We start from the raw sequence: 71,267 nt of genomic DNA on the forward strand, positions 1-71,267 counted from the left end.
TTGCAGGTGACCTCAGCATGAAAGAGAGAGAGTGGGGGAAGTGGGAAAGACATGTAGATTAAGATGATTCTGAGGTGAGACTTGCGTCTCGAATGGTGATGCTACCTTCACGAGAGTGAGTTCAAATGTTAATTTCCTTTGTTCTCTCAGAGAGTAGCCCTCTCTTCCAGTTCTTCCAGTTTTTCCAGTCTTACAGCTATCACCCTTCACCATTTGTTAGGGAGGCAGAAGAGGAAAAGGACGTCTGCCCCGTGCCAGCCACGGACCCCCAAGCCAGAGCACACTCCCGCTATGGAGCCAGAGCCAGCCACCATGTCCATTCCGGAGCCTGAGCCAGTTACCATTTCCGTCCCCTAGAGCCTACCGCCAGATCCATCCGGGAGTCAGTGCTTGTGGCCCAGTCCATCCCAGAGCCAGGAACGGATTACTGTCTGATTGATTTGTAGTCTGCAGATCCATGTCTCACCCTTTTCTTCACCCTCGAAATCTCTCCTTCTCTGCCGGTCCTGTCCGACTATATGGACTATCTGCTTCCGCCCAGAGTCCTTCCTCCTCCAGTGGTCAAGCTCTCCAGCTCTCTGGCTCCACCTCAGGCTTCTCCACTAAGTCCACAAAGGTTTTCGCGGCTGCAACACAAAATGAAAAAAGTACACTGATGCTAAGTGCACTCTAAAAAAAGAGGGTTCTTTAAAGGTTCTTTACACGTAGTAACAGTTCTATTTAGAACTGTATCGTCCTGAAGAAGCCTTTATATGATGAAATTAATGGTTCTTTGTGTTCGAGTTTAGGGTTCTTTATTCCCGCCTTTTTGTTTTTCAAATCTGTAACTGTCAGTCACCTCATTACTGATGTTCTGGAGCTCAGCTAGAACTAAACAGACTGTCAACATACTCTCAACAGGTAAATGATTTCTTTCTTAAAATGTCTATAAATTATAGCTTTAAAGGTCCTGTTTTTCCTGTGTTTTTGAAGCTTTGATTGTGTTTATAGTGTGCAATATAACATGTGTTCATGTTTCGCGTGTAAAAAAACACAGTATTTTTCACACAATTTACTTATCTGTATACCGCTGTTTTCACTGTCCTAAAAACGGGCTGATGACTTCCTTGTTCTATGAAGTCCCTCCTTCAGAAATACGTAACGAGTTCTGATTTTGCCAGCGGTTCCTGTGTTGTGATTCGACAGCAGTCTCACACGCTGCAAACGCGGCGCTCATGTTACAGCACACCGTTGCTCTCCGCTCGCCACTAGGTCGCGACCAGAGCCCAGATATCATTCTACCCCTAGCCACTCACGCGAAAGCGTGGGCAGAGCTCCCCGGGGTTTCAGACTGGGTGCTGAACATTATAGAAAGAGGCTATTCGCTACAGTTCGGTCGACGCCCGCAACGCAAAGCGGCGAATCGATACTACGGTAAAAAAGGAAGTAGCACACCTACTTCGAGCCGAAATAGCGAAGTTACTGAGCAAAGGGGCTATAGAACCCTTATCACAAGCTCAGAGTGAAGGGGGCATGTACAGCAGATATTTTCTGGTACCCAAAAAAGACGGGGGTCTCAGACCCATTCTAGATCTAAGACGACTAAACAAAGCACTTCTGAAACGACGATTCAGAATGCTCACGACCAAGAAAATCCTCTCGCAAATTTGCCAAGGGGACTGGTTCATGTCGATAGATCTGAAGGACGCTTATTTTCAAATCCAAATAGCGTCACGTCACAGGCGATTTTTGAAATTCGCCTTCCAGGGTCAGGCATATCAGTACACAGTCCTGCCATTTGGCCTATCCCTGGCACCTCGCGTATTCACGATGTGCATGGATGCAGCGCTCGCACCCCTCAGGCTCCGAGGCATACGAGTGCTGAATTATTTGGACGATTGGCTGGTTCTAGCTCGATCACAGTCGGAGCTCATAGAACACAGGACCATATTACTCGATCACCTCGAGAATTTAGGTCTCACAGTCAATTGGGCGAAGAGTTCGCTGTCTCCCAGTCAGAAAATATCTTTTCTGGGCACAGATCTGGACTCGCTGTCTATGACAGCACAGCTGTCGCCGCAGCGCAGACTAAGTATTCAGCGCATGACAGAGATTTTTCGCCACGACGCTTTAGTCCCACTCAAAAAGTTTCAAAGGATGCTGGGTCTCATGGCTTCAGCATCCTCGGTGCTTCAGCTGGGTCTGCTTCGCATGCGCCCGCTGCAGTATTGGTTGAAAGCGTGCGCGCCGCGCAGAGCTTGGACCTCCAGTCTCGCGCACCTCAAGGTCGATCAGAAATGCGTCGCAGCTCTGAAACCTTGGACAGTGACCGACTGGTACCGGTCAGGTGTAAGCCTGGGGACTTCCTCGAGTGTGAAGGTGGTGTCTACGGACGCCTCAACCTCGGGATGGGGAGCGCTGCTCGAGGGCAGACCGTTATTCGGCCAGTGGTCGGAACGGGAGAAGCTTCTGCATATAAACTGCCTGGAAATGATGGCAGTCGACAACGCGCTGAGGCGCTTTTGTCCCCAGATAAAAAGACGCCACGTCTTGGTCCGTTCGGACAACATGTCAGTGGTGGCTTATATAAATCACCAAGGAGGTATCAGATCCAGAATCCTTCACAGGCTGACGGAACGCCTCCTGGTCTGGGCTCAGCACAATCTGCGCTCGCTCAGGGCAGCGCATGTGCCCGGCCATCTGAATGTGGGACCAGACAGACTGTCCAGAAACAATCTTCCGGCAGGAGAATGGTCTTTACATCGACAGACAGTCAAACTGCTATGGAGGACATTTGGCAGAGCGGAAATAGACCTATTTGCGTCTCAAGAGAACGCTCATTGTCAGGAATTCTTCTCCAAGAGCAGGGATGCGCTGGCTCACGTCTGGCCCCGCTGCCCGCTCTATGCGTTTCCCCCTGTCACGCTCCTACCCCAGGTGCTAGAGCGAATCAGGGAGAGCGGATGCCCAGTGCTACTCGTCGCCCCATTTTGGACAAACCAAGTCTGGTTTCCAGTCCTGATGCAGCTGACGAGTACCGCCCCGTGGCCGATACCGGTGAGGAGGGATCTCCTCTCGCAGGCAAACGGCTCGATCTGGCATCCTCGCCCGGAGCTTTGGTCCCTACATGTGTGGGCCATCAACGGGTACCCGTTAACCTCCCAGCGGGAGTGTTAAACACGATCACACAGGCTAGAGCTCCATCTACGAGGCAGCTCTATTCCTCAAAATGGTCTGTGTTCACTAGCTGGTGTACAGCGAGTGGCACTTCACCCTCACGCTGTGGGGTGCCGGAGGTTCTCTCCTTTTTACAAGAGCTTCTGGATAAGGGCAGAACCCCATCCACGCTCAAAGTTTATGTGGCGGCCATAGCAGCGTTCGCTGAACCACCGCTTGGCCAGTCATTAGGAAGGAACGATCTGGTCATTCGCTTCCTTAGATGAGCTAAGAGGCTGAACCCTCCCAGACCGCCCTCAGTTCCCGTTTGGGACCTTTCCACGGTTCTGGAAGCCATGAAAGGTGCCCCATTCGAGCCAATACAGTCAATAGACCTGAAACTCTTGTCTTTCAAAACAGTGTTTCTTCTGGCTCTCGCTTCAGTGAAGCGCATAGGGGATTTGCAAGCGCTCTCAGTGAGCGCGACGTGTATGGAGTTTGGGCCTGTTTTCAGACAGACGGAGCAGCTCTTTGTTTTGTTCAGCGGACGCTCTAAGGGACTAGCTGCGTCAAAACAGAGTCTATCCAGATGGATAGTTGATGCTATAGCGCTAGCTTACACATCCAAGGGCCTGCAATGCCCGATAGGTGTCAAAGCGCACTCCACAAGACGCATGGCCTCTTCGTGGGCTTGGTCCAGTGGGATTGCCTTGCAAGATATCTGTATGGCGGCAGGCTGGGCCTCCCCGTCTACATTTATAAGGTTTTATAACCTCGAGGTTCCCGCCTTACAGGCTGGGTTGCTCTCGGTTTAATTTTTCAGTATTACCCGCCCGATGCTATCGGCTCAGGATGCTGAAAACTGCTAGAGCGTCGATCACGGATCGTCCGTTTACTTCTGTGGGCAGTGCATTAGTCCCCCATATTTATCAGTCCAGGCCGAGTTCGCCCTGGCTGTGTGGAACACTTGATGTAATATGCTCTTATCAGAGCTCTATATTACAGGAATGATGCTATTCTAGACCCTCTTCCCGGATTCTCTGTGAGTCCCTTGTGATTAGGCACTGTATGAGCCCCGGGCACCTGCCCTTGGGACTTTAGTGTTATGTCTCAAGCACGCACGGCGTTTTGCACTGTGTTCCCCTAGCGTAAGATACTTACGCAAGTACGAGAGAACCTCTCGTAAGAGAACGTACTCGGTTACTAACGTAACCTCGGTTCTCTCTAGAAGAGGGAACGAGTACTTGCGTCTCTTGCCGTGCATGCGTCACGTTCTGATTCGCTTCAGCGATGAAAAAACTGACCAAACCAGCCTCTATTTATAGCCCTAGCCCCACCCGCTTTCGGCGGGACATGACGTAATGGGCGCGAAGCACCCTCATTGGTTCTAACGTCATGAGGGGCCTCTATTGATAGGCTGGTGCAGTTGCCGTAGAGCAGCCAATGGGCGCGCGAGCTGTCTCGCCCATGTCTGCATGCTGCTGCAATGCGTTTTACATTATTGCAAAATTAAGGATAATTTTTGGCTTCAATATCTCGAGGAAAAGAGGTTTTCCCCTAGCGTAAGATACTTACGCAAGTACTCGTTCCCTCTCCTAGAGAGAACCCAGGTTACGTTAGTAACCGAGTACATTTTAACTTCAGCAGCTGAAGTTGGCTGTTGCGATTACATATAATTTTTTGAACTTTATACACGTTTGTCTTATACACACAAAATAGCATCGAACTAACTGGCTATAAACAAACAGCGTTGGCATTGGTTTACGTTCTTGATCAAATCGAAAAATTACGTCATAAAATATACATGGAAAATACATTTACAAAATTAGTACATAATTACAAATTCAGGTCCAAAATGTTTGTACGCGTTTGTACGTGTAAGTGGCTACTGAAGCCAGCGCTGGCATTTGTTTACGTCCTTGATAAAACTAAAACATTACGTCTGAAATTATACATGCAAACATTATTAAGTCTTACTTACAGGTTGTGGCCCAACAACTGCTGCCTCTGGTTTTAAAGTTGGAACTGCTTCATGTTTTAGTAACAGTTTCTTGTTGAATCCGGCATTGAATTCGTGGAGATTCTGGAAGCTGTCTTCCGTAAAATGCGCAGCACATGAGCTATTACGATTGAAATTTTCAGGAACATAATCAAACATAAATTTTAGCCATTGTTGACGAACTACAGCGTCCGTATGAAGCCCGAACACAGAAGACCTGGCAGCTGGGTGAATATAACACACTTTCGACGGCATGGCTACTACAGCTCTCCACTATAACTCTTCCTCTTCGTCAAAGCCGCAGAATTATGGCCATGCCCCCTTTTTTGCATGGGTTAGTTACGTATAAAACCCGGGAAGTATCTCGTTGTAGTCCCATTCGAGTCGTTTTTGTAGGCATTAAACTTCCTGATTTTTAAAAGACGATATCTCTGCTTACGTTGAACTTTCAGCGCAGCAACTTTGCAGATGCTGTTCATGCATCAACAGCAACATTACACAACATTTAAAATGAAAAAAGTGAAATCACAATGAACCACCCCTTTAAGTCGATCAGGTTTCTTTATTATGCGTGATGATCTTATTATAGGAGAGTCATTTGTTTCTGCAGAATGACCATTGTCCAGGGGAATAGAAGAAGATGAAGAAGACTGCATGCCGGGTGGTGTTACATCTTCAGGTGAGACCAGAACTTCTTCTCCTTTAATGTCAGTCAGTGTTTGGCTCGTTTCTTGCGTCTTAAGAAGACTTCTGCGATTTCTCCGAAGCACCTGCCCAGTCCAGAAGTCATCATTTCAGGGGTTATTTTGCACATTTTTCTTCCATGGGGGCAATCCCGTTCCTTATTTCCATTTCAGAAAGTTGGCAACCCTAGCTGTCACCTCATCTACCCACTCTGCAGCAGTATGTCACCACTCGCTCCACTCGCATACTGGACCAATGCTTCGGTAACATCCCAGACGCATATAAGGCAGTGAGTCGCCCTCCTCTTGGAAGGTCCGATCACAACATCATTCATCTCCCTCCAACATACAGACAGAAAATCAGGCGTGAAAAACCACTCCTGAAAACTGTACGTCAATGGACTGAGGATGGGGAGGAGGAGCTCAGAGATTGTTTTGACTCTACGGATTGGCGCATGTTTTTTGACGCATGCTCTGATCATCATGAATTGACAGACACAATCACAGGCTATATCAAGTTCTGTGAAAAAACTGTAATCACCTCTGAGATAGTTCAGGTGTTTAGTAATAACAAGCCATGGCTCTCAAGGGATCTTAGAACGTGTCTGAATGAGAAAAGGACTGCATTTTTGAGTGTTAATTTGGTAACTCTGTACATGTATGAGACAAATAAGGTTTTTAACACAACAGAATGATGTTGTGAAGCCGTAATCTTCCACTGCTTTTGCTTTGGTATAGTCTAATAACATTTGCTGATTGTGTACAAATGAGCATTAAGAAATATTTTTTCACTTCGTCACCTGCTTCCTGCGCTTCCCCTGCCTTTAAAATTAAACAAATATTTATGAAAAATTATAATAAAAATTTTTTTATAAAGCCATTGTGTCAAGCAGGACGAGGCTGAGGGCCGGTGGTGGGATTACTGATGAGCAATGCACTGGTCTCGTATCTCTCACAGAGGAGTGGAAGCATAAAAGGAGCAATGACAGTGAAGGACGAGAGAGGCCAGGCCTGGACTTATGTTAGTTTTATTATATGTGGCAGCAGTCGTCCATGAGATGCAGCTGCCTTTAATTTTGTATTTGTTTATTTATAAAGTCTTTAAATGTTCGCCGGTTCCCACAACAACGAACTGTGTTACAGCCATTAATATACAGATTGCTACATTAGTGGTATGTATATAGAAATTAATGTGACAGATAAAGAAACAAATTAAGTTAAACAGGTGAATGTTTGCTCTGTTGAAGCTGCACAAACAAGTTGCTTAATCCTTAACTTCCTGCAACTTTTAAAAGTGTTATAAACTAAAGAAATTATAGACAAAACATGTTTTCTAATCAGACATAAGAAATAAAACACTTTCTCAGTTGGAGAACCACTCAACAATTTTACACAAAGAAACATTAAGATGCTATCATAATGCTTTTTATTGATTCAAGAGAAATTAATCAAACTTTTAGATTTATTAATAATGACATTACTTTGAGGTTTCTGTTAATGATTGAGCTCCTTTGTTGCTGCAGTGACTCATAACACTCTATAAAGTACATTTATGGATGGAGCCGTCAACACAGACGACCCACAGAAATCCCAGGTCAAAGCTCACATGCTTGTGGTTACTGGGACAGGCAACCATCGAGATCCAGTCTGTGCCAGCGGGGTTGGATCGAGTGACACCAGTTCTGCAAAAATCATTTATTTAATGTAGCATTTGATTTATATTAGAAAGTTAATCACTTTTGTTCATAGTGTTTAATATGACGAAGGTTCTATTTACCTTTGGTATAAGTTCCCTTGAGAGTTGACACCAAAGACACTGCCATCAGTTGCTACTTCAATCATGGACAGAAGTCCAGGAATATTCACAAAGCCAGACCCAGAACAGACATTACTAGACACATCCTGCACGAGACCCAAAGAAACACAAACCAGTCAACCATAATAAAGTCACATGAAATAACTGCGTTTGCTGCTTCCACACCAGTTTCTTTAGTTATGTCAGAAAATCGAACGTGTGTGAGGTCTAGTTTGTTAAAACCTGGTGTATTTAAACTTGAATTCATGCCCTTGTATTTAACATTATGACATCACCTTCAAGATGTAGATTTGGTCAGCGCTGTTCACTCCCCAACAGCTGTACGGGCCACAGCTGAAATACTTCAGATTTCCATTAATTGTAACCCAAGAAATATTGCTGGATGGCCATTTGTTATTAGCATCCATATTTAAGCAGAATATCTCATCATTCACATTGACACCTGAAATGATCTGATCACCTCCAGCATCCACTTGTTTGAGAAGGCCTAACAGTACAATCAACAGGTTGGATGAAAGATTTAAGAATAACAATAAGATAATGTCTTAAATTAATGACCGATTAAGCATGTATTGATTTCTGTAATTTCTCTTTTCACCTGGAAGCTGCACAAAGCGGCCACCCTGCAACTTGAAGACCTTGTCAGCTGTATTCACCCCGAGCAGACCAGCAGGACCAACACTGACGTGCTTTAGAGACGAGCCAACCTTTGTGAAGACATTATGATTTAGGACAAACACTTCATTTTGATCATTCACTCCAACCACAAAACCAGATCCAGCATCTATCTGCTTCAGTGTGCCATTCGTCACTCCACAGTTTAAAGCTGTGAAAACATGGAACAAAATGAGGACAAATAGACACTCACAAAATACATTACATACTGTTATATAAAACACCAGCAAAAAGTGTTTTAAATGGATTAATATATTGATGTTTCCAAATCACATTACAGCTTACCCAGAGTGGGAAGGAACTGGCAGCTGAAGAGTAGCAGGACACTCTGAAAAACCTTCATTGCTCTGTTCATAACCATAAATCATTTATATAAGTTAGTTCAATATGAGTAAAAATAAAACATAAGGAACACTAAATTAACATGAATTAAATGAAGAAAACTTTCTCTTGACAGACCAGAATTAAGCAGTCAGTGTGGATTCTTCTCTTCAATGATACATACAGGTACTTGGCATTTGCATCCAATGTTGACATGCTATTGAGGGGTCATTTAAATAGCCGAAATATGTTGCCTGATTAGACTGGGGGCTGATATGTTGCCTGATTATGCCGTTTGTTTCTATAGCTACATATTGCTGTCACCTGCACCTAGTTTAGTTCCTTTGTTTGCCCAGTGTATTTATACCCCCAGCTTAGTTCAATCTCTTGTAGGTTCTTGTTTGGACATGTAAACCTGGCTCAATTGGCCCAATGGAGGCATCCGGTCAGCGGGTGAAGGTTTTTGTGTGTTACTGTCTTTCCTCGTGGCAAAGTATTTTGATTAAATGAAATACATTTTCTCATATGCATTAACTTGTTATTTCATCTGACTCCATAAATGAAAAGGTTTTAATGATATATGTTCATCATTAAATGTAAGCGAATGTTTGACTATTCTTTTTAACTCTTTCCTGAAAATAATGTCACAGTCTGTTAGAATAAAAATCAAATGTTTACAATTTATTATGTCAGGTAAATGTATAATGCCAATTTCATAATCAGTTCAAAGATAATAGATACAAAACATCAAATGCTCTGGAATAAAGAGAGAAGATGCGAACCTTGACACTAGAAAATGCATGAATCGCTCTGAGCCTTTTGCTGCATTTCATTATATAGACAGAAACTTTTTTCACATGGAAACATCTGCTAACAATGGCAATTTGCCTTCAGAGTTTACACCTTTTGGGAACAGAATGCCATTTGCCTGGAAGACACAGCCTCTTGTGTACAAGTTATCCCTAAAACTCTTAATAACTTTTTACCTTTTGGTTTACTACTTTGGGAATGAGACATTTGTACCAGTCGCACTGAGACATTTCAAATGATAACAAACATGTATAATACTGTATGATAATTATTCACATCAAACCATATCGATTTTTGGGTGAATTGCAGGTGACCTCAGCATGAAAGAGAGAGAGTGGGGGAAGTGGGAAAGACATGTAGATTAAGATGATTCTGAGGTGAGACTTGCGTCTCGAATGGTGATGCTACCTTCACGAGAGTGAGTTCAAATGTTAATTTCCTTTGTTCTCTCAGAGAGTAGCCCTCTCTTCCAGTTCTTCCAGTTTTTCCAGTCTTACAGCTATCACCCTTCACCATTTGTTAGGGAGGCAGAAGAGGAAAAGGACGTCTGCCCCGTGCCAGCCACGGACCCCCAAGCCAGAGCACACTCCCGCTATGGAGCCAGAGCCAGCCACCATGTCCATTCCGGAGCCTGAGCCAGTTACCATTTCCGTCCCCTAGAGCCTACCGCCAGATCCATCCGGGAGTCAGTGCTTGTGGCCCAGTCCATCCCAGAGCCAGGAACGGATTACTGTCTGATTGATTTGTAGTCTGCAGATCCATGTCTCACCCTTTTCTTCACCCTCGAAATCTCTCCTTCTCTGCCGGTCCTGTCCGACTATATGGACTATCTGCTTCCGCCCAGAGTCCTTCCTCCTCCAGTGGTCAAGCTCTCCAGCTCTCTGGCTCCACCTCAGGCTTCTCCACTAAGTCCACAAAGGTTTTCGCGGCTGCAACACAAAATGAAAAAAGTACACTGATGCTAAGTGCACTCTAAAAAAAGAGGGTTCTTTAAAGGTTCTTTACACGTAGTAACAGTTCTATTTAGAACTGTATCGTCCTGAAGAAGCCTTTATATGATGAAATTAATGGTTCTTTGTGTTCGAGTTTAGGGTTCTTTATTCCCGCCTTTTTGTTTTTCAAATCTGTAACTGTCAGTCACCTCATTACTGATGTTCTGGAGCTCAGCTAGAACTAAACAGACTGTCAACATACTCTCAACAGGTAAATGATTTCTTTCTTAAAATGTCTATAAATTATAGCTTTAAAGGTCCTGTTTTTCCTGTGTTTTTGAAGCTTTGATTGTGTTTATAGTGTGCAATATAACATGTGTTCATGTTTCGCGTGTAAAAAAACACAGTATTTTTCACACAATTTACTTATCTGTATACCGCTGTTTTCACTGTCCTAAAAACGGGCTGATGACTTCCTTGTTCTATGAAGTCCCTCCTTCAGAAATACGTAACGAGTTCTGATTTTGCCAGCGGTTCCTGTGTTGTGATTCGACAGCAGTCTCACACGCTGCAAACGCGGCGCTCATGTTACAGCACACCGTTGCTCTCCGCTCGCCACTAGGTCGCGACCAGAGCCCAGATATCATTCTACCCCTAGCCACTCACGCGAAAGCGTGGGCAGAGCTCCCCGGGGTTTCAGACTGGGTGCTGAACATTATAGAAAGAGGCTATTCGCTACAGTTCGGTCGACGCCCGCAACGCAAAGCGGCGAATCGATACTACGGTAAAAAAGGAAGTAGCACACCTACTTCGAGCCGAAATAGCGAAGTTACTGAGCAAAGGGGCTATAGAACCCTTATCACAAGCTCAGAGTGAAGGGGGCATGTACAGCAGATATTTTCTGGTACCCAAAAAAGACGGGGGTCTCAGACCCATTCTAGATCTAAGACGACTAAACAAAGCACTTCTGAAACGACGATTCAGAATGCTCACGACCAAGAAAATCCTCTCGCAAATTTGCCAAGGGGACTGGTTCATGTCGATAGATCTGAAGGACGCTTATTTTCAAATCCAAATAGCGTCACGTCACAGGCGATTTTTGAAATTCGCCTTCCAGGGTCAGGCATATCAGTACACAGTCCTGCCATTTGGCCTATCCCTGGCACCTCGCGTATTCACGATGTGCATGGATGCAGCGCTCGCACCCCTCAGGCTCCGAGGCATACGAGTGCTGAATTATTTGGACGATTGGCTGGTTCTAGCTCGATCACAGTCGGAGCTCATAGAACACAGGACCATATTACTCGATCACCTCGAGAATTTAGGTCTCACAGTCAATTGGGCGAAGAGTTCGCTGTCTCCCAGTCAGAAAATATCTTTTCTGGGCACAGATCTGGACTCGCTGTCTATGACAGCACAGCTGTCGCCGCAGCGCAGACTAAGTATTCAGCGCATGACAGAGATTTTTCGCCACGACGCTTTAGTCCCACTCAAAAAGTTTCAAAGGATGCTGGGTCTCATGGCTTCAGCATCCTCGGTGCTTCAGCTGGGTCTGCTTCGCATGCGCCCGCTGCAGTATTGGTTGAAAGCGTGCGCGCCGCGCAGAGCTTGGACCTCCGGTCTCGCGCACCTCAAGGTCGATCAGAAATGCGTCGCAGCTCTGAAACCTTGGACAGTGACCGACTGGTACCGGTCAGGTGTAAGCCTGGGGACTTCCTCGAGTGTGAAGGTGGTGTCTACGGACGCCTCAACCTCGGGATGGGGAGCGCTGCTCGAGGGCAGACCGTTATTCGGCCAGTGGTCGGAACGGGAGAAGCTTCTGCATATAAACTGCCTGGAAATGATGGCAGTCGACAACGCGCTGAGGCGCTTTTGTCCCCAGATAAAAAGACGCCACGTCTTGGTCCGTTCGGACAACATGTCAGTGGTGGCTTATATAAATCACCAAGGAGGTATCAGATCCAGAATCCTTCACAGGCTGACGGAACGCCTCCTGGTCTGGGCTCAGCACAATCTGCGCTCGCTCAGGGCAGCGCATGTGCCCGGCCATCTGAATGTGGGACCAGACAGACTGTCCAGAAACAATCTTCCGGCAGGAGAATGGTCTTTACATCGACAGACAGTCAAACTGCTATGGAGGACATTTGGCAGAGCGGAAATAGACCTATTTGCGTCTCAAGAGAACGCTCATTGTCAGGAATTCTTCTCCAAGAGCAGGGATGCGCTGGCTCACGTCTGGCCCCGCTGCCCGCTCTATGCGTTTCCCCCTGTCACGCTCCTACCCCAGGTGCTAGAGCGAATCAGGGAGAGCGGATGCCCAGTGCTACTCGTCGCCCCATTTTGGACAAACCAAGTCTGGTTTCCAGTCCTGATGCAGCTGACGAGTACCGCCCCGTGGCCGATACCGGTGAGGAGGGATCTCCTCTCGCAGGCAAACGGCTCGATCTGGCATCCTCGCCCGGAGCTTTGGTCCCTACATGTGTGGGCCATCAACGGGTACCCGTTAACCTCCCAGCGGGAGTGTTAAACACGATCACACAGGCTAGAGCTCCATCTACGAGGCAGCTCTATTCCTCAAAATGGTCTGTGTTCACTAGCTGGTGTACAGCGAGTGGCACTTCACCCTCACGCTGTGGGGTGCCGGAGGTTCTCTCCTTTTTACAAGAGCTTCTGGATAAGGGCAGAACCCCATCCACGCTCAAAGTTTATGTGGCGGCCATAGCAGCGTTCGCTGAACCACCGCTTGGCCAGTCATTAGGAAGGAACGATCTGGTCATTCGCTTCCTTAGATGAGCTAAGAGGCTGAACCCTCCCAGACCGCCCTCAGTTCCCGTTTGGGACCTTTCCACGGTTCTGGAAGCCATGAAAGGTGCCCCATTCGAGCCAATACAGTCAATAGACCTGAAACTATTGTCTTTCAAAACAGTGTTTCTTCTGGCTCTCGCTTCAGTGAAGCGCATAGGGGATTTGCAAGCGCTCTCAGTGAGCGCGACGTGTATGGAGTTTGGGCCTGTTTTCAGACAGACGGAGCAGCTCTTTGTTTTGTTCAGCGGACGCTCTAAGGGACTAGCTGCGTCAAAACAGAGTCTATCCAGATGGATAGTTGATGCTATAGCGCTAGCTTACACATCCAAGGGCCTGCAATGCCCGATAGGTGTCAAAGCGCACTCCACAAGAGGCATGGCCTCTTCGTGGGCTTGGTCCAGTGGGATTGCCTTGCAAGATATCTGTATGGCGGCAGGCTGGGCCTCCCCGTCTACATTTATAAGGTTTTATAACCTCGAGGTTCCCGCCTTACAGGCTGGGTTGCTCTCGGTTTAATTTTTCAGTATTACCCGCCCGATGCTATCGGCTCAGGATGCTGAAAACTGCTAGAGCGTCGATCACGGATCGTCCGTTTACTTCTGTGGGCAGTGCATTAGTCCCCCATATTTATCAGTCCAGGCCGAGTTCGCCCTGGCTGTGTGGAACACTTGATGTAATATGCTCTTATCAGAGCTCTATATTACAGGAATGATGCTATTCTAGACCCTCTTCCCGGATTCTCTGTGAGTCCCTTGTGATTAGGCACTGTATGAGCCCCGGGCACCTGCCCTTGGGACTTTAGTGTTATGTCTCAAGCACGCACGGCGTTTTGCACTGTGTTCCCCTAGCGTAAGATACTTACGCAAGTACGAGAGAACCTCTCGTAAGAGAACGTACTCGGTTACTAACGTAACCTCGGTTCTCTCTAGAAGAGGGAACGAGTACTTGCGTCTCTTGCCGTGCATGCGTCACGTTCTGATTCGCTTCAGCGATGAAAAAACTGACCAAACCAGCCTCTATTTATAGCCCTAGCCCCACCCGCTTTCGGCGGGACATGACGTAATGGGCGCGAAGCACCCTCATTGGTTCTAACGTCATGAGGGGCCTCTATTGATAGGCTGGTGCAGTTGCCGTAGAGCAGCCAATGGGCGCGCGAGCTGTCTCGCCCATGTCTGCATGCTGCTGCAATGCGTTTTACATTATTGCAAAATTAAGGATAATTTTTGGCTTCAATATCTCGAGGAAAAGAGGTTTTCCCCTAGCGTAAGATACTTACGCAAGTACTCGTTCCCTCTCCTAGAGAGAACCCAGGTTACGTTAGTAACCGAGTACATTTTAACTTCAGCAGCTGAAGTTGGCTGTTGCGATTACATATAATTTTTTGAACTTTATACACGTTTGTCTTATACACACAAAATAGCATCGAACTAACTGGCTATAAACAAACAGCGTTGGCATTGGTTTACGTTCTTGATCAAATCGAAAAATTACGTCATAAAATATACATGGAAAATACATTTACAAAATTAGTACATAATTACAAATTCAGGTCCAAAATGTTTGTACGCGTTTGTACGTGTAAGTGGCTACTGAAGCCAGCGCTGGCATTTGTTTACGTCCTTGATAAAACTAAAACATTACGTCTGAAATTATACATGCAAACATTATTAAGTCTTACTTACAGGTTGTGGCCCAACAACTGCTGCCTCTGGTTTTAAAGTTGGAACTGCTTCATGTTTTAGTAACAGTTTCTTGTTGAATCCGGCATTGAATTCGTGGAGATTCTGGAAGCTGTCTTCCGTAAAATGCGCAGCACATGAGCTATTACGATTGAAATTTTCAGGAACATAATCAAACATAAATTTTAGCCATTGTTGACGAACTACAGCGTCCGTATGAAGCCCGAACACAGAAGACCTGGCAGCTGGGTGAATATAACACACTTTCGACGGCATGGCTACTACAGCTCTCCACTATAACTCTTCCTCTTCGTCAAAGCCGCAGAATTATGGCCATGCCCCCTTTTTTGCATGGGTTAGTTACGTATAAAACCCGGGAAGTATCTCGTTGTAGTCCCATTCGAGTCGTTTTTGTAGGCATTAAACTTCCTGATTTTTAAAAGACGATATCTCTGCTTACGTTGAACTTTCAGCGCAGCAACTTTGCAGATGCTGTTCATGCATCAACAGCAACATTACACAACATTTAAAATGAAAAAAGTGAAATCACAATGAACCACCCCTTTAAGTCGATCAGGTTTCTTTATTATGCGTGATGATCTTATTATAGGAGAGTCATTTGTTTCTGCAGAATGACCATTGTCCAGGGGAATAGAAGAAGATGAAGAAGACTGCATGCCGGGTGGTGTTACATCTTCAGGTGAGACCAGAACTTCTTCTCCTTTAATGTCAGTCAGTGTTTGGCTCGTTTCTTGCGTCTTAAGAAGACTTCTGCGATTTCTCCGAAGCACCTGCCCAGTCCAGAAGTCATAATTTCAGGGGTTATTTTGCACATTTTTCTTCCATGGGGGCAATCCCGTTCCTTATTTCCATTTCAGAAAGTTGGCAACCCTAGCTGTCACCTCATCTACCCACTCTGCAGCAGTATGTCACCACTCGCTCCACTCGCATACTGGACCAATGCTTCGGTAACATCCCAGACGCATATAAGGCAGTGAGTCGCCCTCCTCTTGGAAGGTCCGATCACAACATCATTCATCTCCCTCCAACATACAGACAGAAAATCAGGCGTGAAAAACCACTCCTGAAAACTGTACGTCAATGGACTGAGGATGGGGAGGAGGAGCTCAGAGATTGTTTTGACTCTACGGATTGGCGCATGTTTTTTGACGCATGCTCTGATCATCATGAATTGACAGACACAATCACAGGCTATATCAAGTTCTGTGAAAAAACTGTAATCACCTCTAAGATAGTTCAGGTGTTTAGTAATAACAAGCCATGGCTCTCAAGGGATCTTAGAACGTGTCTGAATGAGAAAAGGACTGCATTTTTGAGTGTTAATTTGGTAACTCTGTACATGTGTGAGACAAATAAGGTTTTTAACACAACAGAATGATGTTGTGAAGCCGTAATCTTCCACTGCTTTTGCTTTGGTATAGTCTAATAACATTTGCTGATTGTGTACAAATGAGCATTAAGAAATATTTTTTCACTTCGTCACCTGCTTCCTGCGCTTCCCCTGCCTTTAAAATTAAACAAATATTTATGAAAAATTATAATAAAAATTTTTTTATAAAGCCATTGTGTCAAGCAGGACGAGGCTGAGGGCCGGTGGTGGGATTACTGATGAGCAATGCACTGGTCTCGTATCTCTCACAGAGGAGTGGAAGCATAAAAGGAGCAATGACAGTGAAGGACGAGAGAGGCCAGGCCTGGACTTATGTTAGTTTTATTATATGTGGCAGCAGTCGTCCATGAGATGCAGCTGCCTTTAATTTTGTATTTGTTTATTTATAAAGTCTTTAAATGTTCGCCGGTTCCCACAACAACGAACTGTGTTACAGCCATTAATATACAGATTGCTACATTAGTGGTATGTATATAGAAATTAATGTGACAGATAAAGAAACAAATTAAGTTAAACAGGTGAATGTTTGCTCTGTTGAAGCTGCACAAACAAGTTGCTTAATCCTTAACTTCCTGCAACTTTTAAAAGTGTTATAAACTAAAGAAATTATAGACAAAAAATGTTTTCTAATCAGACATAAGAAATAAAACACTTTCTCAGTTGGAGAACCACTCAACAATTTTACACAAAGAAACATTAAGATGCTATCATAATGCTTTTTATTGATTCAAGAGAAATTAATCAAACTTTTAGATTTATTAATAATGACATTACTTTGAGGTTTCTGTTAATGATTGAGCTCCTTTGTTGCTGCAGTGACTCATAACACTCTATAAAGTACATTTATGGATGGAGCCGTCAACACAGACGACCCACAGAAATCCCAGGTCAAAGCTCACATGCTTGTGGTTACTGGGACAGGCAACCATCGAGATCCAGTCTGTGCCAGCGGGGTTGGATCGAGTGACACCAGTTCTGCAAAAATCATTTATTTAATGTAGCATTTGATTTATATTAGAAAGTTAATCACTTTTGTTCATAGTGTTTAATATGACGAAGGTTCTATTTACCTTTGGTATAAGTTCCCTTGAGAGTTGACACCAAAGACACTGCCATCAGTTGCTACTTCAATCATGGACAGAAGTCCAGGAATATTCACAAAGCCAGACCCAGAACAGACATTACTAGACACATCCTGCACGAGACCCAAAGAAACACAAACCAGTCAACCATAATAAAGTCACATGAAATAACTGCGTTTGCTGCTTCCACACCAGTTTCTTTAGTTATGTCAGAAAATCGAACGTGTGTGAGGTCTAGTTTGTTAAAACCTGGTGTATTTAAACTTGAATTCATGCCCTTGTATTTAACATTATGACATCACCTTCAAGATGTAGATTTGGTCAGCGCTGTTCACTCCCCAACAGCTGTACGGGCCACAGCTGAAATACTTCAGATTTCCATTAATTGTAACCCAAGAAATATTGCTGGATGGCCATTTGTTATTAGCATCCATATTTAAGCAGAATATCTCATCATTCACATTGACACCTGAAATGATCTGATCACCTCCAGCATCCACTTGTTTGAGAAGGCCTAACAGTACAATCAACAGGTTGGATGAAAGATTTAAGAATAACAATAAGATAATGTCTTAAATTAATGACCGATTAAGCATGTATTGATTTCTGTAATTTCTCTTTTCACCTGGAAGCTGCACAAAGCGGCCACCCTGCAACTTGAAGACCTTGTCAGCTGTATTCACCCCGAGCAGACCAGCAGGACCAACACTGACGTGCTTTAGAGACGAGCCAACCTTTGTGAAGACATTATGATTTAGGACAAACACTTCATTTTGATCATTCACTCCAACCACAAAACCAGATCCAGCATCTATCTGCTTCAGTGTGCCATTCGTCACTCCACAGTTTAAAGCTGTGAAAACATGGAACAAAATGAGGACAAATAGACACTCACAAAATACATTACATACTGTTATATAAAACACCAGCAAAAAGTGTTTTAAATGGATTAATATATTGATGTTTCCAAATCACATTACAGCTTACCCAGAGTGGGAAGGAACTGGCAGCTGAAGAGTAGCAGGACACTCTGAAAAACCTTCATTGCTCTGTTCATAACCATAAATCATTTATATAAGTTAGTTCAATATGAGTAAAAATAAAACATAAGGAACACTAAATTAACATGAATTAAATGAAGAAAACTTTCTCTTGACAGACCAGAATTAAGCAGTCAGTGTGGATTCTTCTCTTCAATGATACATACAGGTACTTGGCATTTGCATCCAATGTTGACATGCTATTGAGGGGTCATTTAAATAGCCGAAATATGTTGCCTGATTAGACTGGGGGCTGATATGTTGCCTGATTATGCCGTTTGTTTCTATAGCTACATATTGCTGTCACCTGCACCTAGTTTAGTTCCTTTGTTTGCCCAGTGTATTTATACCCCCAGCTTAGTTCAATCTCTTGTAGGTTCTTGTTTGGACATGTAAACCTGGCTCAATTGGCCCAATGGAGGCATCCGGTCAGCGGGTGAAGGTTTTTGTGTGTTACTGTCTTTCCTCGTGGCAAAGTATTTTGATTAAATGAAATACATTTTCTCATATGCATTAACTTGTTATTTCATCTGACTCCATAAATGAAAAGGTTTTAATGATATATGTTCATCATTAAATGTGAGCGAATGTTTGACTATTCTTTTTAACTCTTTCCTGAAAATGTCACAGTCTGTTAGAATAAAAATCAAATGTTTACAATTTATTATGTCAGGTAAATGTATAATGCCAATTTCATAATCAGTTCAAAGATAATAGATACAAAACATCAAATGCTCTGGAATAAAGAGAGAAGATGCGAACCTTGACACTAGAAAATGCATGAATCGCTCTGAGCCTTTTGCTGCATTTCATTATATAGACAGAAACTTTTTTCACATGGAAACATCTGCTAACAATGGCAATTTGCCTTCAGAGTTTACACCTTTTGGGAACAGAATGCCATTTGCCTGGAAGACACAGCCTCTTGTGTACAAGTTATCCCTAAAACTCTTAATAACTTTTTACCTTTTGGTTTACTACTTTGGGAATGAGACATTTGTACCAGTCGCACTGAGACATTTCAAATGATAACAAACATGTATAATACTGTATGATAATTATTCACATCAAACCATATCGATTTTTGGGTGAATTGCAGGTGACCTCAGCATGAAAGAGAGAGAGTGGGGGAAGTGGGAAAGACATGTAGATTAAGATGATTCTGAGGTGAGACTTGCGTCTCGAATGGTGATGCTACCTTCACGAGAGTGAGTTCAAATGTTAATTTCCTTTGTTCTCTCAGAGAGTAGCCCTCTCTTCCAGTTCTTCCAGTTTTTCCAGTCTTACAGCTATCACCCTTCACCATTTGTTAGGGAGGCAGAAGAGGAAAAGGACGTCTGCCCCGTGCCAGCCACGGACCCCCAAGCCAGAGCACACTCCCGCTATGGAGCCAGAGCCAGCCACCATGTCCATTCCGGAGCCTGAGCCAGTTACCATTTCCGTCCCCTAGAGCCTACCGCCAGATCCATCCGGGAGTCAGTGCTTGTGGCCCAGTCCATCCCAGAGCCAGGAACGGATTACTGTCTGATTGATTTGTAGTCTGCAGATCCATGTCTCACCCTTTTCTTCACCCTCGAAATCTCTCCTTCTCTGCCGGTCCTGTCCGACTATATGGACTATCTGCTTCCGCCCAGAGTCCTTCCTCCTCCAGTGGTCAAGCTCTCCAGCTCTCTGGCTCCACCTCAGGCTTCTCCACTAAGTCCACAAAGGTTTTCGCGGCTGCAACACAAAATGAAAAAAGTACACTGATGCTAAGTGCACTCTAAAAAAAGAGGGTTCTTTAAAGGTTCTTTACACGTAGTAACAGTTCTATTTAGAACTGTATCGTCCTGAAGAAGCCTTTATATGATGAAATTAATGGTTCTTTGTGTTCGAGTTTAGGGTTCTTTATTCCCGCCTTTTTGTTTTTCAAATCTGTAACTGTCAGTCACCTCATTACTGATGTTCTGGAGCTCAGCTAGAACTAAACAGACTGTCAACATACTCTCAACAGGTAAATGATTTCTTTCTTAAAATGTCTATAAATTATAGCTTTAAAGGTCCTGTTTTTCCTGTGTTTTTGAAGCTTTGATTGTGTTTATAGTGTGCAATATAACATGTGTTCATGTTTCGCGTGTAAAAAAACACAGTATTTTTCACACAATTTACTTATCTGTATACCGCTGTTTTCACTGTCCTAAAAACGGGCTGATGACTTCCTTGTTCTATGAAGTCCCTCCTTCAGAAATACGTAACGAGTTCTGATTTTGCCAGCGGTTCCTGTGTTGTGATTCGACAGCAGTCTCACACGCTGCAAACGCGGCGCTCATGTTACAGCACACCGTTGCTCTCCGCTCGCCACTAGGTCGCGACCAGAGCCCAGATATCATTCTACCCCTAGCCACTCACGCGAAAGCGTGGGCAGAGCTCCCCGGGGTTTCAGACTGGGTGCTGAACATTATAGAAAGAGGCTATTCGCTACAGTTCGGTCGACGCCCGCAACGCAAAGCGGCGAATCGATACTACGGTAAAAAAGGAAGTAGCACACCTACTTCGAGCCGAAATAGCGAAGTTACTGAGCAAAGGGGCTATAGAACCCTTATCACAAGCTCAGAGTGAAGGGGGCATGTACAGCAGATATTTTCTGGTACCCAAAAAAGACGGGGGTCTCAGACCCATTCTAGATCTAAGACGACTAAACAAAGCACTTCTGAAACGACGATTCAGAATGCTCACGACCAAGAAAATCCTCTCGCAAATTTGCCAAGGGGACTGGTTCATGTCGATAGATCTGAAGGACGCTTATTTTCAAATCCAAATAGCGTCACGTCACAGGCGATTTTTGAAGTTCGCCTTCCAGGGTCAGGCATATCAGTACACAGTCCTGCCATTTGGCCTATCCCTGGCACCTCGCGTATTCACGATGTGCATGGATGCAGCGCTCGCACCCCTCAGGCTCCGAGGCATACGAGTGCTGAATTATTTGGACGATTGGCTGGTTCTAGCTCGATCACAGTCGGAGCTCATAGAACACAGGACCATATTACTCGATCACCTCGAGAATTTAGGTCTCACAGTCAATTGGGCGAAGAGTTCGCTGTCTCCCAGTCAGAAAATATCTTTTCTGGGCACAGATCTGGACTCGCTGTCTATGACAGCACAGCTGTCGCCGCAGCGCAGACTAAGTATTCAGCGCATGACAGAGATTTTTCGCCACGACGCTTTAGTCCCACTCAAAAAGTTTCAAAGGATGCTGGGTCTCATGGCTTCAGCATCCTCGGTGCTTCAGCTGGGTCTGCTTCGCATGCGCCCGCTGCAGTATTGGTTGAAAGCGTGCGCGCCGCGCAGAGCTTGGACCTCCGGTCTCGCGCACCTCAAGGTCGATCAGAAATGCGTCGCAGCTCTGAAACCTTGGACAGTGACCGACTGGTACCGGTCAGGTGTAAGCCTGGGGACTTCCTCGAGTGTGAAGGTGGTGTCTACGGACGCCTCAACCTCGGGATGGGGAGCGCTGCTCGAGGGCAGACCGTTATTCGGCCAGTGGTCGGAACGGGAGAAGCTTCTGCATATAAACTGCCTGGAAATGATGGCAGTCGACAACGCGCTGAGGCGCTTTTGTCCCCAGATAAAAAGACGCCACGTCTTGGTCCGTTCGGACAACATGTCAGTGGTGGCTTATATAAATCACCAAGGAGGTATCAGATCCAGAATCCTTCACAGGCTGACGGAACGCCTCCTGGTCTGGGCTCAGCACAATCTGCGCTCGCTCAGGGCAGCGCATGTGCCCGGCCATCTGAATGTGGGACCAGACAGACTGTCCAGAAACAATCTTCCGGCAGGAGAATGGTCTTTACATCCACAGACAGTCAAACTGCTATGGAGGACATTTGGCAGAGCGGAAATAGACCTATTTGCGTCTCAAGAGAACGCTCATTGTCAGGAATTCTTCTCCAAGAGCAGGGATGCGCTGGCTCACGTCTGGCCCCGCTGCCCGCTCTATGCGTTTCCCCCTGTCACGCTCCTACCCCAGGTGCTAGAGCGAATCAGGGAGAGCGGATGCCCAGTGCTACTCGTCGCCCCATTTTGGACAAACCAAGTCTGGTTTCCAGTCCTGATGCAGCTGACGAGTACCGCCCCGTGGCCGATACCGGTGAGGAGGGATCTCCTCTCGCAGGCAAACGGCTCGATCTGGCATCCTCGCCCGGAGCTTTGGTCCCTACATGTGTGGGCCATCAACGGGTACCCGTTAACCTCCCAGCGGGAGTGTTAAACACGATCACACAGGCTAGAGCTCCATCTACGAGGCAGCTCTATTCCTCAAAATGGTCTGTGTTCACTAGCTGGTGTACAGCGAGTGGCACTTCACCCTCACGCTGTGGGGTGCCGGAGGTTCTCTCCTTTTTACAAGAGCTTCTGGATAAGGGCAGAACCCCATCCACGCTCAAAGTTTATGTGGCGGCCATAGCAGCGTTCGCTGAACCACCGCTTGGCCAGTCATTAGGAAGGAACGATCTGGTCATTCGCTTCCTTAGATGAGCTAAGAGGCTGAACCCTCCCAGACCGCCCTCAGTTCCCGTTTGGGACCTTTCCACGGTTCTGGAAGCCATGAAAGGTGCCCCATTCGAGCCAATACAGTCAATAGACCTGAAACTCTTGTCTTTCAAAACAGTGTTTCTTCTGGCTCTCGCTTCAGTGAAGCGCATAGGGGATTTGCAAGCGCTCTCAGTGAGCGCGACGTGTATGGAGTTTGGGCCTGTTTTCAGACAGACGGAGCAGCTCTTTGTTTTGTTCAGCGGACGCTCTAAGGGACTAGCTGCGTCAAAACAGAGTCTATCCAGATGGATAGTTGATGCTATAGCGCTAGCTTACACATCCAAGGGCCTGCAATGCCCGATAGGTGTCAAAGCGCACTCCACAAGAGGCATGGCCTCTTCGTGGGCTTGGTCCAGTGGGATTGCCTTGCAAGATATCTGTATGGCGGCAGGCTGGGCCTCCCCGTCTACATTTATAAGGTTTTATAACCTCGAGGTTCCCGCCTTACAGGCTGGGTTGCTCTCGGTTTAATTTTTCAGTATTACCCGCCCGATGCTATCGGCTCAGGATGCTGAAAACTGCTAGAGCGTCGATCACGGATCGTCCGTTTACTTCTGTGGGCAGTGCATTAGTCCCCCATATTTATCAGTCCAGGCCGAGTTCGCCCTGGCTGTGTGGAACACTTGATGTAATATGCTCTTATCAGAGCTCTATATTACAGGAATGATGCTATTCTAGACCCTCTTCCCGGATTCTCTGTGAGTCCCTTGTGATTAGGCACTGTATGAGCCCCGGGCACCTGCCCTTGGGACTTTAGTGTTATGTCTCAAGCACGCACGGCGTTTTGCACTGTGTTCCCCTAGCGTAAGATACTTACGCAAGTACGAGAGAACCTCTCGTAAGAGAACGTACTCGGTTACTAACGTAACCTCGGTTCTCTCTAGAAGAGGGAACGAGTACTTGCGTCTCTTGCCGTGCATGCGTCACGTTCTGATTCGCTTCAGCGATGAAAAAACTGACCAAACCAGCCTCTATTTATAGCCCTAGCCCCACCCGCTTTCGGCGGGACATGACGTAATGGGCGCGAAGCACCCTCATTGGTTCTAACGTCATGAGGGGCCTCTATTGATAGGCTGGTGCAGTTGCCGTAGAGCAGCCAATGGGCGCGCGAGCTGTCTCGCCCATGTCTGCATGCTGCTGCAATGCGTTTTACATTATTGCAAAATTAAGGATAATTTTTGGCTTCAATATCTCGAGGAAAAGAGGTTTTCCCCTAGCGTAAGATACTTACGCAAGTACTCGTTCCCTCTCCTAGAGAGAACCCAGGTTACGTTAGTAACCGAGTACATTTTAACTTCAGCAGCTGAAGTTGGCTGTTGCGATTACATATAATTTTTTGAACTTTATACACGTTTGTCTTATACACACAAAATAGCATCGAACTAACTGGCTATAAACAAACAGCGTTGGCATTGGTTTACGTTCTTGATCAAATCGAAAAATTACGTCATAAAATATACATGGAAAATACATTTACAAAATTAGTACATAATTACAAATTCAGGTCCAAAATGTTTGTACGCGTTTGTACGTGTAAGTGGCTACTGAAGCCAGCGCTGGCATTTGTTTACGTCCTTGATAAAACTAAAACATTACGTCTGAAATTATACATGCAAACATTATTAAGTCTTACTTACAGGTTGTGGCCCAACAACTGCTGCCTCTGGTTTTAAAGTTGGAACTGCTTCATGTTTTAGTAACAGTTTCTTGTTGAATCCGGCATTGAATTCGTGGAGATTCTGGAAGCTGTCTTCCGTAAAATGCGCAGCACATGAGCTATTACGATTGAAATTTTCAGGAACATAATCAAACATAAATTTTAGCCATTGTTGACGAACTACAGCGTCCGTATGAAGCCCGAACACAGAAGACCTGGCAGCTGGGTGAATATAACACACTTTCGACGGCATGGCTACTACAGCTCTCCACTATAACTCTTCCTCTTCGTCAAAGCCGCAGAATTATGGCCATGCCCCCTTTTTTGCATGGGTTAGTTACGTATAAAACCCGGGAAGTATCTCGTTGTAGTCCCATTCGAGTCGTTTTTGTAGGCATTAAACTTCCTGATTTTTAAAAGACGATATCTCTGCTTACGTTGAACTTTCAGCGCAGCAACTTTGCAGATGCTGTTCATGCATCAACAGCAACATTACACAACATTTAAAATGAAAAAAGTGAAATCACAATGAACCACCCCTTTAAGTCGATCAGGTTTCTTTATTATGCGTGATGATCTTATTATAGGAGAGTCATTTGTTTCTGCAGAATGACCATTGTCCAGGGGAATAGAAGAAGATGAAGAAGACTGCATGCCGGGTGGTGTTACATCTTCAGGTGAGACCAGAACTTCTTCTCCTTTAATGTCAGTCAGTGTTTGGCTCGTTTCTTGCGTCTTAAGAAGACTTCTGCGATTTCTCCGAAGCACCTGCCCAGTCCAGAAGTCATAATTTCAGGGGTTATTTTGCACATTTTTCTTCCATGGGGGCAATCCCGTTCCTTATTTCCATTTCAGAAAGTTGGCAACCCTAGCTGTCACCTCATCTACCCACTCTGCAGCAGTATGTCACCACTCGCTCCACTCGCATACTGGACCAATGCTTCGGTAACATCCCAGACGCATATAAGGCAGTGAGTCGCCCTCCTCTTGGAAGGTCCGATCACAACATCATTCATCTCCCTCCAACATACAGACAGAAAATCAGGCGTGAAAAACCACTCCTGAAAACTGTACGTCAATGGACTGAGGATGGGGAGGAGGAGCTCAGAGATTGTTTTGACTCTACGGATTGGCGCATGTTTTTTGACGCATGCTCTGATCATCATGAATTGACAGACACAATCACAGGCTATATCAAGTTCTGTGAAAAAACTGTAATCACCTCTAAGATAGTTCAGGTGTTTAGTAATAACAAGCCATGGCTCTCAAGGGATCTTAGAACGTGTCTGAATGAGAAAAGGACTGCATTTTTGAGTGTTAATTTGGTAACTCTGTACATGTATGAGACAAATAAGGTTTTTAACACAACAGAATGATGTTGTGAAGCCGTAATCTTCCACTGCTTTTGCTTTGGTATAGTCTAATAACATTTGCTGATTGTGTACAAATGAGCATTAAGAAATATTTTTTCACTTCGTCACCTGCTTCCTGCGCTTCCCCTGCCTTTAAAATTAAACAAATATTTATGAAAAATTATAATAAAAAAAAATGTATAAAGCCATTGTGTCAAGCAGGACGAGGCTGAGGGCCGGTGGTGGGATTACTGATGAGCAATGCACTGGTCTCGTATCTCTCACAGAGGAGTGGAAGCATAAAAGGAGCAATGACAGTGAAGGACGAGAGAGGCCAGGCCTGGACTTATGTTAGTTTTATTATATGTGGCAGCAGTCGTCCATGAGATGCAGCTGCCTTTAATTTTGTATTTGTTTATTTATAAAGTCTTTAAATGTTCGCCGGTTCCCACAACAACGAACTGTGTTACAGCCATTAATATACAGATTGCTACATTAGTGGTATGTATATAGAAATTAATGTGACAGATAAAGAAACAAATTAAGTTAAACAGGTGAATGTTTGCTCTGTTGAAGCTGCACAAACAAGTTGCTTAATCCTTAACTTCCTGCAACTTTTAAAAGTGTTATAAACTAAAGAAATTATAGACAAAACATGTTTTCTAATCAGACATAAGAAATAAAACACTTTCTCAGTTGGAGAACCACTCAACAATTTTACACAAAGAAACATTAAGATGCTATCATAATGCTTTTTATTGATTCAAGAGAAATTAATCAAACTTTTAGATTTATTAATAATGACATTACTTTGAGGTTTCTGTTAATGATTGAGCTCCTTTGTTGCTGCAGTGACTCATAACACTCTATAAAGTACATTTATGGATGGAGCCGTCAACACAGACGACCCACAGAAATCCCAGGTCAAAGCTCACATGCTTGTGGTTACTGGGACAGGCAACCATCGAGATCCAGTCTGTGCCAGCGGGGTTGGATCGAGTGACACCAGTTCTGCAAAAATCATTTATTTAATGTAGCATTTGATTTATATTAGAAAGTTAATCACTTTTGTTCATAGTGTTTAATATGACGAAGGTTCTATTTACCTTTGGTATAAGTTCCCTTGAGAGTTGACACCAAAGACACTGCCATCAGTTGCTACTTCAATCATGGACAGAAGTCCAGGAATATTCACAAAGCCAGACATTACTAGACACATCCTGCACGAGACCCAAAGAAACACAAACCAGTCAACCATAATAAAGTCACATGAAATAACTGCGTTTGCTGCTTCCACACCAGTTTCTTTAGTTATGTCAGAAAATCGAACGTGTGTGAGGTCTAGTTTGTTAAAACCTGGTGTATTTAAACTTGAATTCATGCCCTTGTATTTAACATTATGACATCACCTTCAAGATGTAGATTTGGTCAGCGCTGTTCACTCCCCAACAGCTGTACGGGCCACAGCTGAAATACTTCAGATTTCCATTAATTGTAACCCAAGAAATATTGCTGGATGGCCATTTGTTATTAGCATCCATATTTAAGCAGAATATCTCATCATTCACATTGACACCTGAAATGATCTGATCACCTCCAGCATCCACTTGTTTGAGAAGGCCTAACAGTACAATCAACAGGTTGGATGAAAGATTTAAGAATAACAATAAGATAATGTCTTAAATTAATGACCGATTAAGCATGTATTGATTTCTGTAATTTCTCTTTTCACCTGGAAGCTGCACAAAGCGGCCACCCTGCAACTTGAAGACCTTGTCAGCTGTATTCACCCCGAGCAGACCAGCAGGACCAACACTGACGTGCTTTAGAGACGAGCCAACCTTTGTGAAGACATTATGATTTAGGACAAACACTTCATTTTGATCATTCACTCCAACCACAAAACCAGATCCAGCATCTATCTGCTTCAGTGTGCCATTCGTCACTCCACAGTTTAAAGCTGTGAAAACATGGAACAAAATGAGGACAAATAGACACTCACAAAATACATTACATACTGTTATATAAAACACCAGCAAAAAGTGTTTTAAATGGATTAATATATTGATGTTTCCAAATCACATTACAGCTTACCCAGAGTGGGAAGGAACTGGCAGCTGAAGAGTAGCAGGACACTCTGAAAAACCTTCATTGCTCTGTTCATAACCATAAATCATTTATATAAGTTAGTTCAATATGAGTAAAAATAAAACATAAGGAACACTAAATTAAATTAAAGCTGCAAGCAGCGATGAAAGGGCCCTCGCACCCGTGCCGCCGCCACCCGGTGGCTTTAGGAAGACAGAGCATGGTTGGACAATGTGCATTTAAGGAGGTATATATAGTAGTTGCTAGCAGGTTTAGTATGTTTTTAGCATGCTTAGTACACAATAGTTATGTGGTTAGTACTGCATTACTGTGTTAACCATGTCAGTTTCTGTTGCCAGTAGGTGGGGCTATGTCTATATCTGAATATCGCTATGTAGATGTGTTCAGTGCAGGACTTTTATCAAACATGTGGAGTTTGGGGCAGATTGGACATTGTATGCTTGAGTTACAACAACTTCCTTTAGCATTTCTAGCATGTTTTATGATGTTTCTAGCATATTACATATTAAAGGGTTAGTTCACCCAAAAATTTAAATTCTGTCAGTAATTACTCACCCTCATGTTGTTCCAACCGCGTAAGACCTTCGTTCATCTTCGGAACACAAATTAAGATATTTTTGATGAAATCTGAGCCATGTTTCACTCCTCCATAGGCTTCCAGTGTGACCGAAACTTGCTGGCCCAGAAAAGTTATTAAAGAGATCGTTAATATAGTCCAAGTGACTCCAGTGGCTCAATCTTAAGTATATCAAGCGACGAGAATACTTTTTGTGCGCAAAAACAAACAAAAATAACGACTTTATTCCACTATTCATTTCCTTCTCTCTGGATGTCTAGTTGGTTTGCGTAGTGTTTTTGCGCAGCGCGTCTGTGTCACACGTCACCACGTAGGCTCACTATTGGCCGACGCCGGTCATGTGTGTGTTGCGTGATGACGTGCAACACAGACGCGCAGCGCAAACACACTACGAGGCCCAGAGAGAAGGAAATGAAAAGTGGAATAAAGTCGTTATTTTTGTTTGTTTTTGCGCACAAAAAGTATTCTCGTCGCATGATAAACTTAATGTAGTGCCACTGTAGTTACTTGGACTATTTTAACGATGTTTTAATAACTATTCTGGGCCGGTGAGTTTCGGTCACACTGGAAGCCTATGGAGGAGTCAAAATTCTGTCAGATTTCATCAAAAATATCTTAATTTGTGTTCCGAAGATGAACGAAAGACTTACATGGTTGGAACAACATGAGGGTGAGTAATTACTGACAGAATTTTCATTTTTGGGTGAACTAACCCTTTAATTTTGGGGTAGATTGGACATTGAATGCCTGAGTTACAGCAAATTCATATTTAATTGCAGTAATAGGATGCTTTAACACTTAGCTAAGTATTTGATTGCATGTTTCTAGTATGTTGCTAACATGTTTAGCAGTTGGTGACACTTTTTTATATGTTATTAGGAGTCCAGAATAGTGTTAAACGTCACTTCCTGTTGCCAGCAGGCGGCGCTATGACTATATCTGAATATGAGCATGGACTTGTGTTCAGGAGATAACTATTATCAAACGTGTGAAGTTTGGGGTAGATTGGACATTGTATGCCTAAGTTACAACAACTTCCTTTAGCATTTCTAGCATGCTTTAGAACTTAGCTATGTGTTGCTAGCATGTTTATTGCATGTTACATATTAAGTTTGGGGCAGATTGGACATTCCATGCCTGTGTTACAGCAAATTCATATTTAATTGCAGCAATAGCATGCTTTAGCACTTAGCTAAGTGTTTGCTAATATGTTTCTAGTATGTTGTTAGCATGTTTAGCACTTGCTGGCACTTTTTTATATGTTATCAGGAGTCCACAACAGTGTTTAACATGTCACTTCCTGTTGCCAGCAGGCGGTGCTATGACTGTAACTGAATGAGCATGGTCATGTGTTCAGGACAGAACGCTTATCAAAAGTGTGAAGTTTGGCGCAGATTGGACATTGCCTTCTTGAGTAACAACAACATCCTGTTTCATTGAATTAGCTAAGTATTGCTAGCATGTTTTAACATGTTTCTAGCATTTTTAGAAGTCAGTGGCATTTTTAACATGTTGCTAGAACGGCATCAACGTGTTAAACATGACACTTCCTGTTACCAGTAGGTGGCGCTATTACTATAACTGAATATTCTCATGTAGATGTGTTCAGGCCATGACTCTTATCAAACGTGTGAAGTCTGGGGCAGATTGGACATTCTGTGCCTGAGTTACAACAAATTTCTATTTAATTGCAGTAATAGCATGCTTTAGCACTTAGCTAGGTGTTTGCTAGCATGTTTTAGCATGTTTCTAGTATGTTGTTAGCATGTTTAGCACTTGCTGGCACTTTTTTATATGTTATCAGGAGTCCACAAGAGTGTTAAACATGTCACTTCCTGTTGCCAGCAGGTGGCGCTATGACTATAACTGAATATGAGCATGGTCATGTGTTCAGGACAGAACGCTTATCAAAAGTGTGAAGTTTGGGGCAGATTGGACATTCCATGCCTTAGTTACAGCAACTTCCTATTTATTTGCAGCAATAGCATGCTTTAGCACTTAGCTAAGTGTTTGCTAACATGTTTCTAGTATGTTGTTAGCATGTTTAGCTCTTGCTGGCACTTTTTTATATGTTATCAGGAGTCCACAACAGTGTTTAACATGTCACTTCCTGTTGCCAGCAGGTGGCGCTATGACTGTAACTGAATATGAGCATGGTCATGTGTTCAGGACAGAACGCTTATCAAAAGTGTGAAGTTTGGCGCAGATTGGACATTGCCTTCTTGAGTAACAACAACATCCTGTTTCATTGAATTAGCATGCTTTAGCACTTAGCTAAGTATTGCTAGCATGTTTTAACATGTTTCTAGCATTTTTAGAAGTCAATGGCATTTTTAACATGTTGCTAGAACGGCATCAACGTGTTAAACATGACACTTCCTGTTACCAGTAGGTGGCGCTATTACTATAACTGAATATTCTCATGTAGATGTGTTCAGGCCATGACTCTTATCAAACGTGTGAAGTTTGGGGCAGATTGGACATTCCGTGCCTGAGTTACAGCAAATTCCTATTTAATTGCAGTAACAGCATGCTTTAGCACTTAGCTAAGTGTTTGCTAGCATGTTTTAGCATGTTTCTAGTAAGTTGTTAGCATGTTTAGCACTTGCTGGCACTTTTTTATATGTTATCAGGAGTCCACAAGAGTGTTAAACATGTCACTTCCTGTTGCCAGCAGGTGGCGCTATGACTGTAACTGAATATGAGCATGGTCATGTGTTCAGGACAGAACGCTTATCAAAAGTGTGAAGTTTGGGGCAGATTGGACATTCCATGCCTGAGTTACAGCAACTTCCTGTTTCATGGCGAAACATCAAAATTTGTCAGGCCGCCGAGGGCCCGCCCTTCGACGAAAACTCAAGATCTTCGCAATTTAACGTCGCAAAGGCCTTAAGATTACACTCACCAAATTTGAAGATGATCAGATTAAAACTGTAGGAGGAGTTCGTTAAAGTACGAGGCCTGAAAATGGCAAAAAGTGCACAAAAATCAGAGAGGAAGTTGAAAATGGCTGACTTCCTGTTGTGTTTAGAGCTATGCTCCAAGAGACTTTTTTGTAGGTATTAGGTCATTACACATATGTACCGAATTTCGTACACGTACGTGGAACACAGCGGGAGGCGCACTCTGTTGAACTTTTATAGGTGGCGCTATCGAGCCATTTTGCCCCGCCCAATTCTGAAACCTATATCAGATGTAAATTTTCGCCAGTTCTGACGCGTGTGCAAAGTTTCGTGAGTTTTCGAGCATGTTTAGGCCCTCAAAAATGCAATTAAATGCGGAGAAGAATAATAATAATTAAAGCTGCAAGCAGCGATGAAAGGGCCCTCGCACCCGTGCCATCGTCACTCGTTGGCTTTAGGAAGACAGAGCATGGTTGGGCAATGTGCATTTAAGGAGGTATACAGTATATAGTAGTTGCTAGCATGTTTAGTATGTTTTTAGCATGCTTAGTACACAATAGGTATGTGGTTAGTACTGCATTACTGTGTTAACCAGTTCAGTTTCTGTTGGCAGTAGGTGGGGTTATATATCTGAATATTGCTTTGTAGATGTGTTCAGTGCAGGACTTTTATCAAGTATGTGAAGTTTGGGGCAGATTGGATATTGTATGTTTGAGTTACAGCAAATTCATATTTAATTGTAGTAATAGTATGGTTTAGTACTTATAGTGTTTACTAGTATGTTTTAGCATGTTTCTAGTATGTTGGTAGGATGTTAAGCACCTACTGGCATTTTTTTTTATATGTTATTAGGAGTCCACAACAGTGTTTAACATGTCACTTCCTGTTGCCAGCAGGTGGCGCATTGACTGTAACTGAATATGAGCATTGTCATGTGTTCAAGACAGAACGCTTATCAAAAGTGTGAAGTTTGGCGCAGATTGGACATTGCCTTCTTGAGTAACAACAACATCCTGTTTCATTATATTAGCATGCTTTAGCACTTAGCTTAGTATTGCTAGCATGTTTTAACATGTTTCTAGCATGTTTAGAAGTCAATGGTATTTTTAACATGTTGCTAGAACGGCATCAACGTGTTAAACATGACACTTCCTGTTACCAGTAGGTGGCACTATTACTATAACTGAATATTCTCATGTAGATGTGTTCAGGCCATGACTCTTATCAAACGTGTGAAGTTTGGGGCAGACTGGACATTCCGTGCCTGTGTTACAGCAAATTCCTATTTAATTGCAGTATTAGCATGCTTTAGCACTAAGCTAAGTGTTTGCTAGCATTTTTTAACATGTTTCTAGTATGTTGTTAGCATGTTTAGCACATGCTGGAACTTTTTTATATGTTATTAGGAGTCCACAACAGTGTTTAACATGTCACTTCCTGTTGCCAGCAGGTGGCGCTATGACTGTAACTGAATATGAGCATGGTCATGTGTTCAGGACAGAACGCTTATCAAAAGAGTGAAGTTTGGCGCAGATTGGACATTGCCTTCTTGAGTAACAACAACATCCTGTTTCATTGAATTAACATGCTTTAGCACTTAGCTAAGTTTTGCTAGCATGTTTTAACATGTTTCTAGCATGTTTAGAAGTCAATGGCATTTTTAACATGTTGCTAGAACGGCATCAACGTGTTAAACATGACACTTCCTGTTACCAGTAGGTGGCGCTATTACTATAACTGAATATTCTCATGTAGATGTGTTCAGGCCATGACTCTTATCAAACGTGTGACGTTTGGGGCAGACTGGACATTCCGTGCCTGTGTTTCAGCAAATTCCTATTTAATTGCAGTATTAGCATGCTTAAGCACTAAGCTAAGTGTTTGCTAGCATGTTTTAACATGTTTCTAGTATGTTGTTAGCATGTTTAGCACATGCTGGAACTTTTTTATATGTTATTAGGAGTCCACAACAGTGTTTAACATGTCACTTCCTGTTGCCAGCAGGTGGCGCTATGACTGTAACTGAATATGAGCATGGTCATGTGTCCAGGACAGAACGCTTATCAAAAGTGTGAAGTTTGGCGCAGATTGGACATTGCCTTCTTGAGTAACAACAACATCCTGTTTCATTGAATTAGCATGCTTTAGCACTTAGCTAAGTATTGCTAGCATGTTTTAACATGTTTCTAGCATGTTTAGAAGTCAATGGCATTTTTAACATGTTGCTAGAATGGCATCAACGTGTTAAACATGACACTTCCTGTTACCAGTAGGTGGCGCTATTACTATAACTGAATATTCTCATGTAGATGTGTTCAGGACAGAACGATTATCAAAAGTGTGAAGTTTGGGGCAGATTGGACATTCCATGCCTGAGTTACAGCAAATTCCTATTTAATTGCAAAAATAGCATGCTTTAGCACTTAGCTAAGAGTTTGCTAGCATGTTTTAGCATGCTTCTAGTATGTTGTTAGCATGTTTAGCACTTGCTGGCACTTTTTTATATGTTATTAGGAGTCCATAACAGTGTTAAACATGTCACTTCCTGTTGCCAGCAGGTGGCGCTATGACTATAACTGAATATGAGCATGGTCATGTGTTCAGGACAGAACGCTTATCAAACGTGTGAAGTTCGGGGCAGATTGGACATTCCATGCCTGAGTTACAGCAACTTCCTGTTTCATGGCGAAACATCGAAATTTGTCAGGCCGCCGAGGACCCGCCCTTCGACGAAAACTCAAGATCTTCGCAATTTAACGTCGCAAAGGCCTTAAGATTACACTCACCAAATTTGAAGATGATCAGATTAAAACTGTAGGAGGAGTTCGTTAAAGTACGAGGCATGAAAATGGCAAAAACTGCACAAAAATCTGAGAGGAAGTTCAAAATGGCTGACTTCCTGTTGTGTTTAGGGCTATGCTCCAAGAGACTTTTTTGTAGGTATTAGGTGATTACATGTATGTACCGAATTTCGTGCACGTACGTGGAACGTTGCGGGAGGCGCACTCCGTTGAACTTTTATAGGTGGCGCTATCGAGCCATTTTGCCCCGTCCAATTCTGAAACCTATATCAGATGTAAATTTTCGCCAGTTCTGACGCGTGTGCAAAGTTTTGTGAGTTTTCGAGCATGTTTAGGCCCTCAAAAATGCAATTAAATGCGGAGAAGAATAATAATAATAAACAGAGCAATTCCAAGAGGGTCCTCACACCATCGGTGCTCGGGCCCTAATAAACAGAGCAATTCCAAGAGGGTCCTCACACCATCGGTGCTCGGGCCCTAATGAAGAAAACTTTCTCTTGACAGACCAGAATTAAGCAGTCAGTGTGGATTCTTCTCTTCTATGATACATACAGGTACTTGACATTTGCATCCAATGTTGACATGCTATTGAGGGGTCATTTAAATAGCCAAAATATGTTGCCTGATTAGACTGGGGGCTGATATGTTGCCTGATTATGCCGTTTGTTTCTATAGCTACATATTGCTGTCACCTGCACCTAGTTTAGTTCCTTTGTTTGCCCAGTGTATTTATACCCCCAGCTTAGTTCAATTTCTTGTAGGTTCTTGTTTGGACATGTAAACCCAGCTCAATCGGCCCAATGGAGGCATCCGGTCAGCGGGTGAAGGTTTTTGTGTGTTACTGTCTTTCCTCGTGGCAAAGTATTTTGATTAAATGAAATACATTTTCTCATATGCATTAACTCGTTATTTCATCTGACTCCATAAATGAAAAGGTTTTAATGATATATGTTCATCATTAAATGTGAGTGAATGTTTGACTATTCTTTTGAACTCTTTCCTGAAAATAATGTCACAGTCTGTTAGAATAAAAATCAAATGTTTACAATTTATTATGTCAAGTAAATGTATAATGCCAATTTCATAATCAGTTCAAAGATAATAGATACAAAACATCAAATGCTCTAGAATAAAGAGAGAAGATGCGAACCTTGACACTAAAAAATGCATGAATCGCTCTGAGCCTTTTGCTGCATTTCATTATATAGACAGAAACTTTTTTCACATGGAAATATCTGTTAACAATGGCAACGTTGAGACTCTATAGCTTGCATATTGTGGCGAGGGGGGCGTGGTTTTGCTGAGTAGCGGGAGAGAGAGGACGGAGCAGAGCGGAGCGTAAGTAGGTACTGAAAGCCGTCGGGAAATGCTTTTCCAGGCGGCTCATTGTAATCCAATGGCCGGGCATTTAGGTCAAACGGCTACACTAAACTGTCTCATGGCCCGGTTCTTCTGGCCGGGCATTCACGAGAATGTACGCAGATGGTGCGCGTCTTGTCGTGAATGTCAGTTGGTGAATCCACCGGCCACCCCAAAAGCACCATTGTGCCCCCTACCATTAATGCAGGTCCCCTTCGAACGAATTGGTATGGACCTCATCGGGCCATTAGAACGGTCAGCGCGGGGACACCGCTTTGCACTAGTCCTCGTGGACTATGCAACGCGGTATCCTGAAGCAGTGCTGCTCCGCACTATTTCCGCTAAGAGCGTGGCGAGCGCACTGTTTCAACTAATCTCCCAGGTGGGAATTCCGAAAGAGATTCTCACCGATCAGGGCACAGCGTTTATGTCACGTACTATTTGCGAGCTTTACGAGTTATTGGGCATTAAATCGATTCGAACCAGCATCTATCACCCACAAATGGACGGGTTGGTCGAACGGTTTAACCGCACGTTAAAATACATGATTCGTAAGTTCGTACACGAAGACGCCAAAAATTGGGATAAGTGGTTAGAACCCCTCTTGTTCACTGTACGGGAGGTCCCGCAAGCCTCCACGGGGTTTTCCCCCTTCGAGCTTCTCTATGGACGTCAGCCCCGTGGGGTATTGGACGTCCTTAGAGAGACTTGGGAGGACGGACCTTCTAATAGCAAGAACGAAATTCAATATGTCATGGACCTGAGAACAAAACTCCACACTTTGGGGCGGCTATCAATGGAGAATTTGTTACAGGCACAGGACAAACAGAGTCGGTTGTACAACAGGGGCTCTAGACTGCGTCAATTTACACCGGGAGATAAAGTGCTTGTATTACTCCCTACTTCTAGTTCAAAATTACTCGCGAAGTGGCAAGGACCCTTCGAGGTCACACGGCGAGTTGGTGATCTCAACTATGAGGTAGCTCGAACGGATAGGGGCGGAGCACATCAAATATACCACCTCAACCTGCTAAAGAAATGGTCTGAGGCCGAATCAGTGATGCTGGCGACGGTAGTGAGTGGGGAGGAGGATCTCGGTCCAGAAGTGAGTTCAAAGTCTCAATCTCTTGCTCTGGCCCCTGGAGGAGACCACCTCTCACCCTCGCAGCTCACTGATATAAAATCCATACAAGCAGATTTTGCTAATGTGTTCTCACCCCTGCCTGGTCGAACGAATCTCATTCAGCACCATGTTGAGACTGAGCCGGGCGTGGTTGTTCGCAGCCGGCCGTATAGATTACCAGAACACAAGAAAAAAGTGGTTCAAAGTGAATTAGAAGCAATGCTAGAAATGGGAGTGATAGAAGAATCCAACAGTGACTGGGCGAGCCCGATAGTTTTAGTTCCTAAAACGGACGGCTCGGTTCGGTTCTGCGTGGATTATAGAAAGGTGAATGCTGTGTCAAAATTCGACGCATATCCAATGCCTAGGGTTGACGAATTGCTTGATCAACTAGGTACTGCTCGTTTTTATTCGACACTGGACTTAACCAAGAGTTATTGGCAGATCCCCTTGTCTCCCATGACCAAAGAAAAAACAGCTTTCACAACGCCGTTCGGATTACACCAATTTGTTACTCTTCCGTTCGGGTTGTTCGGGGCTCCGGCAACTTTTCAGCGTCTGATGGACAGAATTCTCCGGCCGCATGCTGCATATGCCGCTGCATACCTGGATGATATCATCATCTATAGTGGTGATTGGCAGCGACATATGCAGCAGTTGCGGGCTGTCCTGAAGACGCTGAGAAGGGCTGGGCTCACGGCCAATCCGAAGAAGTGTGCAATTGGGCGGGTGGAAGTAAGATATCTGGGCTTTCACTTGGGTCATGGACAGGTGCGTCCCCAAATTGACAAGACGGCAGCAGTTGCGACTTGTCCAAGACCCAAGACCAAAAAGGAGGTTAGACAGTTCCTGGGGCTGGCGGGTTATTACAGAAGGTTTGTACCTAATTTTTCGGACACCGCTAGCCCGCTGACTGATTTAACTAAAAAGGAGGCACCAGATACGGTTCAGTGGACGGAGCAGTGTCAGCAGGCTTTCACCCAGTTAAAGGCTGCTCTGTGTGCTCCCCGGCCTGAGTCGGGCGGTGGGGGTATGTGGCGAGGGGGGCGTGGTTTTGCGGAGTCTGTAGCGGGAGAGAGAGGACGGAGCAGAGCGGAGTGTAAGTAGGTCAAGTGCAGATGATGAACACCTGTGTCTGATTTCAGTAATTGGCGTAGAGAGACCGGATATAAGCCGGAGTGGGAGAGAGAGTGAGAGAGAGAGACGAGCTGGGACCTCGTGTGCTGCTGGGAGATCGACCAAGAGTCATCGAAAGAATATTCTGAGTTATTGTGTTTTGTGGCTGTGCTTGTGCACGGTGAACGCACTTTGTGTGCACCTTTTGTTTTTACTTGTAAGAAACGTGAATAAATCGAGTGTCCCAGCTCAAGTCGACCCCTGTCTTCTTCCTTCCTCATCATTACTGAACTGAACCTCATCACACATATACATATCCTTCTGTGGCTTAATTAATTTGGGTATAAATGTTTTAAAAAAATCTCTATAAAAACCATCCAAACCAGGCGATTTGCCAGCAGCTAGGCATGATATGGCCTCTTGTATTTCGACCTCAGTGATGTCCCCCTCCAAATTGTCCCTGGACACTTTAGTAAGAGATGGTATGTCCAATTTATCCAGGAAAGTATGTGTTTTCACCATATCAGTACCTTGGGAGGTATACAGTATAACAATTTATAGAATCGCATAAATTCCTGATTAATAAGAGTAGGATCTCTGATAACAGTATTGTCAACTCTACGTATTGCATTAATAGACCTCACTGCATCTTCTTTTCGTATTTGCCAGGCCAACAATTTGCCAATTTTATCCCCATGCTCATAATATCGTTGTTTGGATCTAAGGAGGACACACTCTGCTTCTTTAGTGGACAGCATATCGTACTCGAGCCGCAGTGAGCTTAGTTTCTGAAACATATTTTCATCTCCACAGATAGAACAATCATGTTCCAATTTTTTTATATCTTTAGAAAGTAGATTCAGTTGACTCTGATATTTTTTTCTTTTTACCAGATGAGTATGATATAATTATACCCCTTAGATAGGCCTTTAATGACTCCCAAACCACCCCTGGAGAAGCAGAACCCGCATTAAAGTTAAAAAACTTTCTATATTGTCATTTAAAAAAGCTATAAAGTCAAGGTCATTGAGGAGATAGTTACTAAATCGCCATCTTCTAAGATGCGTTCTGGTAGTAGGAGCATTAACCGTAAGGACTAATGGGGAGTGATCAGATAAGGTCCGTGGAAGGTATTCACATGAGTCAACTAAGTATTCCTGTGTTTTGTGCAAAATAAAAAAAAGTCAATTCTGGAAAAACTTTTATGTGGCTGGGAATAAAAAGAGAAATCTTGTTGGGTCTTATGTAAAGCCTTCCAAATATCTATCATCTCTAATTCAGCCATCATGTGTTTCACAGCTCTTGCTGATGGTGTCAAGGCAGAACATTTAACAGGTGATCTGTCTGTTGGGTCTAGGACCAAGTTAAAGTCACCTCCAATGATTGTACAAGGCAAAACAAGTTTGAAATGTAAATTATGAAAAAATTGAGGTTCATCTTGATTGGGGGCATAAACATTTGCTATTGTGACACTTTCAGATGCAATATATCCTTTAAGGACAATATATCTTTCATAGTTGTCTTTGACCACATGTTCCAAAACAAAAGGCACTCTGCGATTTATCAGAATAGCAACCCCTCTTGAGTGAGAACTATATGAAGCAAAAAAGACTTGTCCAGGCCACTGATGTGATAGCTTACAATGATCTTCCTCGGTCAAATGGGTCTCTTGTAAGAGAGCAATGTCTATCTTATTTTTCTTTAAAAACAAAAGTATTTTCTTTCTCTTTAAATTGTTATTAATCCCATTAACATTCCAGGACAAATAGTTATACTTATCTCTTTCAGTTATAAGTCAAAATAAAATAAAAACAACACAAAAAGATCGAGAAAAAAAAGAAAGCAAGAAAATGGTTTCTTCTTGTAGAGGGCCGTTGACATGTCCCGGAAGATCATGATTTTTGAATTGCCATATGTAAGCTCTTTTTTCTCCCGTGCAGCATTCAGTATTGAGACTGTATCTCTGAAGCGAAGCAATTTAATCACGATGGCCCGTGGTCTTTCATATTCTGCCGGCCGGCGCTGAAGCGTACGGTGAGCTCGTTCAATTTCAAAGGGGCGCTCCTGATCGACACCAATGATTTTTGGAAGCTATTCCTCCACAAACGACACTGCGTCTCTCCCTTCTACCCCTTCAGGAAAGCCAACGAGGCGTAAATTGTAACGCCTGGAGCGATTTTCAAGATCATCGACCTTATCTTTCAAAGTAAGTATTTCGTACTCCACGTGCTTTTTACCGTCCGCGATGTCTTCACGCAGATTCACAATGGCTTCTTCAAATCCGTCTTGACGTGATTCGAGTTCGCACAGTTTTTGCCTCGTTTCCTGAAGGTCGCTGTGTGAGTCCCGTATTTTGCACAGACGCCCGTCTAGCATGACTTGAATTTTCGCGAAACCTTTCTCCAGTTCTGACTGGAACCATTCAGGAGGTGATGCCAAGCTAGCCGTTAAAGCTAAAGGGCTGTCTTCGGTAGCGTTAGTTGTTTCCTTCTTGTTCTCGATGAGTTTTTTAGGAGGCATCCTCAGAAGTTGCCAAAAGAAGTGTATCCAGTTTAAATTAAAGGAAATACAAGCGTAGCCGCGTTTTACTCAAGTTAGTGCAATATAAGCAGGATTTTCTGTGGGAGCGATGCTTTCCACGTCTTACTCTATGGCGGCCATAACCGGAAGCCCTTATTACCTTTTGGTTTACTTCTTTGGGAATGAGACATTTGTACCAGTCGCACTGAGACATTTCAAATGATAACAAACATGTATAATACTGTATTATTTGAATCAACACTTTAATGCACTTCCGGTGGCGCTGCTCTGCTGGCGACACGGACTCATGTGCTTTGGCCAGTTGCTGTCTGCGTATTGTTATTAAGTGTTTGTCCCAAGTTAATGTGTCAAGTTTTAGTCTAAGTTATTTAATCAATCAATCATAATGAGGACAATTCTGGCACAGTTCTTGCTGCTAGTATTGATTGGAGGAGAGATTTTCGCTTTGGATCGAGAGACACCTGCATGCTCTGTTGACGTGCTATCGCTGCGCTATACTAGAGAAGAGCTGCTTTCACTGTGGCCTGCAAGGACGACGCTATCCACAGACATACCTGAGGATGTCAGAAGGAAGCGTGTTCATCCGACGCGACCCCGAAGAAGAGGTAAGAGAGGAGGAATCCGTCTCCGTCTCCGAAACCGGGGAAACAAACCACCACTGCCGTCCATGATTTTGAGCAACGTGCGGTCTTTAAGGAACAAAATAGAGGAGCTACGCATAAACTCAAGGTTTTGCCATGAATATCGTGACTCTTGTTTGATGGTGTTTACAGAGACCTGGCTCCACCGTCATGTCCCTAGCTCAATGGTTGATCTTGAGGGGTTCTCCCTTGTTCGAGCAGACAGGGATGAAAACTCGGGGAAGACGAGAGGTGGTGGCATTTGTGTCTACATTAGGGATGGGTGGTGCGGCCAGTTTACGGTGAGAGAGACATTGTGCAATTCTGATGTGGAAATATTGTGTTCTCTTACGAGAGGTCTCTCGTACTGCGTAAGATATCTTACGCTAGGGGAAAATCCTTTTCCGCGAGATATTGAAGCCAAAAATTATCCTTAATTTTGTAATAATGCAAAACGCGTTGCAGCAGCAATGCAGACATAGGCGAGACAGCTCGCGCGCCTATTGGCTGCTCTGCGGCAACTGCAGCAGCCTATTGAGCGAGGCCTGGCGTGACGTCAGACCCAATCAGGGCACTTCGCGCCCGCTGCGTCACGTCCCGCCGAAATGGGCGTGGTCTAGGCCTATAAATATCGCTCGCAGGCAGCTATTATCTGATTTTTCATCCTTCAAGCGAAGCACACGCATCGCTGGAGCTGGATTAGAAGCCGCGCCGTCGAGAGAGAGCACCTTCAGCGGGACTAGTCACTGAAGTCGCTGGCCGCGCCGCCTTCCTGCCTTCCTGCTGTGCTTTCCGGCGCTTATATCCTTCTCTTTTATTACTCTGTATTTGTGTGTGTGTGTGTCGCCGCCGCGACACACATTCTAAAAGAGCTAGCGTCTTTTTAAAGATGCCTTCCTGCGGCTCGTGCAGAGCCACACTCAGCGACGGGGACCGCCACGTGATCTGCGTTTCCTGCCTGGGTGAGGAACATGCAGCTCTCGCGCTCGCTGACGGCGGATGCCCTCACTGCGAGCTGATGGCAATGGCGACTCTGAGGACTCGCCTAGCCGTCTTCACCGAGACTGCTCCCCCGCCCGCCGCGGCGTCGCGCCGTAAAAAGCGCCGTGCCCAGCGGGCCCCGGAACCCTCCCTCAGCCGCCAAAGCTCGCCGGTTCGCCCGCTTGCTTCCCCGGCTTCTTCTGTTTCGCTTCCTGACGGACAGCGGCCACCGTCTGCCGCCGCTTCCGTTGACATTGCGGATGAGGAAGCCCTGCTGGGAGAGGATGATTCCTGCTCTATCCTGGCGTCAGGCAGTGAGGATTGGGCGGGCTCTGAGGACCCCGCACCCCGTGCCCGCACGTCGTCAGGCAAGAGAGCTTCCATTGAGACGGAACTCATGCGAGTACTCGCACAGGCCGCGGCGAGCCTCGGCCTCGAGTGGTCTTCGCCTGAGCAGCCCGCTCACAACCGGCTGGATGGATTTTTCCTGCCTGGGGAGCGTGCTTCGCCTGCGTCCAGACCGGCGCCTTTTCTTCCTGAGTTTACACGAAGAAGTCGCCAAGTCCTGGAGCGCCCCCTATTCTGCTAGAGTGCGTCCTGCTGTTTCTTTGGCATTCTCCGCCGTTGACGATGCCAAGAACAAAGGATACCTCTCGCTGCCGCCGGTTGAAGAGGCGATAGCGGCCCACTTATGCCCGCCCTCCGCTGGACGGCACGCTCAGCCGGCCCTGCCCTCTAAAGCTTGCCGCACGACGTCAAGCCTGCTCCGCCGCGCTTTCTCCGCCGCCGGGCAAGCTGCGTCAGCGTTACACACCATGGCAACGCTCCAGATCTTCCAGGCCGATATCCTCCGTAAGCTGGATGAGGAAGGACCTGACGCGATCTGTGTGCCGGACTTAAGGAGTGCCACGGACCTCGCTCTTCGTGCTACTAAGTCCGCAGCACAAGCCATTGGACGGACTATGGCTTCTCTCACCGTGTCTGAGAGACATCTTTGGCTGACGCTCTCGGAAATGGCCGAGTCTGAACGCACCGCGTTCCTCGACGCCCCGCTTTCCGCCACAGGCCTCTTTGGATCCTCCGTCAAGGACTTCGCGGAGAGATTCGCAGAGGTACAGAAAGCGTCTCAGGCTATGAAGCACTTCCTCCCGAAGCGCTCCAGCTCTGCAGCAGGCCGTGCGAAACCGTCTGCTCAGAGCTCACAGCCACCGTCCACTGCCTCCACTTCGCAGCGCCGCCAGGCCAGAAGCGCGAGACCGCGCTCCCGCTCATCCGGTCGCCGCCCCGCAGGACGTGGCTCGCGACCTAGGATCACGGTGAAGCCCGAGGCCCCGAAGTCGTCCTAGCACAGCTAGGAAAACGACGGTGTTCCAGTCCCGCTGCGGCCGGACTCACACCAAAGCTATTCGCTCGTCCAGTTCCAGAAAATGTGACTGTTCCAGTGTTTTCTGCAGCCAACAAGTCGGTTCTGTCACCCGCTTGCCTGGACACAAATGCCGTTTTCACGGCTACCCAGATAAATCCCCAAAAGAGTGTATTTTCTGGTGTCCCGGCCACGGCCGATGGTGTTTCATGTGTAGTAAGAATGCCCACTGCCCAGTGCCCATCCCTACACACAAGCACAGCCTGTCACACAGGGCTCGCGCACATAAAACCGACTCAGATCGGTTGCGCTTCAAACATGGTGAACGTGCCCACTACCTAGTGCCCACTAACACCACGTTATGCATGTCTCACGGTTTCTGTAAAAACGAAACCAACGTGCACTCGTTCACGCAAGCGAACGATGCTTTCGGTGTGATAAATGTGCCCGCTGTCCCGCGCCCACATCCACACATAGACATAACAGTTCCCACGGGAACCGCCCAGCCCTCCCCCTCGCGGTTAACCACCGCAGAGGAGTCGAGCGCGGGCAATCTGCCCGCTGTCATCAGCGCGCCCCATGCCTCAAATGTCACGAGCGCCACGCCTGTGTTACAGCACACCGAAGCTTCTCCATCGCTGAGCGAGCGGAGCGCGCTTCGTATTCAACCCCTAGCTATCCATGCAGACGCATGGGCAAAGCTACCCGGGGTTTCGAAGTGGGTGCTGAACATTATAGAAAGAGGCTATTCGCTGCAGTTTCGCCGACGCCCTCGCCGCTATGTGGCGCGCGTCGAGACAACGGTAAAAACAGAAGTAGCACATCTACTTCGAGCCGAAGTGACGAAACTATTGAGCAAAGGGGCCATAGAGCCTCTCTCTCAAGATCAGAGCGAAGGAGGGCTATACAGCAGATACTTCCTGGTACCGAAAAAAGACGGGGGTCTCAGACCCATACTAGATCTAAGGCAACTGAACAAAGTGCTTGTGAAGCGACAGTTCAGGATGCTCACGACCAGGCAAATCCTTGTGCAGATTCGCCAAGGAGATTGGTTTGTGTCAATAGATCTGAAAGACGCGTATTTTCAAATACAGATAGCGTCACGTCACAGGCGATATTTGAGATTCGCCTTCGAGGGCCAGGCATATCAGTACACAGTCCTGCCGTTCGGTTTGTCCCTAGCACCCCGTACATTTACGAAGTGCATGGATGCGGCGCTCGCACCCCTCAGAATGAGAGGCATGCGAGTGCTGAACTATTTGGACGATTGGCTGATTCTAGCGCAATCTCGCGCAGTGCTCATAGAACACACGACCATTTTACTCGATCACCTCGAGGATTTGGGTCTGAGTGTCAATTGGGCGAAGAGCTCCCTGTCACCCAGTCAGAAAATATCTTTCCTGGGCACAGAACTGGACTCACTATCCATGATAGCGCGACTATCACAACAGCGCGCGGTAGACATTCGACGCACAGCGAACTCTTTTCGCTGCGGCGCGTCTGTCCCGCTCAAGAGATTTCAGAAGATGCTAGGTCTCATGGCCTCAGCATCGTCAGTGCTCCAGCTGGGTCTGCTCCGCATGCGCCCGCTGCAGTTTTGGCTGAAAGCGCGAGTCCCACGCGAAGCGTGGGCACCCGGTTTGCTTCGCCTCAGGGTCAATCAGAAGTGCGTTACAGCTCTGAAACCCTGGAAAGCGAACGACTGGTACCAATCAGGTGTAAGCCTGGGGACTTCCTCGAGGGTGAAAGTGGTGTCCACGGACGCGTCCACCTCGGGATGGGGAGCGCTGCTCGAGGGCAGACCGTTCTTCGGCCAGTGGTCAGAACGGGAGAAGCTCCTGCACATAAACTGCCTCGAAATGCTGGCAGTAGACAACGCGCTGACGCGTTTTTGTCCCCAAATAAAAGGTCACCACGTCTTGGTCCGTTCGGACAACATGTCTGTGGTGTCCTACATAAATCGCCAGGGCGGCATCAGATCCGAGAAACTGTACAGGCTGGCAGAACGCCTCCTGGTATGGGCTCAGTGCAACCTGCGCTCGCTCAGAGCAGCGCACGTGCCAGGGATCTTGAATATAGGACCGGACAGACTGTCCAGGAACAATGTTCCGGCAGGCGAGTGGTCTCTACACCCACAGACAGTCCATCTGCTGTGGAAGAAATTTGGCAGAGCGGAAGTGGACCTGTTTGCGTCTCAAGAAAACGCTCACTGTCAAGAATTTTTCTCCAAGAGCAGGAGCGCGCTGGCCCATGTGGGGCCCCGCCGCCCGCTCTATGCTTTTCCCCCCGTCTCTCTCCTGCCTCAGGTGATAGAACGGATCAGGGAAGAAGGATGCTCAGTACTGCTGGTAGCACCGTTCTGGAAAAACCAACCTTGGTTCCCAGTCGTGATGCAGTTAGCAAGTACTGCCCCGTGGCCAGTACCAATGAGGAGAGATCTCCTCTCACAGGCCCGCGGCTCGATCTGGCATCCTCACCCGGAACTATGGTCCCTTCATGTCTGGGCCATCAACGGGTACATGTTGGACTCCCTAAAGGAGTATTAAACACGATCACGCAGGCTAGAGCTCCGTCTACGAGACGACTCTATTCTTCGAAATGGTCTGTGTTTTCGGGCTGGTGCACAGCCCGTGGTGTGTCACCCACAAACTGTGGTGTGACGGAGGTGCTTTCCTTCCTACAAGAGCTGTTGGATGGGGGCAGGGCCCCCTCCACGCTCAAAGTTTATGTGGCGGCTATAGCAGCGTTCTCAGAAACAACGCTTGGTCAGTCAATAGGAAGGAACGATTTAGTCATCCGCTTCCTTAGAGGGGCTAAGAGACTGAATCCTCCCAGACCTCCCTCAGTCCCCGTATGGGACCTTTCTACGGTTCTGGAAGCCATGAAAGGTGCGCCATTTGAGCCTTTACAGTCAATCGATTTGAAACACCTGTCTTTCAAGACGGTGTTTTTGCTGGCTCTCGCTTCAGTGAAGCGCATAGGGGATCTGCACGCGCTCTCTGTGAGCGCGGCGTGCATGGAGTTTGGGCCCAATGACTCAAAAGTTATACTCAAACTTAAGCACGGTTATGTTCCAAAATCCCTCAACACACCGTTTAGGGCGCAGGTTATCTCCCTGTCAGCCCTACCGGTCCCTGATGAGGAAAGAGACGTGAGCCTCCTTTGCCCAGTCAGGGCATTACGAGCTTATGTGTCTCGCTCGTCTGTTTTCAGACAGACGGAGCAGCTTTTTGTTTCGTTTAGCGGACGTTCTAAGGGACTAGCCGCGTCGAAACAGAGCCTATCCAGATGGATAGTTGATGCTATAGCGCTGGCATACGCCTCCAAGGGCATGCAGTGCCCATTGGGTGTCAGAGCGCACTCCACGAGAGGCATGGCCTCTTCGTGGGCCTGGTCAAGTGGGATTGCCTTGCAAGATATTTGTATGGCGGCAGGCTGGGCCTCCCCGTCTACATTTATAAGGTTTTATAACCTAGAGGTTCCCGCCCTGCAGGCCAGGCTGCTGTCGGTCTAAATTACCAGTATTATCTGACCTGATGCGATCAGCTCAGAATGCTGCGTCTGCTGAGCACAGCTCAATGTTCGACAGTATAAAGCTGGGCAAACTGTGTAAGACCCACATTTTCCCCATCAGTTCAGCCCGTACCCCGCCCTGTCTGTATGATGAAATTCGCGTCCCATCGACGCTACTATATGTGGAAAAGTGAGGCTGCACCCCTCCCTCTTCCCGGACTCCCTGTGAGTTCCCTGAGTGATTGTGCACTATATGTACCCCGGGCTTTCGCCCTTGGGTCTTTGGTGTCAGATCTCAGCATGCACGGCGTTTTACATTGGGTCCCCTAGCGTAAGATATCTTACGCAGTACAAGAGACCTCTCGTAAGAGAACGTACTCGGTTACTAACGTAACCTCGGTTCTCTCTAGAAGAGGGAACGAGTACTGCGTATCTTGCCGTGCATGCACACGCTCTGGTTGCTTCGATGATGAAAAACCAGATAATAGCTGCCTGCGAGCGATATTTATAGGCCTAGACCACGCCCATTTCGGCGGGACGTGACGTAGCGGGCGCGAAGTGCCCTGATTGGGTCTGACGTCACGCCAGGCCTCGCTCGATAGGCTGCTGCAGTTGCCGCAGAGCAGCCAATAGGCGAGCGAGCTGTCTCGCCTATGTCTGCATTGCTGCTGCAACGCGTTTTGCATTATTACAAAATTAAGGATAATTTTTGGCTTCAATATCTCGCGGAAAAGGATTTTCCCCTAGCGTAAGATATCTTACGCAGTACTCGTTCCCTCTTCTAGAGAGAACCGAGGTTACGTTAGTAACCGAGTACGCTTATCACTGAGGCCTTTTTACCTTCCACGAGAATTTGGAAACATTGTTATTTGTGCAGCGTATGTTCCACCGAGCGGGAATGCCGTTAAAGCTGCCAGCTGCATAACGGATTGTGTTAACAAGCAATTAAAGCGCACTCCTGCAGCTCCGATTTTTATTCTTGGTGACTTTAATCACTGCAGATTGGAATTTTCACTTCCGGGATATGAGCAGTATATTAAATGTGAAACCCGAGGTAATAAGATTTTAGATAAATGTTTTGGAAATGTGAAGGATGCATACGTTGCAAAGTCTAAACCCCCTTTATCAAATTGTGATCATAACACAATTCACTTGATGCCAACTTATAGAACACTTTTTAAAAGGACTAAGCCACAGACAAAGATGGTTTCTGTGTGGTCCGAGGACAGCATTGAGAAATTAAAGGGCTGTTTTGCTTCTACTGATTGGGAACTTTTTCATTCGGAGATGGACATTGAGGTGGCCACAGAGACTATAACTGATTATGTTAACTTTTGTGTGGACACAGTTGTAGAGAAGAAAACTGTAACTGTCTTTTCTAATAACAAAGGTTATATAACAAAAGAAATCAAGGAGTGTTTAATAAAAAGAAATGGGCTTTTATTAATCAAGACAAAATTGAACAAAAATTTGTCCAAAAGGAATAAAATTTGTTACTGAAGGAGGCAAGGAAAAAACATAGAGATACTATAGAACAAAACTTTAATTCAGGGAACTCCAAAAAATTGTGGGACGCTATGAAAGTCGTAACTAATATGGCACCTCCTCGAAATAGGCTTGTAACTAGCAATGACCAACAAAGAGCAAATGACTTGAATGATTATTTTCTTAGGTTTGAGTCACCGGTGGAGCAATTGTGTACTCTGGACCATATTATATGTAATTCAGGTCATAGGCTAGAGATAGCACCAAAAAGAGTAAGCTCGCAATTTAGAGGTATATGTACTAAAAAATCCACAGGTCCTGATGGAATTTCAGGTTTTTTGCTAAAGATCTGCGCAAATGAACTTACTCCAGCATTTTGCCCTATCTTTCAGAAATCTATGGACTCACATATTATCCCATCTTTGTGGAAGAAATCTATAATTACCTGTTCCTAAGAAAACTTGCCCATTTGGAAATTGTGATTTTAGACCTGTGGCTTTGACCTCAAATGTTATGAAATGCTTTGAGAGACTTGTTGTAACTGTCTTAAAGGATCAGGTTAAATCATCTCTTGATCCATTTCAGTTTGCATATAAGGTCAGACGGGGCACTGATGATGCTATTAACTGCATCACTCATTTGGTGAATAGCCATTTAGAAGATTCTCAAGCATATGCTCGTTTACTTTTTGATTTTAGTTCAGAATTTAATACACTTCAACCCAATATACTGCTGAAGAAGTTGTTAGAGCTAGAAGTGAACCCATTCTGCATTAAGTGGTTTTATTATTTTTTAACTAATCGTACACAACAAGTCAGAGTTAATAATTTCTATTCTGAGATGAAAACTACCAATATAGGGGCCCCGCAGGGTTGTGTTAGCTCACCCTTTTTATTTTCACTATACACTAATGAGTGTGTCTCGAGTCAGGATGATACATACTTCATCAAATTTTCTGATGATACAGCAATATTGAGCTTACTGAATAAGAAAACAAATCCCTTGCAGTATTTCTCTGATGTTGACAGATTTGTTAGCTGGTGCGACACTAATTCCTTGGTTTTAAATGAAAGGAAGACTGTTGAAATGATTTTTGATCCTAGATCTGTGGGAGACCATAGCCCTGTAAAAATACATGGTAACATCATTGAACAGGTTTTTTCATATAAATATTTGGGAGTTTATATGGACAACTTACTATGCTGGTCTTTGCACATCGATACTCTCTGTTCTAGACTGCAGCAAAGGCTATACTTCCTGCGAAGGTTAAAAATGTTTGGAGTGAACCAGAGGATTTTGTTTTTGTTTTATCAGTCCGTCTTTGAGAGTGTAATTAGATATGGCATCACTGCATGGTATGGAAATCTGACCGTTCGATCAAAATCAAAACTAGCACGATTGGTGCATACAGCTCAAAAAATTATAGGGCGGGAGGAAAAACTAACCATATTACAAGAGCTGTATGAGGTATCCATTTTAAGGCAAGCGAAAAAAATTTGTCTCTGATGACACACATGTTTTACATATGTATTTTAATTTGTTACCATCGGGGAGACGATTCAGGGTCTTGATGTGCAAGTCCAATCGTTATAAAAACTCTTTTGTCCCAACTGCGGTTAAAATTTTAAATAGAGATTTTCTTTAAAATTGATGTAGGATGCTGCTAGTTTTTAAATAATCCATCGAAAAGTTGCTATTCTCTTATCATTGCATGTTATTGTATGTACTGTGTTGTGTGTGATCGAAGTTGTGTACTGGCCATGTCATGCTGTCCAAGACAAATTTCCCAGAAATGGGACAATAAAGTATAAAGTATAAAGTAAAGTAAAGTATGATAATTATTCACATCAAACCATATCGATTTTTGGGTGAATTTCAGGTGATCTCAGCATGAAAGAGAGAGAGTGGGGGAAGTGGGAAAGACATGTAGATTAAGATGATTCTGAGGTGAGACTTGCGTTTTGAATGATGATGCTACCTTCACGAGAGTGAGTTCAAATGTTAATTTCCTTTGTTCTCTCAGAGAGTAGCCCTCTCTTCCAGTTTTTCCAGTCTTACAGCTATCACCCTTCACCGTCTGTTAGGGAGGGAGAAGAGGAAAAGGACGTCTGCCCCATGCCAGCCACGGACCCCAAGCCAGAGCACACTCTCGCTATGGAGCCAGAGCCAGCCACCATGTCCATCCCGCTCCAGGACTCCCGGATGGATCTGGTGGTAGGCTCTAGGGGACGGAAAAGAGGGTTCTTTAAAGGTTCTTTACACGTAGTAACAGTTCTATTTAGAACTGTATCATCCTGAAGAAGCCTTTATATTGTGGCAGGGCCAATTAAATTCTTCCTGCCTGCATGTGGTTGGTTAGTCCACTCGTTGAGTTTCGTCCTATCAGGGGGTTGTAGCAGTGTATATAAACGGGCTGGCTATGGTGTCACGAGTCACCGCCCCTTCCCGGGTTGTCATTCGGCCGCCATCCAGGTATGTTGTGTGATGTCAGCTGGGTTGTCCATGGTATTGTAGCTAACGTTAGCCTATTTTCAGAATGGCGTGCAAATTTCCTGCGGCTGGCATTTGGTTGAGGTTGTCCCTCTTCTGGTAGGTGAAGTCATGATTGGTTTTACACTTTAAGTATCCACTTGTATGGTGGCGACATCCTTGTTGTTTACAATCAAAGGTTTGGGTGAGACTGATTCAAGTACGGCCTGTATGAGTGTTTCCACTGGCACATGCTGTCCTCCCAATCGACTGGACGAGCCCTCAGCCTGCATGTATGTGTTTATCTGCCTGACTGGTTTGGTTCCCGGGGATCGCACCCATAAGGTATGTGATTTTAAGTCATTATCGCCTAGGTCGCGTGGCGATCTTATGTTGAGAGAAATAGATTTTAGTAATTGTTTGTAGTTAAATGATGAATTCGTCTGATTGTTAACTTGTAATTTTATAGATGCATCAAGTAATGATTGGATGCGTCTGCATGGCCGATTAGCTTTCTTGCGGTTGGACTGCGTGGGACTACTGTCCGAAGGCGCTGTTGCTTTGCTGTTAACAATTGGACTGAAAATGATCGCTGTCTTTTGTGTTTGTATATTAAGTGTGTTTCAACTGTGACAATTCTGAGTGTGTTTCAGCTGTGACAATTCTGAGTGTGTTTCAACTGTGACAATTCTGAGTGTAACTTCATTCTGTCGTTACAGGAGCTGAGTGCGTAAAGCAGGGGTGGATTGCTGGTGGTGGTCTTTCTCACGAGTGCTATGTCATGAGTGGCGTGTGTACTTGCGTGAGTGTGTGTGCACAGGTGTACGGGAAAGGTGACTTGCCGTTGAGGCCTTATGTGCCCTTTATCCCCTGCTTTGCCTCGGCTCCTTTTTCGCTGACTTCTCAGGTCGCTCTGTGTGTGTCTTGTTGAATAGTGACATTGTTGTGTCTCTAAGTGTTGTTGATTGTGTTTTGTGTAATTTTATATAAAGTATTTATCTTTAATAAAATGTATGTATTTTTGTATCCACGTCTCCTGCCACTTTACTGTGAACGAACCTGTGTTGCCTTAAATCAGAAATTCCATTGTATTGTCCCTGGCAAGATTCCAGGGTGGCATAGTCGCTTGCTGATCACCTCCAAATCCCTCCGTGTATTGCCACAATATGATGAAATTAATGGTTCTTTGTGTTTGAGTTTAGGGCTCTTTATTCCCGCCTTTTTGTTTTTCAAATCTGTAACTGTCAGTCACCTCATTACTGATGTTCTGGAGCTCAGCTACAACTACACAGACTGTCAACATACTCTCAACAGGTAAATGATTTCTTTCTTAAAATGTCTATAAATTATAGCTTTAAAAATTGTAACTGGTTTCCTTAACAATCATGTCTTTTTCTCTTTTTAGTTTAACTGAACATGTACGTGTGAGCAGCTCTGTTTAGTTAAGGATACTCATCTTCTCTTCTCTAAAGCAGGGTGGTTAAAGGGTTAGTTCACCCAAAAATGAAAATTCTGTCAGTAATTACTCACCCTCATGTTGTTCCAACCGCGTAAGACCTTCGTTCATCTTCGGAACACAAATTAAGATATTTTTGATGAAATCTGAGTGCTGGGTCACTCTCCATAGGCTGCTAGGTGGCCCAAACTTGCTGGCCCAGAAAAGTTATTAAAGAGATCGTTAATATAGTCCAAGTGACTACAGTGGCTCAATCTTAAGTATATCAAGCGACGAGAATACTTTTTGTACGCAAAAATAAACAAAAATAACGACTTTATTCCACTATTCATTTCCTTCTCTCTGGGCCTCTAGTTGGTTTGCGTAGTGTTTTTGCACTGCGCGTCACACACATGACCAGCGTCGGCCAATAGTGAGCCTATGTGGTGACGTGTAACACAGACGCGCTGCGCAAAAACACTACGAGGCCCAGAGAGAAGGAAATGAATAGTGGAATAAAGTCGTTATTTTTGTTTGTTTTTGCGCACAAAAAGTATTCTCGTCGCTTGATATACTTAAGATTGAGCCACTGTAGTCACTTGGACTATATTAACGATCTCTTTAATAACTTTTCTGGGCCAGCAAGTTTGGGCCACCTAGCAGCCTATGGAGAGTGACCCAGCACCAGAGGTGGGTAGAGTACCCAAAAACTGTACTCAAGTAAAAGTACAAGTACTTATAGAAATATTTACTCAAAGTAAAAGTAAAAGTATTAATCTTAATAGTTACTTGAGTAAGAGTAAAAAAGTATCCAATGAAAAAACTACTCAAGTAGCGAGTAACTTACTTCGGATCATATAGGCCTCTATTTTATATATATATATATTCATTTATATTTCATTTATATATATATATATATATATATATATACAGTATATATATATGAAGACTTCAGATGCAAAAGCCTCTGAGTGCCATCTGAAACTTTCTTCTAAAACAAGCGTTTTTATCAAGCTTGTATATTTAAGTTCAGTAATTTCACTTTAATGACAATTAATAGGTACTTTTCATTGCCATTTAAGTGAAATAACTGAACATAAACATACAAACTTGATAAAAATGCTCTTTTAGAAGAAAATTTCAGATGGTACTTAGAGGCTTTTGCATCTGAAGTCGTCATATATATATAAAATAATATTATTTCGATTTTTTTTATTTAAATGACTATTATTTTCATAAGTAGATTGGCTCTCTTTGCAACAAAAAACATTATTTCTGCCATCTGTAGCCCGAAAATCATTGCCTGTCCTTTGGTTTGTATAATAGTAACTTATACAACTACATTTGGATTATTAGACAATGTCGAAATAAAGTGAATCTGCAGAGTGTTGCATTCAAAGGCATGTAATTGACACAGAGAAGAAAGAGTTAAAACTCTTCACATGTGCTCGCGCTCATGACTGATATTGAACATCTGAACACAAAAAAACACACAAAAGTACATCGACGATTTCTGCAAGCATGTTTAAACTGGTTAACTGTGTGTACGGCAGGCAAAGGCATTCGTTTTCAAGTCGAGTTCGTACGCCACTGCGCAACAATACACACAAACTACCGCAGGATGGCGGGTGTTCATAAACTGTGAACAATGGTAGAAATGAATGTATTATGTCCAAAAAACGGGTAATGTCATCCTTTCTAGTAGTGCTATCATGGCATAATAATCTGTTTGTTTGTAAAATGTATTACCTGAGTTAAATGAAATCGAATATATCGTCCTGTGGAATCATTCATTCACAGACAGCTTACGAAGATGTTCAACTAATAAAGATCTTCATCGCTGGCAAATATATGAAGCATTTGAAGATTTGCTCTCACTTGACTGTACTGTAGGCCCACGGCCACTTCATCCAACGCTCTTGATGTCCTTAAATCTTCCTGTTTCGACTCCGAGTCGAGTGTGAATTGCAATCGCTTCAGACGATTCAGTGCGTGCAGGAACTGAACAGAATCAGGAACTGAATCATTCAAACTGATTCGCGAACCGATTTAGACAGATCTGCCAACTTGTTTGATGAAGTCTTTGAACAGAATCGACTCAAAAGAGTGATTCATTTGTGAATTGAGCATCGCTCAAGCCCAGAAAAAAAGATACATCGCGCTTGGAATAAACTACGCATTTAACAACACATTGCATTAAAATAAAGTAACGAGAAGGACGTCGCCCAACGTAACGAAGTAAAAGTACAGTTTTTTCATTAGAAATGTACTCGAGTAAAAGTAATAAGTACCCACATTCAAATCTACTCTTAAAAGTACAATTTTTCCAAAAAAATACTCAAGTAAATGTAACGAAGTAAATGTACTTCGTTACTACCCACCTCTGCCCAGCACTCAGATTTCATCAAAAATATCTTAATTTGTGTTCCGAAGATGAACGAAGGTCTTACGCGGTTGGAACAACATGAGGGTGAGTAATTACTGACAGAATTTTCATTTTTGGGTGAACTAACCTTTTAAAGCCTCTGTGTATTCATCCAGATTGTTGGTAGCAGTTCTGAATACATCCCAGTCAGTACAGTCCAAGCATGCCTGAAGTTCCTCAACAGCTTCTCTGGTCCACTGCTTTGTCTTCACAAGCGGTTTGGAAAGTCTTAATTTCCGTCTGTATGCAGGGATCAAATGGGCCATGACGTGATCAGACCGTCCTAATGCAGCTCGTGGCACAGCGTGATAAACTCTACTTACTGTGGTATAACAGTGATCCACAATGTTTTCCTCTCTGGTCGGGCATTTAATAGATTGTTTGTATCAAGCACAATTATAAAGGAGTCCAAGTATGTGCGGGTCATTGACGAATAAGGTTTTTAAGTGTAAAAAAAAAAAAAAAATGTGCATTTGTTTCATTAGGGTCAGTCATTTTGAAAGTTGTAATCAAAACAGCTTTTTTGAAAAATGTGTTTTAAATTTCAGAATTTTGCAAATGTTAATTCTTTGGTATTTTGTTAATTTGTTAAACCTTTAAAAACTGTTGTCATTTGTTAACATTTTTGTTAAAAAGTTCATTTGGTAACTATGTATGTGACATAAGGTTAACACAACAGAATGATGTTGTGAAGCTGTAATCTTCCACTGCTTTTGCTTTGGTATAGTCTAATAACATTTGCTGATTGTGTACAAATGAGAATTAAGAAATATTTTCACTTTGTCACCTGCTTCTGCACTTCCCCTGCCTTAAGATTAAACAAATATAAAATATTTATGAAAAAAAAAAGATAAAGCCATTGTGTCGAGCAGGACGAGGCTGAGGGCCGTTAGAGAACGGCACAAGGCCGGTGGTGGGATTACTGATGAGCGACGCACAACGGTCTTGCATCTCTCACAGAGTAGAAGCATAAAAGGAGGAGCAACGACAGTGAAGGACAAGAGAGGCCAGGCCTGGACTTATGTTAGTTTTATTATATGTGGCAGCAGTCGTCCGTGAGGTGCAGCTGCCTTTTGTATTGGTTTATTTTTAAAAGTCTTTAAATGTTCTCCGGTTCCCACAACAACGAACTGTTACAGCCATTAATATACAAATTGCTACATTTATGTATATATAAATTAATGTGACAAAAAAAATGAAGTTAACAGATGATTGTTTGCTCTGTTGAAGCTGGACAAACAAGTTGCTAGTTTGAATCCTTAGATCCTTCACTAATAACTTCCTGCAACTTTTAAAAGTGTGATAAACTATAGAAATTATAGACAAAAACATGTTTTCTAATCAGACATAAGAAATAAAATGCTTTTTTTCTCAGTTGGAGAACCACTGAACAAAATGATACACAAAAGAAACATTGATAAGATGCTATCATAATGCTTTTTATTGATTCAAGAGAAGAGAAATCAATCAAACTTTTAAATTTGTTAATAATGACTGATTACTTTGCGGTTTCTGTTAATGATTGAGCTCCTTTGTTGCTGCAGTGACTCATAACAGACTATAAAGTACATCTACGGATGGAGCCGTCAAAACAGACGACCCACAGAAATCCCAGGTCAAAGCTCACATGCTTGTGGTTATTGGGACAGGCAACCATCGAGATCCAGTCTGTGCCAGCGGGGTTGGATCGAGTGACACCATTTCTGCAAAATCATCAATTCTTTAATGTAGCATTTATATCAGAAAATTAATCACTTTTGTTCATACAATGTCTAATATGATGAAGGTTCTATTCACCTTTGGAATAAGTTCCCTTGACGGTTGACACCAAAGACACTGCCATCAGTTGCTACTTCAATCATGGACAGAAGTCCAGGAATATTCACAAAGCCGGACCCGGAACAGGCATTACTAGTCACATCCTGCACCAGACCCAAAGAGACAAACCAGTCAACCATAATAAAGTTACATAAAATAACTGCTTTTGCTGCTTCCACACCAGTTTCTTTATTTCTTTAGTTATGTCAGAAAAATCAAATGTGTGTGAGAGGTCTAGTTTATTGTTAAAAACCTGGTGTATTTAAACTTGAACTCATGCCCTTGTATTTAACATTATGACATCACCTTCAAGATGTAGATTTGGTCAGCGCTGTTCACTCCCCAACAGCTGTACGGGCCACAGCTGAAATGCTTCAGCTTTCCATTAATTGAAACCCAAGGAATAGTTTTTGGTGTCCATTTGTTGTTAGCATCCATATTTAAGCAGAATATCTCATCATTCACATTGACACCTGAAATGATCTGATCTCCTCCAGCATCCACTTGTTTGAGAAGGCCTAACAGTACAATCAACAGGTTGGATGAAAGATTAAAGGATAACAATAAGATAATGTCTTAAAACAAATTAATGACCGATTAAGCATGTATTGATTTCTGTAATTTCTCTTTTCACCTGGAATCTGCACAAAGCTGCCACCCTGCAACTTGAAGATCTTGTCAGCTGCATTCACCCCGAGCTGACCAGCAGGACCAACACTGAAGTGCTTTAGAGACGTGCCAATCTTTGTGAAGGCATTATTATTTAGGACAAATGCTTCATTTTGATCATTCACTCCAACCACTGAACCAGACCCAGCATCTATCTGCTTCAGGGAGCCACTTATCACTTCACAGTTTAAAGCTGCAAACACAGTGCAAAGTGAGTACAAATAGACACTTTCACAAAATACATTACATACTATTATAAAACACCAGCAAAAAGTGTTTTAAATGGATTAATATATTGATGTTACCCAGATAGCTTACCCAGAGTGGGAAGGAACTGGCTGAAGAGTAGCAGGACACTCTGAAAAACCTTCATTGCTCTGTTCACACCCATAAATCATTTATATAAGTGAATTCAATATGAGTAAGGATAAAACAATGAATATTAAATTAACATTAATTAAATGAAAACAACCTTCTCTTGATCAGAATTCAGCAGTCAGTGTAGATTCTTCTCTTCTGTGATACAGGTACTAGAAATTTGCAACCAAGGTTGACAAATGCTGTTGAGGGGTCATTTAAATAGCCGAAATACGTTGCCTGATTAGACTGGGGGCTGATATGTTGCCTGATTATGCCGTTTGTTTCTATAGCTACATATTGCTGTCACCTGCACCTAGTTTAGTTCCTTTGTTTGCCCAGTGTATTTATACCCCCAGCTTAGGTCAATCTCTTGTAGGAATGTGCCAGAAACAGTGGTACATGTCTTTATGATGTGTAGGAAATTTAATAGCGAAAGGGTTTTAATTAAAAGGAAAATAGAGGACAGTGGGGAAAGATTTATTTTTTAGAGATATTTTGTCTAAGGCTTCTGATCATAGAGTAATAAAATATATGTTTGAATTTTTAAAGAACACCGGACTCATTGACAGAGTATAGGTTTTTTTGGGGGGGGGGTTTTGTAGCTTGCAGGCTATACATTATTCTCAAAGATGTAAGCCGTAGTGATGTTCAGGCACAATTTATCTGGAGGGTGGCGGTAGAGCGCTAAGTTAGTCCGCATCCGCCATTAAGCAGCTAAAAAAGAAGAAGAATCTCTTGTAGGTTCTCATTTGGACATGTAAACCTGGCTCAATCGGCCCATTGGAGGCATCCAGGGACGGACTGGGGCTAAAAAACAGCCCTGGGGCTCGTTCTTCGTACGTTGCTTATTACATCCGAGATCAAATGACACATCCAAGATCATCGTGCTAATCATGATCTGGCTAACTCGGTTCTTCGAACACACTTGCCGGATAGGATTAGTATCGCTGGATTGAGTTATCCGAGATAATTGCGCGTTCATGCGCTGGGTTAAAATGGGACATGTATCGATAGTAGAAACATTGATCAGCAACGCTGCTATTGGCTGCTCAGCGTGGCCAAAGAGCGCGCTCAGTTTTTCTCCTCAGCAGAGCAAGAACTAATAGTCGAAGTTTATTCGGAATTTTAATGTTTTAATGCAAAACGCCAGGGAACACCTCAAAGTCTGCAAAAGCCAGGAGAGAGGGCTGGCAAAAAGTAGCAGACAATTTAAATCCGTTAGAAGTGGCCATGTTAGATGTTTTTTATCACTTATTAGCCTATATTTTTGTATTTGAATAATTGCATAATTACTTTGTTCATTGTAATGTCAGAGTCACCACACTAGAACATGGGAACAAACAAAAGTGAAGTACAAAAATATTCTACATAATGGTAATTTTTTTGATATATTATAGTCTGAGCAAAAAAAAAAAAAAAGAAGAAAAGATCTTAGTAGCCTACACTGTAAAATAATTTTTGCTGCATTAAATTAAGGCTGTATAGTCATTTCAACTGTTAAATCTTGAGTAATGATGAATTGCTTTGACTTGTGAAAGTGAAAACTAATAAACTTATATTAATGTAAAAATATTTTTCCAGAGTGTAGTTCATATAATGACATTGTGTTTTCCTCTTTTGTGCACTTTTACATAATACACCAACACTTGTATCTGTTCCCAAGAAAGTGGTGGCTGAAATATGTGCAGTAAGTGGACATTTTTTTTATAACTTTCCAAAGGAAAGAAAGTATAAGACTTTGTAATGTCCATTTGTTTCCATTGCACTGGACAGTGAATAAACCCTCTCAGATAACTGTCATATGGAGGAACTAGCCTACCTGCAAGTGCATAAATAACTTTACTTAATTTATACTTGTATGCTTTATGGCAGCAATATAAGTTGCAGGATTCCACATACAGAAAGGCCTACAGAAGAGTCTGCACAGACAGAGGAGACATAGGCCTACAGGTGGGCAGTGTTTAGCCAACTTTTCCTTTTTATTTGTTGCATGAGGCATGTGTCTAATATCTCTTGTTGCAGGCACTTGAACACTGGCTTTTCTTTACAAAGAACAATTGAAATAAAACTCAAGGAACTAAGTATATTGGTCTTTTATTAAACATATAATGAAAAGGTTTTTTTTTTTGTTTTTTTTTTGGCAATGTTGTGTAATATGGCACATGCAGCAATGTCACAGGCCCTGTCAGGTGTGCAACCCTCAGACTTATCAGACACTGAAATCTTCCCTTTAGTTAGCCAAAGTTCATTTCATTGTGTGCCCTTGTCCTGGCTAGAGCTGCATTGTAACTGGTTTGGGTCAGGGAATGGGGTCATAAAACACCTGTCTGCTGGCAGGAACATGTCATAATCACCTATGAAGAAATGCAGTTCTGTTAGGATCAGCATAAGTGTATGTAATACAGTGAGCTGATATTTAATTGTGGAACTTTTCTTACCACTTTCAAATAATGTGCATAAATGTGAATCTCTGAAAATTCTTAAGTCATGCACAGATCCTGGCCATTTTGCTTTCACATTTGTGATATGGAAGATTTTAGTCAACTGACTTTTTTTATTTGATATAATATTATTAATCTGGAATATTAAGACTCCCAATAGTAACTGTGCTGCACATTTACATTGTGAACCCCCTTTCTGTTCACATAATCCCCTTCATTGAGGCCTTGATGGCAGTCTATGGAAGCCTATAGTCTATGGTACCAATCACGTTAGTGAAGCCTGAGTGACATACTGTAATCGGCATGGTCATGATTGCATGATCTTCATAAAAAATGATAGCCAAAAAAAAAAAAAAAAAACTGCTTTAAAAAAACTGCTTTACAACATTGGGTCTTAAAAACCTAAAACTGTTTTTTAAACCTAAAAGCGCCAGGTAAACTCCGAATGACACGACAGACAGCACTTTCCATCAAGTTGTCTGCATCTCCAATAGTGTAAAGGAAAGAGCCACTCGCAAATAATCATAGGGCAATGCAAACAGTTTGTGCTGTAGTTAAAGCCCGACTCCGACAAGTCGAAAATAATGTGCGTTTCCAACAAATTAATAATGTAAACGACAATCTCACGAGTCACGAGAAAAAAATATCAATCTCAGAAAGTGCACTATCGCGCTGCGCTGGACTTCCCGTATCAGCTCCGCTTATAAAGCTGCCATCTAATCCTGTTTACATGAAATAAGCCTGCTCCCGAGCAGGTTCAAGTTTGCGCACCTGTTGCTATGACAGCAAGTCCAGGATGAGCGTCGAAGAACCAAACAATCCAAGATCATGCCAAATCGTCAACAATCAAATCCAGCTAACTGAGTTAGCGACGTACGAAGAACGAGCCCCTGGACTTTCTCCCAAATAGGCCCATCATCCCATTCGCCTATAGCCGTGTGCGACAGACACTAGCCAGGATGTGCTGATGTCACACTACTGTAGCCTATCTACTGTATGCCACACTACTGTAGCCTATCAGACAAGGTATTCACAGCAACATCTCAAAACTAATGATGATTATTGGGGTTGTGTTTATTAATGAAGCCTCAGCCTTCAAATAAAAACAAAAAATTTACAATGCCATAAAATACAAATAATGAAATGTCACTGGCTACAGAAGCCCCAAATTACACAAACTTGTAATTATAAAACATAGTTACTATACCAGGGGTCTCCAACCTTTTTGTGTGCGAGGGCTACCTCAAGGGATAAAATAATCTAGAAGGAATTTTTATTTGTTATACTCCAATATTTATTATTCGGTTGTTAAGTCGTGACGTAACCACTCTCCGATAATACTCTTTCCGGGTCCAAAGTCCAGGTCCTCTCTACCGCTTTCGCTAGTGTTTTGGTTATTATTGAGTGTTTTTACAATGCCGCAGTGCTGTGTCCCGTGTCCCGAGCTAACTCACTTCAACCTCGTAAATCTTCTTTTTCATTGATGCCTGGACTCTACCCTTAATTATGCCACCTGAGTGATGAGCTTCACTAACCACTCTGTTGGTGTTAAAGGAATTTAAACCCTTTTTGACCGCCAAGGGTGCCTCACTAAGAAGGACGTGATCGTAAATAAATTTACAGGTTCCACCATTGTTATTTCTGGACGAGAGGAGCGCTTGGACCCGGAAAAGGCTAAACGTCACGCGTGACGTCAGACTTAACAATCGGATAGGCCTACATAACATGGTGACGCTTTTTTACTTTTCACCATCATATGGGAAATAATAAAATATCTTGATATTCTGGTTCAGACTTACAAGCGTTTAAAAAAAAAAACAATTCCTGAAAAATTATGAAAATATTTATAGATTTTTTTGTTGATTTTCTATAAACCTATTGTATGTGTTATCAAAAACAGTAGCCCAAACATTTAGTATAAATGAAAAATAAAATAAAAATAAACTGCCATAACTTCTAAACAAAACATTACTGCATTAGGCATTAATTCATAAGTTTTGGTGTGAAAAGTGCTTAGCTGGTTTGTTCTCGGAACAATGTTTCGCCTGTTTTGTTTTTGTTTTGTTTTTGTGTCAATATGTTGAGAATATCAGCGCTGTTTCATCTGGCTTTTTACAAGCTTAAAGGCCCTTTCACACTGGACGCGATTTTAACGCACGAATAATTCGCGCGATGGGTTTATTTTTTGATCAGCTGTTTGTGTAATGAGTGCTTCCACACCGAACGCGAATGCGCTGCGGCGAAAAAACTACTTTTATTTTTTTCGCTTCGATGTCGATTTTTTTTTTACTTTTGCGGCGACAGAATAGGCTTCAGCCAATCATATACTACTATACAAGGACAACGATTTGAAAGACAATGTGTGGCGTAGCATTGCCAACCAACTCGGTTATCACGATTGAGTGTGTTGTGTGATAGTTTTAGTCGTTGTATAGTCCTGTGCTGTGTAGGCTAGCAGGCCAAACTACATTTGGGATAGAAACAGCTAACACTATTATCGTCAAAGATAGAGACAGAGACCGTGTTTACTTTGAACACGAAACAAAATGTAGTGAGACTATTTAGGGCTGCTTTTAGTATACATTCTTTGTGTGATATCTACAGTTTTTAGTGTAGTGGCATTACAAAACGCACTATGTTTAGTTGAAGACGCAAAAAAACTGCACATTAGCATACTCCTCTTCAGACTCTCTGTTCTGTAAGATTGGGTGCACCCAAAACCTTCTTTTCTGTCTTTTAAATAAAATGAAAAGCTTGTCTTCACTGGATGCTATGACTATGACTGGATGATGATGATGATGAAGTGTCCATGTTTTCTCAGCTGTCGGCGCGATTCGCGCGAAAGTTTTGGAATGTTGAAGCTCTCTGAACGTCACAGACGTCGCAAATTCGCGTCGCGGCTGATGTGAATGGTTTTGATGCGAACTATTCGCACACGAATTATTCGCTTTTTTGTTTCGCTTTTTCGTTACGCATCCGGTGTGAAAGGGCCTTAAATCACAAAGTAATTTGTGGGTTTATAGAGATAGAGAATTCTGCGCTGAATTGAAATGCTTCTCAGTGGATCGCGCAGCTCTGTGTAATAGCCCTAATGTTTGCGTGATCGAGATCAGCCCGCACAGCTGCTTTGTCCGCGATCGCTGTTTTTTGGGCCGAGCTGATAATGCTCTAGCGCTGCTCAGATCAAGTTTTGTTCCACTTTTTGAGCGTTTGCCATTTGATGTTTCTCATACGCAACGCAAATGACAGCGTATAATCAAAGAGAGTTGGGTAATTTTGTAGAGGCAAAAGTTCAAATTGAAACGTTTAGTTGAAAAGGTCGCAAAATTATACCATTTATTCGAAGTCTGGAACCCCGACGGCAAGTTGGGGCTATTTATAGAATGTGTTTAGCGGGCAACTCACAGGCACCAGAGCCACTGCTATTCAAATATAATGTAAGCAAATTTAAAAGTGCAGCCTTATAAAACTAACTTTCTGTCAGTGGCTATAGGCCGACTCTTCTTTCTCAGTTGTTGTTTTTTACACGTAGCATAAGTGATCATATTAGTGCCCCTGCTGTTGGCTGTATTGCTTTATTAGACCTTTTTTTTTTTTTTTTTTTTTTTTGCCGACGGCCCTCGGTTGGACGGCCGTTCTGGACTTTTCCAGAACGCACAGATTGTCAGTCCGTCCCTGGAGGCATCTGGTCAGTGGGTGAAGGTTTTTGTGTGTTACTGTCTTTCCTCGTGGCAAAGTATTTTGATTAAATGAAATACATTTTCTCATATGCATTAACTCGTTATTTCATCTGACTCCATAAATGAAAAGGTTTTAATGATATATGTTCATCATTAAATGTGAGCGAATGTTTGACTATTCTTTTTAACTCTTTCCTGAAAATAATGTCACAATCCGTTAGAATAAAAATCAAATGTTTACAATTATGTCAGGTAAATGTTTAATGCCAGTTTCATAATCAGTTCAAAGATAATAGATACAAAACATCAAATGCTCTGGAATAAAGAGAGAAGATGCGAACCTTGACACTAGGAAATGCATGAATCGCTCTGAGCCTTTTGCTGCATTTCATTATATAGACAGAAACTTCTTTCACATGGAAACATCTGCTAACAATGGCAATTTGCATTCAGAGTTTACACCTTTTGGGAACAGAATGCCATTTGCCTGGAAGACACACCCTCTTGTGTACAAGTTATCCCTAAAACTCTTAATAACTTATTACCTTTTGGTTTACGACTTTGGGAATGAGACATTTCAAATGATAACAAACATGTATAATACTGTATGATAATTATTCACATCTAACCATATCGATTTTTGGGTGAATTTCAGGTGATCTCAGCATGAAAGAGAGAGAGTGGGGGAAGTGGGAAAGACATGTAGATTAAGATTATTCTGAGGTGAGTGTTGCATCTCGAATGGTGATGCTACCTTCACGAGAGTGAGTTCAAATGTTAATTTCCTTTGTTCTCTCAGAGAGTAGCCCTCTCTTCCAGTTTTACAGCTATCACCCTTCACCGTCTGTTAGGGAGGGAGAAGAGGAAAAGGACGTCTGCCCCGTGCCAGCCACGGACCCCAAGCCAGAGCCAGCCACCCTGTCCATCCCGCTCCGGGACTCCCGGATGGATCTGGCGGTAGGCTCTAGGGGACGGAAATGGTGACTGGCTCTGACTCCCTGAGCCAGTCACCATTTCCGTCCCCTAGAGCCTACCGCCAGATCCATCCAGGAGTCAGTGCTTGTGGCCCAGTCCATCCCAGAGCCAGGAACGGATTACTGTCTGATTGATTTGTAGTCTGCAGATCCATGTCTCACCCTTTTCTTCACCCTCAAAATCTCTCCTTCTCTGCCGGTCCTGTCCGACTATATGGACTATCCGCCCAGAGTCCTTCCTCCTCCAGTGGTCAAGCTCTCCAGCTCCACCTCAGGCTTCTCCACTAAGTCCATTCCAGCTCCTCATGGGCCAATTGAGCTCATCAGCACCACTTAAGACATCTGGAACTGGATAAGACCATTGCAATAAAGGGATTTAAAAGCCCTTCACATAAAAACAAGTAGGGCCACACAATGTTAAACTGATGATATTCTCATTTGAGAAATTTACATTTCAGAATTTTTGCACTTATGTGAGCACAAATCAAGAGAACATCAACTCATGGGCAGGGTTAATGTCAGAAGGGCAGGGAGAAAATCAGAAGGGCAAAATAAAGTCACAATTACCTTTATATTTTTGCTGGCAAAAATAAATGGTGAAAAATTAAACAGAATAGCAAAAAAGCACCCTGCTACATAAAATATTGAGCTATACAGAAGCATATGGGCCCTGGTTAGCAACTGGAGCTTGGCAAGTAGTTCAGTTAAATGGCTTGGGCAGAACCGTGGCTTGTTTAGTTCAAATCAAGCACCCAGTCAGAATAAACAACGCTATAGCAAAAACTCAACTACAGTTTAGAAGTGTGGCCCAATAAATAAAACTGAGAACAATGAAAGATCAAACTCCAGTTGAAAATCAGTACCAAAGAGACACTATTGGTTTCATGCAATTTATTCAATCAAAATTCACATGACCAGTTTAACTTCTCCACTAGACACCACAGTTTGCCCACTAGAGATGGTTTTGATGGGAGTATCTCTTCCTAGGGGTGGGCGGTATGACCAAAATTCTGTTTCACGGTATGACTAATTTTATTTCACGGTAACGATATATTTCACGATATAGTTATAACTTATACATTTATATAGTTATTCTCGAAAATCGACAAAAAGGGCTTTGTATAATAAATAAACCCAAATACCAATGAAAAGTACTTCGCTTTGTTTGAATTTTCTCTTTCTTTTCTTTGGTAAATTATTTATTTGGTAAACTGTTTTTAATAGCTAAATATAGTAAACAAAACACTCATCAACTTTTAGATGAACTGCCCCCAACTGATTGATATTAAATACAACTCAAACTTTAAATAAAGTGTTGCTGAATAATTTTTCAATCTCATGTTATTGCTTTAATTCATCAGTCAGTCTATAATATCTGAATATTTTTTATTGAACTATTCTATTCATAATAAATTAGTTACTTCCTTTTAATTTGTTAGGATATTAGTAAATACTAGTTATGTTTAAATGTTTTCCCGGTACATTATTTGCAATGTCTGCTAAATACTGCGTTTTAAAGAGCTTGTTTTGCTCTTTTTGTGATAGGTTGGCAGCTGTCACCTAAAGCTTTAATCAAGAGAGTTTCAGAAGTGTTAAGTTCATCAAGTTCATAAGTGACTAGGAGAACAGCAGTATGAAAACCGAACAGCAGCTACTGTTAGTGTTGACCAAGTAGTGTAAATTATACACACCTTGTAAATGCGTCATTATTTTACCATAGCCCGGTGAACACCGACACACCGCGCTCCCTCTCAGTGCGTGTAGTGCACTGCACGCGCGCGTCTTTTGCATCAGTAAAATGCGATCGGTTAATTTGAGTGACAAGTTGTAATCACGCATTGAATCAAAGGAAGATTTTATCAGCTGGTTCAGTGGACAATTGTTTGGAGTTAGAAACATATAACTCGCGCTGCATATTTAGTAATTTTGCCTCAGATACAGGATTATACATTCGCTTTAACAAGCAGGTTGTTCATTACCACGGCAACCGCTCGCATGTCATGCTGAATGCGATTTTCGTGTTTAAAAAGTAACTAGAATACATAAGAAACACTTAGAATGATATATGAACTGTTGTTGTCAAGTGAGCTTCATGCTTTCCCCGTTACGATCGTGCACTCCTCTGAACTGTAGCCTACGGGTGCTGCACTGCTCTAGTTGACTGCTGCGCCTTTCCCCCCGAAAATATCACGTTAACAACAACCCTTTAGAAAACGTAATTCCTTTGTGAATCCTCTTGATCTGCTTTTTCCATGTTTCTTTGACAAATCTCAGTGTCTCCGTCTCACGCACGCTGCACGTGAGTTAACCACGCCCACTTATTTACATGTCGCGGTATCACGGAATAAAAAAATCTGTTACGTTGACATTTTCTACCGCGGTAACGATATATACCGTCATACCGCCCAGCCCTATCTCTTCCTGTAAAAAAAAAAAAAAAAAGAAGCATTTAAATACCAAATTCTCAGTTCCTGAAGTCGGTTTACAGAAAGCACTCACTTTTCCTAGTGCAGCTTTGCTCACAGGAGCCAGAAGTGGGATGGCACACCGCTGTACTACAGTGGATGAAGATCTAAGAGAGGGGGAAAGGGTTAAGCCATAGAATTCACTATAAAAAACACTAATATTAAGGGTTGAGGTAAGGCTGCGGAGCATACGGTTTCCTGCAGAGGAGCCAGTGATGCTGGATCAACAAATGTGAACATCTTCACAATAAAGCGCTTGTAGTGGGTTGGGAACTGAAGACCAGACGATCCAGCCACTGGAACCAATTTGGTCAGGTAACGATCATCCTGGTAAGGGCATCTGAAAGGCAAAGAGGCAGTCAGAAACACCTTACAACACACTGGATGGATAAAGAATGGCCTTACTCACCCATCAACCAGAATGTCCCATTGGGGTAGACTAAGTGGACTGGGGGTTGATGTCACCCAGCAATGTCCCAGCATCAGGACAATGTTGGGGTCGGTCCTCTCCAAAACACGCACCTCAACATACACAGGCTCCCGCAGGACTTTTGTAACCGGATAATCAGCATCACTGTAGTAGGAAGTGTATGCCTCATCCCCTGAGGAAGAATACAGTGTTTAACCAGAAACTGCTGAAACCTGGAGCTTTAGGCACACTTAGGTTAAACATTTACCTTCTGCACAGCCTTTGGTGACACATTGACCATTTGCCAGTCTAAGCTCCACCCTGAGGGGTCCAGGAGCAGCTACTGGTGGAGGTGGAGGAACGGTGTTGACCTCCACAACCAGAGCTTCCACTGAAGTACCAGAGTACCTACACTGGAAGAGAAGCCTGGAAAACAAACTGTGAGCTTGTAGCATTTATCAATGATTAGCATTTGATAAAGCATAGATCACTTACTCAAAATGGCTGTCCCTTGTGATGGAACCAAGTGGTCCGATACCCACTTCATATAAGGAGGTCATTCTGTTTTCATACACCACATATCCACTGTCCTCCTGCAAATAGAAACACTGTTGGAATCCAGTCCATTCTAAGCCTTGCAGAACAAAAGCCACAAGCAGCTACTCACCATCATGCTGGTGCCACATGCAGTGACAGGGAACTGGTATATAGCAAAGAAAGGTGTGGATCCCACAGGACTACAAGCTGGATCACTTCCACCCAGGAGACGGACTGAATCCAGGTTCAAACGAGGCAGCGTAACATCTCTAGCCACAACTACCACAAACTGACCATCTCTTATACACTGGACAGTCACTGGAACAAGAGCAGGTTATTGCTGAGGATCAGTTTAACATGAACACCTTTACATTGACTCAACACTCTTACCTGCCTTCTCATAGTAACACTGTTGTCCGTTAAAGCAGCAGTTGATAGCTGCACATTCAGCACCACTGATAGCAGGTGGTCCACATTGGATCTGCTCATAATCAGCTACAGCACATTTGTCAAGCAGCTCTGCCTGCGCCACTGACTGCTTAGGCTGAAACTGCTGAGGAAACTGTTGACTAGCTTGTTGAACTGACTGAGGAAACTGTTGACTAGCTTGCTGTTGAACTGACTGAGGAAATTGTTGACTAGCTTGTTGAACTGACTGAGGAAACTGTTGACTAGCTTGTTGAAGAACTGACTGAGGAAACTGTTGACTAGCTTGCTGTTTAACTGACTGAGGAAACTGTTGACTAGCTTGCTGTTGAACTGACTGAGGAAACTGCTGACTAGCTTGCTGTTTAACTGACTGAGGAAACTGTTGATTAGCTTGCCATTGAACTGACTGAGGAAACTGTTGACTACCTTGCTGTTGAACTGGCTTCAAAAATTGTTGACTACCTTGCTGTTGAACTGGCTTAGAAAACTGTTGACTAGCTTGCTGTTGAACTGACAGAGGAAACGGTTGACTAGCTTGCTGTTGAAACCGCTGGTCAGTTTGCTGGAACATCAGAGGTTGAGGATTTTGTGGCAGATTACTCCACTTTGGAACAGCATGACTGAAAGCACAGACCCAAACACAAAGAGTCAGCGACTGAACAGCACACCAACTTCCTGCCATTGTTCAACAACTATTCACACTGTTCAACAACTATTCACACTGTTGAGATGCTGCCCTTTGGTGTTTTTGTACTCTACAGATTTTGGCTAATTAACGATAATCCCTCCCTTTTCATTAACAGTCATGATTCTCCAGACTTGCATGAGTTGGGAGTTTATGCAACTGGGGCTGAGTCTCAATTCGCCTACTTATACTACGACCTAAAAGTATGTACTTTTTTTGTGAGGAAAAAGTACATACTTCTGAGTGTGTAGCAAAAGAGTATGCACGTTCTGGGACATACTTCGATGATGTCATGCAACGTGAACGAGAACGTGGTTGCCTAGTTACGCACACCGCGACTCTTAACAAAACATTTTACATTTCATTCATTCTTATATGTCCAATATAATTTTATTTACTATTCCCATCTTTTTTCCTCATCATTTTTTCCACAATACATTTACAATGTGTTTTCCCAAATGTAGGAGTGAAGCAGGGCGTCGTCGTAGATCAACCAAACGCAGGTCGTTTGTGAGGCGGCTGGTTCTGACGTTCATGTGCAATGTGTGTAACGAAAGCTACTTATTTTCTGAGTTAAAATATTTAAAGTTTATAGTATAACTATTGTTTAACGTATTTTATACTTTGTAACGACAATGACTATGACATGCGGTCACATGCTGTTCAAATTAGTAAATCCTGATCTCCAAACACATCCTTCGTTGTCTCCTTAGACAACGAGTTTGTTCATCCCAGCTAACAGGGAACGTTCTTAGAACATTGGCTAACGTTCTCTGAAAGTTCTCTAAAAGTTATCAAAAACGTTCTTGCTGTAATGTTATTATAACGTTGTGCCAACGTTATATGTCATTGATAAACGTTCTAAAAACGTTAGCATTAAAACGTTATTCTTACGTTGTTAGTGGACCGTTTTAAAAATGTTATTGTTAAAATATATATTAAGATAAAAGTTCTCTTAAAGTTACCAAAGTAACTTTGTGCCAACATGTCATTGATAAACGTTTTAAAAACGTTATTATGTTAAAAAATATATATTAGTCATTACAAATTAGTTATACAGCTTTTTATTCTGCAAATCAACTTCAGAAACATAATTTGTAAATCCAGTGACACAGCTAATGACACAATGCACTGACATTATTTAACTATTTCATTTAAATATTTTTTATGGTCAGAATAAAAAATCCCAGAATATAAAATAATTATGTACAGGAAAATAGCAGTATTCATTTAAGTTGAGTGCATTTTGCTTGTTGTATGAATTAGACACTTTTATCACAATGCTGATTAACTTAGATAAAAGTTCTCTCAAAGTTACCAAAGTAACATTGTGCCAACATGTCATTGATAAACGTTCTAAAAACGTTAGCATCAAAACGTTATTCTTACTTGTTAGTGGAACGTTTTAAAAACGTTACTAAATTAAAACAAATATTAGTAATTACAAATTAGTCATACAGCTTTTTTGCAAAACAACTTCAGAAACATAATTTGTATAAATACAGTGACAATGCACTGAAATTTTTTTTTGGGGGTTAAAATATTTATTAAAATATTATTATTAGTTTAGAAAAAAATCCCAGATATAAAATAATTATTTATTCAACAGGAAATAGTTCAAAAAGTACAGTCAATTATAAATTTGGTTTTACCTCTAAAAAAATAAATAATTACAACTAGCGTTTTTAATAACTTTTGCAAAGTCAAAGAGAAAACAGGTAATGTGTTATGATAGACTGTAGTTTTATCTGATCATTCCCGTCCGAACGACCTATTACCTAGGATGGGCGTGGTTTTGCAGCGCACGGCACGACCCGTCAATCAAACACAGCGTCAGCGGGACAAGATGTCGGACACGGAGACGACAGCTTTTAGGTAAGTAGAATTTTGCGTGTTGTAGGAATCAAATACTTGTATCAGTGCTAATTAACTTAGTTTTGCAGCAGTTGCTACTGTTTTAATAAAATTAACTAGATCAACAGTTTGCATGAACTGTCTTGAGTAATGGTGC

The 71,267-nt window shown here is 43.3% G+C and overlaps 4 protein-coding genes and 1 pseudogene across 5 annotated transcripts; all 5 read right to left on the minus strand.

Annotated features, from left to right (window-relative positions):
* Positions 1 to 6,911: 6,911 nt before the first annotated feature.
* Positions 6,912 to 8,810, minus strand: LOC309489732 (fish-egg lectin-like). The gene is made up of 6 exons (XM_082158590.1): positions 8,768 to 8,810; positions 8,594 to 8,655; positions 8,232 to 8,459; positions 7,909 to 8,120; positions 7,595 to 7,719; positions 6,912 to 7,499 (listed from the first exon to the last, which is right to left on the minus strand). The coding sequence occupies exons 2-6, from the start codon at positions 8,649 to 8,651 to the stop codon at positions 7,355 to 7,357; spliced, it is 768 nt and encodes a 255-aa protein (XP_082014716.1). The 5' UTR covers positions 8,652 to 8,655; positions 8,768 to 8,810; the 3' UTR covers positions 6,912 to 7,354.
* Positions 8,811 to 16,974: 8,164 nt separating this feature from the next.
* Positions 16,975 to 18,552, minus strand: LOC309488747 (fish-egg lectin-like). Its single transcript, XM_082157081.1, has 6 exons — positions 18,510 to 18,552; positions 18,336 to 18,397; positions 17,974 to 18,201; positions 17,651 to 17,862; positions 17,337 to 17,461; positions 16,975 to 17,241 (listed from the first exon to the last, which is right to left on the minus strand). Exons 2-6 carry the CDS (start codon positions 18,391 to 18,393, stop codon positions 17,097 to 17,099), a joined length of 768 nt encoding a protein of 255 aa, XP_082013207.1. The 5' UTR covers positions 18,394 to 18,397; positions 18,510 to 18,552; the 3' UTR covers positions 16,975 to 17,096.
* Positions 18,553 to 26,356: 7,804 nt separating this feature from the next.
* LOC309489396 (fish-egg lectin-like) lies at positions 26,357 to 34,909 on the minus strand (annotated as a pseudogene). The gene is made up of 6 exons (XR_014211728.1): positions 34,866 to 34,909; positions 28,064 to 28,125; positions 27,702 to 27,929; positions 27,379 to 27,590; positions 27,076 to 27,189; positions 26,357 to 26,980 (listed from the first exon to the last, which is right to left on the minus strand). The product of XR_014211728.1 is annotated as a fish-egg lectin-like (transcript).
* A 21,305-nt stretch (positions 34,910 to 56,214) lies between these two features.
* LOC309489390 (fish-egg lectin-like) lies at positions 56,215 to 57,720 on the minus strand. Its single transcript, XM_082158169.1, has 5 exons — positions 57,595 to 57,720; positions 57,242 to 57,469; positions 56,914 to 57,125; positions 56,587 to 56,711; positions 56,215 to 56,492 (listed from the first exon to the last, which is right to left on the minus strand). Exons 1-5 carry the CDS (start codon positions 57,665 to 57,667, stop codon positions 56,348 to 56,350), a joined length of 783 nt encoding a protein of 260 aa, XP_082014295.1. The 5' UTR covers positions 57,668 to 57,720; the 3' UTR covers positions 56,215 to 56,347.
* A 7,917-nt stretch (positions 57,721 to 65,637) lies between these two features.
* LOC309488834 (zona pellucida sperm-binding protein 4-like) lies at positions 65,638 to 69,255 on the minus strand (the record flags this gene model as incomplete). The annotated part of the gene is made up of 8 exons (XM_082157250.1): positions 68,533 to 69,255; positions 68,273 to 68,460; positions 68,101 to 68,198; positions 67,874 to 68,031; positions 67,606 to 67,798; positions 67,389 to 67,536; positions 67,231 to 67,303; positions 65,638 to 65,714 (listed from the first exon to the last, which is right to left on the minus strand). Exons 1-8 carry the CDS (start codon positions 69,251 to 69,253, stop codon positions 65,638 to 65,640), a joined length of 1,656 nt encoding a protein of 551 aa, XP_082013376.1. The 5' UTR covers positions 69,254 to 69,255.
* Positions 69,256 to 71,267: the final 2,012 nt, after the last annotated feature.

Source organism: Leuciscus leuciscus (genome assembly GCF_965113295.1).
Source record: "Leuciscus leuciscus genome assembly, chromosome: 24".
NCBI classification, from domain to species: Eukaryota; Metazoa; Chordata; class Actinopteri; order Cypriniformes; family Leuciscidae; genus Leuciscus; species Leuciscus leuciscus.

Bases quoted from the DNA above. Each gene is read 5' to 3' on its own strand.
- LOC309489732 (XM_082158590.1), bottom strand. From the start codon at position 8,651: ATGAAGGTTTTTCAGAGTGTCCTGCTACTCTTCAGCTGCCAGTTCCTT. The intron at 8,460-8,593 runs GTAAGCTGTAAT...ATGTTTTCACAG, and splicing joins CCAGTTCCTTCCCACTCTGG to CTTTAAACTGTGGAGTGACG. The intron at 7,500-7,594 runs GTAAATAGAACC...TGATTTTTGCAG, and splicing joins CAAGGGAACTTATACCAAAG to AACTGGTGTCACTCGATCCA.
- LOC309489390 (XM_082158169.1), bottom strand. From the start codon at position 57,667: ATGGGTGTGAACAGAGCAATGAAGGTTTTTCAGAGTGTCCTGCTACTC. The intron at 57,470-57,594 runs GTAAGCTATCTG...CTGTGTTTGCAG, and splicing joins CCAGTTCCTTCCCACTCTGG to CTTTAAACTGTGAAGTGATA. The intron at 56,712-56,913 runs GTGATGTCATAA...GGTCTGGTGCAG, and splicing joins ACCAAATCTACATCTTGAAG to GATGTGACTAGTAATGCCTG.
- LOC309488747 (XM_082157081.1), bottom strand. From the start codon at position 18,393: ATGAAGGTTTTTCAGAGTGTCCTGCTACTCTTCAGCTGCCAGTTCCTT. The intron at 17,462-17,650 runs GTGATGTCATAA...GGTCTCGTGCAG, and splicing joins ACCAAATCTACATCTTGAAG to GATGTGTCTAGTAATGTCTG. The intron at 17,242-17,336 runs GTAAATAGAACC...TGATTTTTGCAG, and splicing joins CAAGGGAACTTATACCAAAG to AACTGGTGTCACTCGATCCA.